The 60948-nt window shown below is 38.5% G+C and overlaps 5 protein-coding genes and 1 pseudogene across 5 annotated transcripts; 3 read left to right on the forward strand and 3 right to left on the reverse strand.

The window, feature by feature from the left end:
• The first annotated feature begins 5399 nt into the window (after positions 1–5399).
• LOC126079931 (olfactory receptor 51H1-like) lies at positions 5400–6356 on the forward strand. Its single transcript, XM_049891286.1, has one exon. The coding sequence runs from the start codon at positions 5400–5402 to the stop codon at positions 6354–6356; it is 957 nt and encodes a 318-aa protein (XP_049747243.1).
• An 18360-nt stretch (positions 6357–24716) lies between these two features.
• Positions 24717–25658, reverse strand: LOC126079932 (olfactory receptor 51H1-like). Its single transcript, XM_049891288.1, has one exon. It carries the CDS (start codon positions 25656–25658, stop codon positions 24717–24719), a length of 942 nt encoding a protein of 313 aa, XP_049747245.1.
• A 3036-nt stretch (positions 25659–28694) lies between these two features.
• On the reverse strand, positions 28695–29019 carry LOC126079933 (BLOC-1-related complex subunit 7-like; annotated as a pseudogene).
• A 14270-nt stretch (positions 29020–43289) lies between these two features.
• LOC126079934 (olfactory receptor 51H1-like) lies at positions 43290–44240 on the forward strand. The gene has a single exon (XM_049891289.1). It carries the CDS (start codon positions 43290–43292, stop codon positions 44238–44240), a length of 951 nt encoding a protein of 316 aa, XP_049747246.1.
• An 11314-nt stretch (positions 44241–55554) lies between these two features.
• Positions 55555–56595, forward strand: LOC126079935 (olfactory receptor 51T1). The gene has a single exon (XM_049891290.1). The coding sequence runs from the start codon at positions 55573–55575 to the stop codon at positions 56593–56595; it is 1023 nt and encodes a 340-aa protein (XP_049747247.1). The 5' UTR covers positions 55555–55572.
• A 2942-nt stretch (positions 56596–59537) lies between these two features.
• LOC126079153 (olfactory receptor 51A7-like) lies at positions 59538–60473 on the reverse strand. Its single transcript, XM_049890074.1, has one exon. It carries the CDS (start codon positions 60471–60473, stop codon positions 59538–59540), a length of 936 nt encoding a protein of 311 aa, XP_049746031.1.
• Between the last annotated feature and the right edge of the window lie 475 nt (positions 60474–60948).

Here is a 60948-nt window from a genome sequence, read left to right on the forward strand (position 1 = left end):
TCAATATTCTTCACCAACACCACAATTCAAAGGTGTCAATTCTTCTTCAGTCTTCCTTATTCAGCATCCAGCTTTCACATGCATATGAGGTGATTGAAAACACCATGGTTTGGATCAGGCCCACCTTATTCTTCAAGGTGATATTTTTGCTTTTTAATACTTTAAAGAGGTCTTTTGCAGCAGATTTACCCAATGCAATGTGTTCTTTGATTTCTTGACTGTTGCTTCCATGGATGTTGATGGTGGATCCGAATACAATGAAATCCTGGACAACTTCAATCTTTTCTCTGTTCATCATGATGTTGCTTATTGGCCCAGGTGTGAGGATCCTTGCTTTCTTAATGCTGAGGTGTAATTCATATTGAAGGCTGTGGTCTTTGATTTTCATCAGGCAGTCCTTCAAGTCCTCTTCACTTTCAGCAAGCGATGTTGTGTCATCTGCATAATGCAGGTTGTTAATGAGTCTTCCTCCAATCCTGATGCTGAGTTTTTTTTCCTATAATCCAGCTTCTTGGATTATTTGCTCAGCATACAGATTGAATAGGTCTGGTGAAACGATACAACCCTGATGCACAAACTACCTGACTTTAAACCACACAATATCCCCTTATTTTGTTCATACGACTACCTCTTGGTCTATGTACAGGTTCCACATGAGCACAATTAAGTGTTGTGGAGTTCCCATTATTCGCAATGTTATCCACAACTTGTTATGACCTGTGCAGTTGAATGCCTTTGCATGGTCAATAAAACACATGTAAAAATCTTTCTGGTATTCTCTGCTTTCAGCCAAGATCCATCTGGTATCAGCAACGATATTCGTGATTCCTTGTCCTCTTCTGAATCAGGCTTGAATTTCTGGCAGTTCCCTGTTGATATACTACTGCAGCCACTTTTGAATGATCTTCAGCAAAATTTTACTTGTGAGTGATATTAATGATATTTTTGGATAGTTTCCCCATTTGGTTGGATCACATTTCTTCGGCATACCCATAAATATGGGTCTCTTCCAGTCAGTTGGCCATGTAGCTGTCTTCCAAATATCTTGGCATAGATAAGTAAGCACTTCCAGTGCTGCATCTGTTTGTTGACACATTTCAGTTGGTATTCTGTCAGTCCCTGGACCCTTGTTTTTTGCCAATGCCTTCAGTGCAGCTTGGACTTCTTCCTTCAGTACCATTGGTTTCTGATCATATGCTACTTCCCAAAATGGTTGAACGTCAACCAATTCTTTTTGGTATAGTGACTCTGTGTGTTCCTTCCATTTTCTTCTGATGCTTCCTGCATTTTTTAATATTTTCCCCATAGAATCCTTCAGTATTGCAACTCAAGACTTGAATTTTTACTTCGGTTCTTTCAGCTTGAGAAATGCCGAGTGTGTTCTTCCCTTTTGGTTTTCTATCTCCAGCTCTTTGCACATGTCATTATAATACTCTACTCTGTCCTCTGCAGCCACCCTTTGAAATCTTCTGTTCAACTCTTTTGATTGATCATTTCTTCTATCTGCTTTAGCTACTTGATATTCAAGAGAAAGTTTCAGAGTCTTTTCTGACATCCATTTTGGTCTTTTCTTTCTTTCCTGTCTTTTTAATGACTTTTTGCTTTCTTCATTTGTGATGTTCTTGATGTCATTCCACAACTCGTCTGGTCTTCAGTCATTAATGTTCAACGTGTCAAATCTGTTCTTGAGATGGTCTCTAAATTCAGATGGGATATACTCAAGGTCGTACTTTATCTCTTGTTGACTTGTTCTGATTTTCTTCGGCTTCCACTTGAACTTGCTTATGACCAATTGATGGTTTGTTCCATAGTCAGCACCTTGTTGTGACTGATGAAATTAGGCTTTTCTATTGTCTCTTTCCACTGATGTACTAAATTTGATTCCTGTGTATTTCATCTGGTAAGGCCCACATGTATAGTCACCGTTTATGTTGGAGAAAAAAAGGTGTTTGCAATGAAGAAGTCTTTGGTCTTGCAAAATTTTATCATGTGATCTCCGGCATTGTTTCTCTCATGACAGGCATATTTTCCAACTACCGACCCTTCTTCTTTGTCTCCAACTTTCGCATTCTAATCTCCAGTAATTATCAATGCATCCTGATTTCCTGTTTGATCGTCAGACTGTGCAAGTTGGTAAAAATCTTCAATTTCTTCATCTTTGGCCTTAGTGGTAGGTGCATAAATTTGAATAATAGTAGTATTAACTGGTCTTCCTTGTAGGCATATGGATATTATCCTATCACTGACTACATTGTACTTCAGGATAGATCTTCAAATGTTCTTTTTGGTAATGAATGCAAGACCATTCCTCTTCAAGAGTTCTTTCATTTAGAACCTTAAAATGATTAGAGTTTAAGAATTTTTCCCCTGAAAACAGAATTTGGGTGGGGCTCTGCCATCAGGTGATGAGTAGTTATAGTTAATCTTTAGGTCAACAGGGTTTTTCTTCCTATTTCTTCAGGTCTTCACTGCCCATCCATACATTCAAGTAGAAGGAAAGATGAACATCTCCTTTAAAGGCCAGTCTCAATCTCAGTCCATTATTCACAAATGTCTTAGAATACCTGGAAATTTTCCTACTACTTTAGGTCAGTGGAAATGTTTTTGTTCATTTTGCTGATACTTGTATCATAGAAATTTTGTTTTTTTATTTTCCACATGCTCCTTTAAGTTAGTATCTATAATGGAGCCATGTAACTTGTGAGAGCACAGGGGGAAGATACAGAACTCTTACACCATATTCTATATTCAATCTGTTTTCCTGGCCTCCAAGGATTTTGTGAGTAATAAACACATTTATGCAGGTGAAAACTGTTCAGAAAGTTGTGGAAATTTCTAAACACATGCATCGAGTTGGTTCATAAGAAAAGGTGGGAACATATGTCATTAAATTTTCAAAGTAGAAGAAGCTGGCTTGAGGGGAAATGGACAGCAGAGGGTCAGAGCCAGATAGAGATTTCAAAGGAAGAACTTGGGGTCTAAGAGCCTGATTTTCAGGGCATAGACTAGAACACATCTGTTTTCTAGATCCTGGGTAATATACATAAAGAGCAAAATCTGAGGACCTCTATCAGTGAATATGGGTCTTGGCCAAGACATAATATTTTGACTTGATCTTTTCTTATCGAGTCACCAAGATCCCATTGCACTTAGCTGCGATTTGTCTTAACAAGACTGTGCAGTGTTTATTTATCTTTCCTCACTCTTCTTTGTTTTGTTGCTAAGTAGGTATTTGACTCAGGGCAAGCTATTTTATTTTTCTAGGCTTTAGTTTCTTCATAAGTGAAATATGAATTACATCGACTTTTACTTCTGTTATTTTACCTCATTCTCACTCTATCATAATTATTTGAAAACCTAATAAAATTTTTCTTTCTTAAAAACCACTAAAACACGCACACACACAAACTAAAACAACAGTTTATTGGAAAGACAGATAATACATGTTCATAACCTAATAGAACAAGTATTTGAAATAAGAGGCTGACTTTGATAAAAGCAACTTAAGGGGATGAATATTTTATAGAAGTAGAGCAAATACCCTGGCTAAGGCTGGGGAGATCTGAACTGGAAGTTTTTTCAAAGAGGATCTTCAAGGCAATTCCAAAAATGGTTATTTTTTTGATTCATCATGACAGTGAGCCAGTTGGAGGTGTATACGTAGGCTGGAAGAGAGGCGTGGCTTAATAATTCCAGAGAAGAGGGTAAATTATTCAAAGATTATAAGGGATACGGAATAAAATGTAATTCTTTGCTATTGGAAGAGAATCTCTCAGTTTTCACTTTCACCTATTGCAAAGAACTGTGGCAAACAAAAAACCCAAAATTATTAATACTGAAAAAATATAAGAACTTTTGATTCCAAATAATTAACTGTAATAAAAAGCACATATTTTGCTCTCTAAGCTCCTTATGGAAACCCTGGTGGCGTAGTGGTTAAGTGCTATGGCTTACATTTTTAATCCTCATACTAATCCTATGAAGTAGGTACTATTGTTGCCACCATATTACATACAAAAGGGCTATATTTGAAGAGTAGAGGAGTAATTTAGTCAGAATGCAGTCAGTGACAGATCTGGAATCTGAACACAGACAGTTTAGATCTAGAGTCCATGCTCATAGCACTACTGAGCCTCTTACTCAGCTTTATTCTAATCAATTGATGAGGATAATCGATGAATTTCTTATGGTTGAGAATTTTCAAAAAGAATATGCACTTCCTTTGACTGTCAATCATGTCTAAAGTCAAATGACCCCAACAAAAATAAGAATCATTACAGATGCTGAAAAGAAGCCCTCATGGTGTAGTAGTTAAGAGCTCGGCTTTAACAGATAATCGTATTTTTGAACCCACTAGCAGTTGCATGGGAGAAAGAAGTGGCAGTCGGCTTCTGTAAAGATTACAGCCTTGGAAACCCTATGGGACAGTTCTACTCTGTCCTATAGGGTTGGTAGAAGTTGGACTCAACTCAAAGGCAGCAGGTTTCTTTCTTTTTTTTTTTTTCATTACTGGTAATATGAGCAAGTCTTCCAGACCTCCACTGAGGCTTCTAGACTGACTCTTTCAATCAGAATGTAACATGGCATTATGAATGATCACGATGCCTTAGACCAGATAATCCTGATCCTAAAAGAGAATTCAGATGAGCTCTTCATGTCTCACTTCCTTTTGGGCAAGATGGGTTACTCTAAAAAAGTAATCTCGGTTGTGTTCCAAAGTAAAAGTATCCCCCTTCATTCTCCAACTAAGATTCCACCAGATTAGAGACAACAAATGCATTTTCTATGATAAGAAGTGGCTGTCTGAGGCTCCCAGATTGAGAATAATTCTGAGCCCACATCCAGGCTCAGGGGAAATGAAGGAGGATCATGATGGAGTAGAAGCATAGGCAGCACTGGTATTTCCACCTCTGTCCTAGAAACAAGATCTGTTGCCTTCATGGGGATCCTGGAGTGCGATGGGTAGGAATGGCTTCCTTGTGGGGGAATTAACTAGTTCACATTTAATACTGAGTCTGTCTTAGTTATGCCATTGGCCTCTGAATCAACAGTTTTTAAGATATTGACTAGAAAGAGAGATGAAAAACAGAAGAAGCAGAAGAAGTGTTGCTAATGGATCTCTATAGTGTGTGTTTTAAGCTGAGTATGACTTATTTCTACTTAGGTTTGTCATTTGTTCCTGGGCAGTAGATGCTTTCTCAACAGGATACATCTTGGAATAGTGTTTTCAGGGATTCAGACCTCTCTTATGCTCTCTGCCCCCATGTAAAAATTAAAATGGCTCTGCATCCAGGAAAATTACATTATAATATATTGCTAATCTCTTTCATTGTATCTTTAGGAAGTGACCCATCAGGATCCCATGAGCTCCTTTCCCATGCCTATGTCACACTGGCTTCATGGCAGATTATAACTACTCCCATTTCCAACACCTTTACTTTATATTAACTGGAATTCCAGGGCTTGAACAAAAGTATTACTGGATGGCATTCCCACTGGGGGTTGTATATATCATCGCCCTCTCTGGCAATGGCATCATCATCTCTACTATCAAGTCTGAGTCCTCTCTGCATATCCCTATGTACTACTTTCTGTGTATGTTAGCATTGGCAGACATGGGACTTGCCCTCTGTACTTTGCCCTCTATGCTAGGCATATTCTGGTTTAACTACAAGTTCATCGCCTTTGATGCATGCCTAGTTCAGATGTACTTCATCCACACCTTCTCAGCCATTGAGTCGGGTGTTCTGGTGGCCATGGCCTTTGATCGGGTTGTGGCAATCTGGAACCCTCTCAGGTACAGCAATATCTTAACCAATGGCGTGGTCTACAGAACTGGAGCTGTCATCTTGACCAGAGCAGCCTGTGTTGTGTTTCCTGTGCCTTTCCTCATCAAGAGACTCCCTTTTTACCGCACCAACACCCTCTCCCACTCCTTTTGCCTCCATCAAGATGTCATGCACCTTGCCTGTGCCAGCACCCGTGTCAACAGTCTCTATGGCCTTATTGCTGTCATCTTCACTAAGGGTTCTGATTCCCTCTCCATCCTCCTTTCCTATGTGTTCATACTCTGGACAGTAATGGCTATCGCCTCAGGAGAGGGGCGGCTGAAGGCACTCAACACTTGTATTTCACACATCTGTGCTGTACTCATCTTCTATGTGCCACTCATTGGAGTGTCTGTCATTCACCGCTTTGGAACGCACCTTTCCCCACTGACCCATGCACTCCTGGCTAATGCCTACCTTCTTGTACCCCCTGTGCTGAACCCCATAGTCTATACTGTGAAGACCAAGGAGATACGAAGGAAGATCACCCAGGCATTTGTTCAAACCAAGGTGACTGCAGAGTGTTAGGGTCAGCCAGTTTGGGAGAGGAAGAAACTATTTTGTAAATGCCTAATTATGACAGTCAGAATTAAAGGTTTATATATATGTATTTCATATTTTCTGTGTGATTTGAATTGGGCAAAGATAGAGTACCAGGGTCACAGATTACACTTTTCCTCTCCTGCACCAAATTGCCCTTTGCCTGTTATAGAAAGAGTGGCATCTACAAGAACTTTTGAATGTACTGCTCTTTAGCCCCACATTTCTGCCTTAGTATAGAACAGTTGAAAGCAGGAAATACTACTGATCACATTTTTAATAACCCATTTGAAAAGAAATGGGCCAGGAGTTTTATTAAAGCTTGTTAAATTATTGATATTAAATTAATTTAATTCAACATCCTAGTTCGAGAGTTAGGAGTAGCTTCCACTAGCTTAGTAGGGGGTAAAAGATCTATACTCATTAAATAGTAAGAAAACACCAGGGTATAAACACTATTAAAATAAAATATGAAGCAGAAAAAGCATAAAATTTTAAGATTAACAATATCAATACATACAAATGGACAGGGGTCAGCTGTGTTGTATAACTTGGAATCAGAAGATTGGAATCTTGGCTCATGAGCTTGAGAGCTGTGTGATGCTGGAAATTCTCTTACCTTGTTTTAGTCACAATTTCTTTATTTTAAAAATAGAAATAATATCATTTGACACCCAGTATTGCTATGAAGTTGAATTGAATCATATAAGTAATTTTTTTTATAAATGATAAAGAGCTGTGCAATTCAATGTTTGAGAATATTAGAATGTATGCTGTTGTTGTTGTGAGGTGCCATAGAGTCGGTTCCAACTCATAGAGGTTCTATTCACAACAGAACGAAACACTGCCTGGTCCTGAGCCATCCTTACAATAGTTGTTATACTTGAGCTCATTGTTGCAGCCACTGTGTCAATCCACCTTGTTGAGGGACTTCCTCTTTTCCGCTGACCCTGTACTCTGCCAAGCATGATTTTCTTCTCCAGGCACTCATCCCTCCTGACAACATGTTCAAAGTATGTAAGATGCGGTCTTGCCATCCTTGCCTCTAAGGAGCATTCTGGCCGCACTTCTTCCAAGACAGATCTGTTCGTTCTTTTGGCAGTCCATGGTATATTCAATATTCTTTGCCAACACCACAATTCAAAGACATCAATTCTTCTTCAGTCTTCCTTATTCATTGTCCAGCTTTCACATGCATATGATGTGATTGAAAATACCATGGCTTGGGTCAGGTGCACCTCAGTCTTCAAGACGACATCTTTGCTCTTCAACACTTTAAAGAGGTTCTTTGCAGCAGATTTAACCAATGCAATGCATCTTTTGATTTCTTGACTGCTGCTTCCATGGCTGTTGATTGTGGATCCAAGTGAAATGAAATCCTTGACAACTTCAATCTTTTCTCCGTTTATCATGATGTTGCTCACTGGTCCAATTGTGAGGATTTTTGTTTTCTTTATGTTGAGGTTCAATCCATACTGAAGGCTGTGGTCTTTGATCTTCATTAGTAAGTGCTTTAAGTCCTCTTCACTTTCAGCAAGCACGATTGTGTCATGTGCATAATGTAGGTTGTTAACAAGTCTTCCTCCAATCCTGATGCCCCATTCTTCATATAATCCAGCTTCTCATATTATTTGCTCAGCATAGAGATTAAATAGGTATGGTGAAAGAATACAACACTGATGCATGCCTTTCCTGACTTTAAACCAATCAGCGTCCCCTCATTCTGTCGGAACAACTGCCTCTTGGTCTATGTAAAGGTACCTCATGAGCACAATTAAGTGTTCTGGAATTCCCAAGTGTCTGTCAGTTTGTCAGACTGTGGGGGCTTCCATGTTGCTGAGATGCTGGAAGCTATGCCACTGGTATTCAGATACCAGCAGGGTCACCCATGGAGGACAGATTTCACCTGAACTTCCAGACTAAGACAGAGTAGGGAGAAGGACCCGGCAGTCTACTTCTTAAATGCATTAGCCAGTGAAAACCTTATGAATAGCAGTGGAACATTGTCTGATATAGTGCTGGCAGATGAGCCCCCCAGGTTGGAAGGATCTCAAAAGATGACTGGGGAAGAGCTGCCTCCTCAAAGTGGAGTCAACCTTAATGACGTGGATGGACTAAAGCTTTCAGGACCTTCATTTGCTGATGTGGCATGACTCAAAATGAGAAGAAACAGCTGCAAGCATCCATTAATAATCAGAACCTGGAATGTACGTGGTACTAATCTAGGAAAATTGAAAATAGTCAAAAATGAAATGGAATGCTAAAACATCAATATCCTAGGCATTAGTGAGCTGAAATGGACTGGTACTGCCCATTTTGAATTGGACAATCAAATAGTCTACTATGCTGGGAATGATAACTTGAAGAGGAATGGTGTTGCGTTCATCCTCAAAAAGAATGTTTCAAGATCTATTCTGAAGTACAATGCTGTCAGTGATAGGATAATATCCATACGCCTGCAAGGAAGACCAGTTAATACGACTATTATTCAAATTTGTGCACCAACCACTAGGGCCAAAGATGAAGAAATAGAAGATTTTTATCAGCTGCTACAGTCTGAAATCAATCGAACATGCCATCGAGATGCATTGATAATTACTGGTGATTGGAATGTGAAAGTTGGAAACAAAGAAGAAGGATCAGTAGTTGGAAAATATGGCCTTGGTGATAGAAATAATGCCGGAGGTCGAATGACAGAACTTTGCAAAATCAATGACTTCATTGCAAACACCTTCTTTCACCAACATAAACAGTGATGAAAAAAAAATTGTTTTATTTTTTTTTTCATACACATGGACCTTGCCAGATGGAACACACAGAAATCAAATTGACTAAGTCTGTGGAAAGAGACAATGGAAAAGCTCAATATCATCAGTCAGAACAAGGCCAGGGGCTGATTGTGGAACAGACCATTAATTGCTCATATGCAAGTTCAAACTGAAACTGAAGAAAATCACAGCAAGTACACGAGAGCCAAAATATGACCTTGAGTATATCCCACCTGAATTTAGAGACCATTTCAAGAATAGATTTGATTCATTGAACACTAGTGACCAAAGACCAGATGAGTTGTGGAATGACATCAAGGACATCATCCATGAAGAAAGCAAGAGGTCATTGAAAAGACAGGAAAGAAAGAAAAGAGCAAGACGGAAGTCAGAGGAGACTCTTCTTGAACGTCAAGCAGTTAAAGCAAAAGGAAGAATTGATGAAGTAAAAGAACTGAACAGAAGATTTCAAAGGGTGGCTCAAGAAGACATAGTATTATAATGACATGTGCAAAGAGATGGAGATGGAAATTGGAATGTATAGGATAAGAAAACCTATGTAAAGGCTATTCATTAAGTAAAGCACTGTGTCAAAGCCTTTTATGTGTTATGTTATTTGATAATTGCAACATCCATATGAGGGAGAGTGTTATGCACTGCTTTTAGATGAAGGTATTGAAGCACAAAGCAGTTGATTTGTTGGTCAAGGCACATCCAGGTGAATTTCCTGTAGAATGTTGAGCACCAACTAAAACGTGGGAGATAGATAACATGAGTTAGGTAGACAGTAAAGACACTCATAGTAGGTGTTCAGCAATTACTACGGGTTTTATTTGAAGGAAAACTAGGCATAGGAAGTAGAAACAACAAAAGCAAATGTAAAACTGAGGTACACGTATTCTTTTACATGGTCAGAATTACTGTTATTAAAATGTTTACCATTTGATTGTTAAAATCTAACTGATTCTTTGCAACTTGGATGGAGAATGGCATTATTTAAGACTCACGCCAGCGAATATTTTAGAAATTTATTAAGGTAGACCCTAGCTTAGTTAAGATTAACTCAGTGAGCCCTCATGTACAAGGAAACAGTATTTCCATTTAAATATGTTTTCCATTTAAGTATGGCTTTCATGTACATTTTTTTTTCATGTACATGAAGCTTTACTGAATAAATCTTAGATAATTTCATAAAAATTAACTTTATATATATATATATAATTCCATAAGAAAAGCATAGTATAGAAACAATAAACAAAATAATATAAGTAAAAAATATTTAAATCCTCTGGACTTTTTTGGGGAGAGTGAAGAGTATCACTCTCAGAAGAACTTGTTAAGATTTGAGCAAGACTATCACCGTCTGGAGTATGAGAGCAGAGAATGCAAACCCAAAAATATTTCTGGTGTTATTAAGAGACTACATAGGCGTAAAGCTGCTTTGTCTAAGGTATGGGGAGTTCTAGAAGCAGTGATGACCAATGTCTCAGGGGAAGAACAATTTGATTTTGAGATCTTTTAATTCTCTATGAGAACTTGTAGGTCTTGCATATTTTCACCCATGTAGGGTATGTTTGAAATTTAGACTGTTATGAAAAAAATCTAAATCAAATCCTACATTTTAAAGACAAATAGAAATGCTCTACACAACTAATGCCTTTGGTACTTTAACTACATAAAAGCTGACTTAGGAAATAAGTATAGTACTGAAGGAGTTCATTGTCAGTGTGTTTCTTTATATCCTTTTCTGCCTCTTTTTATTTCCCTCTTTAAACATGAAAATGATGGCAGTCACAGCAGTAGCAGCACCAGCAGTAGTAGTAATAGTGACATACTTTTTATTAAATAATAACCCCAATATCTGGTATTTTATATATTGTCTCATTATTGCCAGAATAATATTGCCAGAGTCCACCACTCACCTTTCAGTTTGTAGTACTGTGGTGGCTGGCATGTCACTGTGATGCTGCAGGATATGTCACTGGTATTTCAAAGACCAACAGGGTCACCCATGGTGGACAGTTTCCCATGGAATTTCCAGAGTAAGACAGACTTGGAAGAAGGACTTGGTGATCTACCTCTGAAAAAATTGGCCCGTAAAAACCTTATGGGTAGCAGAGGAACATTGATATAATGCAGGAATATGAGTTCCCCAGGTTGGAAGTCACTCTTAAAATACAACTGAGGAAGAGCTGCCTGCTCAAAGTAGAGTTGGTCTTAATGATGTGGATGGAGTAAAGTTTTCAGGACCTTCATTTGCTGATGTGGCTTGACTCATAATGAGAGAAAAAAAATCTGCAAACATAATAGAATGTGGAATATACAAAGAATGAATAAAGGAAAATTGGAAGTTGTCACAAATGAAATGGAAAGCTTGAAGATTGATAATCATAGGCATTAGTGAGCTGAAATGGAGTGGTATGGGCCATTTTGAATCAGAAAATCATATGATGTACTATGCCAGGAATAGCACATTGAACAGGATTGGTATGGCACTCATCATCAAGAAGAACATTTCAAAATATATCCTGAAGTGCAACACTGTCAGTGATACGATTATATCCATATGCCCACATTAAGACCAGTTAATACCACTATCGTTCAAATTTATGCACCAAGCACTAATGCCAAAGATGAAGAAATTGAAGGTTTTTTATCAATTTCTGCAGTCTGAAATTAATCAAACATGCAATCAAGATGCACGATAATTACTGGTCGTTGGAATGAGAAAGTTTGAAACAAAGAGGAAGGATCCCAAAAACCAAACCTGTGACTGTCAAGTCAGTTCTGACTGGTAGTGACCCAATAGGACAGAGTAGAACTTCCCCATAGGGTTTCCTAGACTGCAAATCTGTACTGGAGCAGGCTGCCGCATCTTTCTCCTGCAGAGTGGCTGGTGCGTTTGAACTGCCAACCATATGGTTAGCAGCTGAGCATTTAACCAATTGAACACCAGGGCTCCAAATAAGGATCAGTAGGTGGAAACTATGGTCTTGATGATAGAAACAATGTGAGAGATCACATCATAGATTTTGCAAGATCAACAACTTATTCATTGGAAATATCTCTTTTTGCCAACATAAATGGCAGTGATACACATGGACCTTGCCAGACGGAATACAAAGGGATCACATCAGCTACATCTGTGGAAAGAGACGATGGAAAAGTTCAATATCATCAGTCAGAACAAGGCCAGGGACTGACTAGGGAACAGACCATCAGTTGCTCATATGCAAGTTCAAATTGAAGCTGAAGATAATTAAAACAAGTCCACAAGAACCAAAGTATGATCTTGAGTATATCCCACCTGTATTTAGAGACCATTTCAAGAATAAATGTGACACATCGAACACAAATGATTGAAGAACAGATGAGTTGTGGGATTACATCAAGGACATCATACATAAGGAAAGCAAAAGATCATTTAAAAGAAAGAAAAAACCATGGACGTCAGAAGAGGCCCTGAAACCTGCTCTTGAACTTTGAGTAGATAAAGCAAACAGAAGAAACGATGAAGTAAAAGAGCTGAACAGAATAATTCAAAGAGTAGCTCCAGGAGATAAAGTATTATGATGAAATGTGCAGAGACCTGGAGTTAGAAAACCAAAAGGGAGGAATATGCTTGGCATTTCTCAAGCTGAAAGAAGTGAAGAAAAAATTCAGGCTTCTAGTTGCAATATTGAAGAGTCTATGGGCAAAATGTTGAATGACATGGAAGCATCGAAAGAAGATGGAAGGAATCCAGAGTCACTGTAACAAAAAGAATAGGTTGAAGTTCAACCGTTTCAGGATATAGTATATGATCAAGAACTAATGGTATTGAAGGAAGAAGTTCAAGCTTCTCTGAAGGCATTGGCAAAGAACAAGGCTCCAGGAATTGACGGAATATCAATTGAGATGTTTCAACAACGGATGCAACACTGGAACAGCTCACTCATATATGCCAAGAAATTAAGAAGACAGCTACCTGCCAACGGACTGAAAGAAATCCTTATTTGTGCCCATTCCAAAGAAAGGTGATTCAATGGGATCTGGAAATTATTAAAACAATATCATTAATATCACACACAAGTAAAATTATGCTAAAAATAATTAAAAAATGGTTGTAGCAGTACATCCACAGGGAACTGCAAAAAATTCAAGCCAGAGTCAGAAGAGGACATGGAACCAGAGATATCATTGCTGATGTCAGACGGATCTTGCCTGAAAGCGGAGAATTCAGAAAGATGTTTACCTGTGTTTTATTGACTATGCAAAGGCATTGAACTGTGTGGATCATAACAAATTATGAATAACATTTGGAGAATGGGAATTCTAGAAGCTTTAATTGTGCTTACACATAACCTATACATAGACCAAAAGGCAGTCGTGTGAACAGAACAAGGAGACACTGCATGGTTGAAAGCCTGGAAAGGTGTGTGTCAGGGTTATATCCTTTCACCATACTTATTCAATCTGTATGCTGAGCAAATAATCTGAAAGCTGGACTATATGCAGAAGAGAAGGGCATCAGGATTAGAGGAATACTCATTAACAACCTGAGGTATACAGATGATACAACCTTACCAGGATCCACAATCAACATCCATGGAAACAGCAGCCAAGAAATCAAATGACATATTGCATTGGGCAAATCTGCTGCAAAATATCTCTTTGAAGTGTTAAAAAGCAAATCTGTCACTTTGAGGATTAAAGTGTGCCTGACCTAAGGTATTTTCAGTCACCTCTTATGCATGCAAAAGCTGGACAATAAATAAGGAATACTGAGGAAGAATTGATGCCTTTGAGTTATGGTGTTGGTGAAGAATATTGAATATATGATGGACTGCCAAAAGAATGAACAAATTTGTCTTGGGAGAAGTACAATGAGAATGCGTCTTAGGAGCTAGGGTGGCGAGACTTTGTCTCATGTACTTTGGACGTGTTATCAGGAAGGACCAGTCTCTGGAGAAGGACATTGTGCTTAGAAAATGGTCATCGAAAAAAAGGAAGACTGTCAAATAGAGTGACACAGTGGCTGCAACAATGTGCTCAAATGTAGCAATGACTCTGAGGACAGTGCAGGACTGGGAAGTGTTTATGTTGTACATACGGTCACAAAGAATCAGAAATGACTCTGGCACCTAACAACAACGATGGCTAGAATTAACTCTTTGCACACTCATAAGTCCTTAAAAGCAAGGATTTAGGCATTACACATCCCTGATTTTATGTGCTCATTGTGCCCCTTTCTATATGTATAACCTGGGAAAAGGCACCTAATTTATTTAATGCTAAATGTTCTAATCCACAACACCTGAATAGGAATTGTACCCATTTCCTAGAGTTATGGAGGTTAAAGGGGTTAATGCATGTAAGGATTAGCCCAGCACCTGGAAATAGTAAACTTCAATACATTTCAGTTGGCATTATTATTATCTTCAATTAAAAAATGATTCATCTGAGTCACAGAGGATTTATTTAAGTTATTCTCACAGTAAGTGGACACAGCCACAATCTGAAACTACCTCACCACTCTAGCTCTGAAATCTATGCTGATTCCCACTGTGTCTCTTTTGTCCCCTCTCGTCAAAGCCAGCTCCACTCCCCTGACATGGGTTTTTTTCCAACTATGGGCAACAATCTTAAGTGTAAGTAAATAAGGAAGGATAATTTTGTTCCCAAACTGAAAGTTAAACAAAATTTTGCTCAGAATTTTTGCAAGTTGGAGAAAGTAAGTCTCTGTTGCTGCCTCCATGCCTAGGTGCTAGTTTTTTTTTTTTTTTTTTAGTCCAAGAATAAAACCTTGTTGCTTTGTATGTAAAGCCAGCTGTCACAGATCAGTTTGCTTATCATTTGATTTTCAAATTTACAGAATGTTACTTCTGTTTAATGATTCATACTGATAACAACTGAAGAACACATGCCAATTTATGGTTGTCACAGGTGTACAGGTCTATGAAATAAACAGGATAGGAACCTAGCAGACTAGATGCTATCGTAAATATTCCCCCATATAGGGTATATAAAGCTGTTCTACTCAAATTTCTTTGGACAGGCATACTCCACCTACTAGATGCTTCATTAACAAGTAATAAGCTTGCTCATGTGTTCAAGATCAATTTTTCTAAGACATATTGTTTTCATGTCGTTTGTCTCCTATGCTATTTTATTCCCCCCAGGAAAGTTGTTCCCTCTCTCCCACATTACCCCCAATATTCTGGGGCAAAATTATCTTACATCTTGAAAGAAGGCTACACTACAGTGATAGCCATGGGCTTGGATGCCAAAAGTAAGTAAAAGAATCAAGGGCATAGTTACTTGATTATATATGTCTCAGTACATTTTCGAATGTTTATGAATGGAGATTACAGCTTTAAAGAAACAAGTAGAAGGTGATTAAAATGGAGGAAAAACAAGAGTTAAATTTCAGTTGTGTGGTGATGGAAGTATATAAACATCTACAGATAAAGATTATGCAAGGGCAGTTAAAAATGAGGAGTTAGATCTTGAGAGGGAGAGAAAGGGAGTTCTATTAGCATGGATGACTTCTTGGAGAAAGATTTGCTGAGGGAACAGAGTGTCAAGAGGAAAACATTGAAAAATATTGAAGAACATGAAGGCAGATGAGGAAACATGGGAGAAGGTAGAAGTAGAAGATGTGGTAGAGTGCCATGAAGCAGCAGGAAGATGAAAACATAAGATTTTCTAAATATTTGCAATTTACCCAAGAGAAATCAAGCTGAGGAGGATTAAGGGGAAATTATCTGATGTGTTAGTTAGAAAGAGATCTGAGTCATGAAAAAACTTAGTTTCCATGTAGCAATGAAGACAAAACTCAGACTGCAAGGAATTGAAGAGGATTGCACTGTGAGAAAATAGAGTATGTGTGCAGACTATTGGTGGGAAAAATTTAGATTTTTGATCTCACTACCTCCTTTGCCACATCAGAAATAATGGCATTCAAAAGACACTCTGTTATTACAGTATTTGAACATTGTAAAGATATTCCACAATGGTTGGCTTTTACTCTTAGTCTATAGTGGTAGTTTTCAATTTATTTTGACTATTTATCTGTACAGAGTTCTGGTGGCTCAGTGGTCAAGAGCTACGATTGTTAACCAAAAGGTTGGGAATTTGAATCCACCAGCCACTCCTATGGGCCAGTTCTACTCTATCCTAGGGTTGCGATGAGTCAGAATCGACTTGATGGTAATGGGTTTTATTTATTTGTACAAGGAAAAATAGAAAAGGCATCCCTAATATATTTATATTTATTCATTCAAAAATTATATACATACACTACTGTACTACTACATACATTGTAACACATAAAGAAAATAAACATACTGAAACACAAAATAAAACTTAAATACAAGTAAAAATTCCATCATTTTCTCCTTGCAGCCCAGTTGATTATAATGTGCCCTGTCTGGGGTTCATGATCTACATTTGGATAGCACTGGCCTTGAGGTCTTTGTTGGTATAAAACGGTACTTCACAATCTCTACACATGCACATTTCCATTCTATACAGACAAAATTTTTCAAATTATTTCCTCTGAAAATGTAAAATCTATATCTAGGCTTGCAATTTTAGGCATAGTCTGCCTCTCTGTCTATTTTCGTCTTGGTGAGCTGAACCTCTCACTTAAAATTTCTAGAGGGAGGCGGGGCCAAGATGGCAGACCAGGTGGATGCTACCGCGGATCCCTCTTGCAACAAAGACTCAAAAAACAAGTGAATCGATCACATACATAACAATCTACGAACTCTGAACAACAAACACAGATTTAGAGACGGAGAACGAACAAATAAGAGGAGACAGCGATTGTTTTCTGAGCCAGGAGCCAGCGTACCAGTCAGCGGATTTTCTGGAAAAACTAGTTTCCCAGTGATGGCTCGGAGACAGCAGTCCATATCAAACCACATAAAGAAGCAGACCATGACAGCTTCTCCAACCCCCCAAACAAAAGAATCAAAATCTTTCCCAAATGAAGATACAATCCTGGAATTATCAGATACAGAATATAAAAAACTAATTTACAGAATGCTTAAAGACATCACAAATAAAATTAGGCAAACTGCAGAAAAAGCCAAGGAACACACTGATAAAACTGTTGAAGAACTCAAAAAGATTATTCAAGAACATAGTGGAAAAATTAATAAGTTGCAAGAATCCATACAGAGACAGCATGTAGAAATCCAAAAGATTAACAATAAAATTACAGAATTAGACAACGCAATAGGAAGTCAGAGGAGCAGACTTGAGCAATTAGAATGTAGACTGGGACATCTGGAGGACCAGGGAATCAACACCAACATAGCTGAAAAAAAATCAGGTAAAAGAATTAAAAAAATGAAGAAACCCTAAGAATCATGTGGGACTCTATCAAGAAGGATAACTTGCGGGTGATTGGAGTCCCAGAACAGGGAGGGGGGACAGAAAACACAGAGAAAATAGCTGAAGAACTCCTGACAGAAAACTTCCCTGACATCATGAAAGACGAAAGGATATCTATCCAGGATGCTCATGGAACCCCATTTAAGATTGATCCAAAAAGAAAAACACCAAGACATATTATCATCAAACTTGCCAAAACCAAAGATAAACAGAAAATTTTAAAAGCAGCCAGGGAGAAAAGAAAGGTTTCCTTCAAGGGAGAATCAATAAGAATAAGTTCAGACTACTCAGCAGAAACCATGCAGGCAAGAAGGGAATGGGACGACGCATACAGAGCACTGAAGGAGAAAAACTGCCAACCAAGGATCATATATCCAGCAAAACTCTCTCCGAAATAGGAAGGCGAAATTAAGATATTTACAGATAAACACAAGTTTAGAGAATTTGCAAAAACCAAACCAAGGCTACAAGAAATGCTAAAGGAGATTGTTTGGTCAGATGACCAATAATATCAGGTACCTTTTTTTTTTACCAGCACAATACAAGGTCACAAAACAGAATGTCCTGATATCAACTCAAATAGGGAAAGCACAAAAACAAACAAATTAAGGTTAATTCTAATAAATAAATAAAATAATACACATAATAGGGAATCATGGAAGTCAATAGGTAAAAGATCACAATAATCAAAAAGAGGGACTAAATACAGGAGGCATTGAACTGCCAGATGGAGAGTGATACAAGGCGATATAGAAGGATACAAGTTAGGTTTTTACTTAGAAAAATAGGGGTAAATAATAAGGTAACCACAAAAAGGAATATCAACTCCATAACTCAAGATAAAAGCCAAGAAAAACGTAACGACTCAACTAACATAAAGTCAAACATTATGAAAATGAGGATCTCACAATTTACTAAGAAAAACATCTCAGCACAAAAAAGCATGTGGAAAAATGAAATGGCCAACAACACACATGAAAAGGCATCAAAATGACAGCACTAAAAACTTATTTATCTATAATTACCCTGAATGTAAATGGACTAAATGCACCAATAAAGAGACAGAGAGTCACAGACTGGATAAAGAAACACGATCCATCTATATGCTGCCTACAAGAGACACACCTTAGACTTAGAGACACAAACAAACTAAAACTCAAAGGATGGAAAAAAATATATCAAGCAAACAATAAGCAAAAAAGAAGAGGAGTAGCAATATTAATTTCTGACAAAATAGACTTTAGACTTAAATCCACCACAAAGGATAAAGAAGGACACTATATAATGATAAAAGGGACAATTGATCAGGAAGACATAACCATATTAAATATTTATGCACCCAATGACAGAGCTGCAAGATACATAAATCAAATTTTAACAGAATTGAAAAGTGAGATAGACACCTCCACATTTATAGTAGGAGACTTCAACACACCACTTTCGGAGAAGGACAGGACATCCAGGAAGAAGCTCAATAGAGACACAGAAGACCTACTTACAACAATCAACCAACTTGACCTCATTGACTTATACAGAACTCTCCACCCAACTGCTGCAAAATATACTTTTTTTTTCTAGTGCACATGGAACATTCTCTAGAACAGACCACATATTAGGTCATAAAACAAACCTTTGCAGAGTCCAAAACATCGAAATATTACAAAGCATCTTCTCAGACCACAAGGCAATAAAACTAGAAATCAATAACAGAAAAACTAGGGAAAAGAAATCAAATACTTGGAAAATGAACAATACCCTCCTGAAAAAAGACTGGGTTATAGAAGACATCAAGAAGGGAATAAGGAAATTCATAGAATGCAACGAGAATGAAAATAATTCCTATGAAAACCTCTGGGACACAGCAAAAGTAGTGCTCAGAGGCCAATTTATATCAATAAATGCACACATACAAAAAGAAGAAAGAGCCAAAATCAGAGAACTGTCCCTACAACTTGAACAAATAGAAAGTGAGCAACAAAAGAACCCATCAGGCACCAGAAGAAAACAAATAATAAAAATTAGAGCTGAACTAAATGAATTAGAGAACAGAAAAACAATTGAAAGAATTAACAAAGCCGAAAGTTGGTTCTCTGAAAAAATTAACAAAATTGATAAACCATTGGCCAGACTGACTAAAGAAATACAGGAAAGGAAACAAATAACCCGAATAAGAAACGAGAAGGACCACATCACAACAGAACCAAATGAAATTAAAAGAATCATTTCAGATTATTATGAAAAATTGTACTCTAACAAATTTGAAAACCTAGAAGAAATGGATGAATTCTTGGAGAAACACTACCTACCTAAACTAACTCATTCAGAAGTAGAACAACTAAATAGACCCATAACAAAAAAAGAGATTGAAACGGTAATCAAAAAACTTCCAACAAAAAAAAGTCCTGGCCCAGACGGCTTCACTGCAGAGTTCTACCAAACCTTCAGAGAAGACTTAACACCACTACTACTGAAGGTATTTCAAAGCATAGAAAAAGACGGAATACTACCCAACTCATTCTATGAAGCTACCATCTCCCTGATACCAAAACCAGGTAAAGACATTACAAAAAAAGAAAATTATAGACCTATATCCCTCATGAACATAGATGCAAAAATCCTCAACAAAATTCTAGCCAAAAGAATCCAACAACACATCAAAAAAATAATTTACCCTGACCAAGTGGGATTTATACCAGGTATGCAAGGCTGGTTTAATATCAGAAAAACCATTAATGTAATCCATCACATAAATAAAACAAAAGATAAAAGCCACATGATCTTATCAATTGATGCAGAAAAGGCATTTGACAAAGTTCAACACCCATTTATGATAAAAACTCTTACCAAAATAGGAATTGAAGGAAAATTCCTCAACATAATAAAGGGCATCTATGCAAAGCCAACAGCCAATATCACTCTAAATGGAGAGAACCTGAAAGCATTTCCCTTGAGAACGGGAGCCAGACAAGGATGCCCTTTATCACCGCTCTTGTTCAACATCATGCTAGAAGTCCTAGCCAGGGCAATTAGGCTAGACAAAGAAATAAAGGGTATCCGGATTGGCAAGGAGGAAGTAAAATTATCTCTATTTGCAGATGACATGATCTTATACACAGAAAACCCTAAGGAATCCTCCAGAAAACTACCGAAACTAATAGAAGAGTTTGGCAGTCTCAGGTTATAAAATAAACATACAAAAATCACTTGGATTCCTCTACATCAACAAAAAGAACACCGAAGAGGAAATAACCAAATCAATACCATTCACAGTAGCCCCCAAGAAGATAAAATACTTAGGAATAAATCTTACCAAGGATGTTAAAGACCTATACAAAGAAAACTACAAAGCTCTACTACAAGAAATTCAAAAGGACATACTTAAGTGGAAAAATATACCTTGCTCATGGATAGGAAGACTTAACATAGTAAAAATGTCTATTCTACCAAAAGCCATCTATACATATAACGCACTTCCGATCCAAATTCCAATGTCATATTTTAAGGGGATAGAGAAACAAATCACCAATTTCATATGGAAGGGAAAGAACCCCCGGATAAGCCAAGCATTACTGAAAAAGAAGAAGAAAGTGGGAGGCCTCACTCTACCTGATTTCAGAACCTATTATACAGCCACAGTAGTCAAAACAGCCTGGTACTTGTACAACAACAGGCACATAGACCAATGGAACAGAATTGAGAACCCAGATAAAAATCCATCCATGTATGAGCAGCTGATATTTGACAAAGGACCAGTGTCAGTTAATTGGGGAAAAGATAGTCTTTTTAACAAATGGTGCTGGCATAACTGGATATCCATTTGCAAAAGAATGGAACAGGACCCATACCTCACACCATGCACAAAAACTAACTCCAAGTGGATCAAAGACCTAAACATAAAGACTAAAACAATAAAGATCATGGAAGAAAAAATTGGGACAACCCTAGGAGCCCTAATACAAGGCATAAACAGAATACAAAACATTACCAAAAATGATGAAGAGAAACCCGATAACTGGGAGCTCCTAAAAATCAAACACCTATGCTCATCTAAAGGCTTCACCAAAAGAGTAAAAAGACCACCTACAGACTGGGAAAGAATTTTCAGCTATGACATCTCCGACCAGTGCCTGATCCCTAAAATCTACATGATTCTGTCAAAACTCAACCACAAAAAGACAAACAACCCAATCAAGAAGTGGGCAAAGGATATGAACACACAGTTCACTAAAGAAGATATTCAGGCAGCCAAGAGATACATGAGAAAATGCTCTCGATCATTAGCCATTAGAGAAATGCAAATTAAAACTACGATGAGATTCCATCTCACACCAACAAGGCTGGCATTAATCCAAAAAATACAAAATAATAAACGTTGGAGAGGCTGCGGAGAGATTGGAACTCTCATACACTGCTGGTGGGAATGTAAAATGGTACAACCACTTTGGAAATCCATCTGGCGTTATCTTAAACAGTTAGAAATAGAACTACCATACAACCCAGAAATCCCACTCCTCGGAATATACCCTAGAGATACAAGAGCCTTCACACAAACAGATATATGCACACCCATGTTTATTGCAGCTCTGTTTACAATAGCAAAAAGCTGGAAGCAACCAAGGTGTCCGTCAACAGATGAATGGGTAAATAAATTGTGGTATATTCACACAATGGAATACTACGCATCGATAAAGAACAGTGACGAATCTGTGAAACATTTCATAACATGGAGGAACCTGGAGGGCATTATGCTGAGCGAAATGAGTCAGAGGCAAAAGGACAAATATTGTATAAGACCACTATTATAAGATCTTGAGAAATAGTAAAAACTGAGAAGAACACATACTTTTGTGGTTACGAAGGGGGGAGGGAGGGAGAGGGTTTTTTATTGATTAATCAGTAGATAAGAACTGCTTTGGGTGAAGGGAAAGACAACACTCAATACAAGGAAGGTCAGCCCAATTGGACTGGTCCAAAAGCAAAGAGGTTTCCGGGATAAAATGAATGCTTCAGAGGTCAGCGGAGCAGGGGCGGGGGTCAGGGGAACATGGTTTGAGGGGACTTCTATGTCAATTGGCAAAATAATTCTATTATGAAAACATTCTGCATCCCACTTTGAAATGTGGAGTCTGGGGTCTTAAATGCTAACAAGTGGCCATCTAAGATGCATCAATTGGTCTCAACCCACCTGGAGCAAAGGAAAATGAAGAACACCAAGGTCACACGACAACTAAGAGCACAAGAGACAGAAAGGGCCACATGAACCAGAGACCTACATCATCCTGAGACCAGAAGAACTAGTTGGTGCCCGGCCACAATCGATGACTGCCCTGTCAGGGAGCACAACAGAGAACTCCTGAGGGAGCAGGAAATCAGTGGGATGCAGACCCCAAATTCTCATAAAAAGACCATACTTAATGGTCTGACTGCGACTAGAGGAATCCTGGAGGCAATGCTCCCCAGACCTTCTGTTGGCACAGGACAGGAACCATCCCCGAAGACAACTCATCAGACATGAAAGGGACTGGTCAGCGGCGGGGAGAGAGATGCTGACGAAGAGTGAGCTAATTATATCAGGTGGACACTTGAGATTGTGTTGGCAACTCTTGACCGGAGAGGGGATGGGAAGATAGAGAGAGAGGGAAGCTGGCAAAATTGTCACGAAACGAGAGACTGAAAGGGCTGACTCAATAGGGGGAGAGCAAGTGGGAGAAGGGAGTAAGATGTATGTAAACTTACATGTGACAGACTGATTGGATTTGTAAATGTTCACTTGAAGCTTAATAAAAGTTAATTAAAAAAAAAAAATTTCTACAATATTGAATACTACTCTATTTCTCCTGCACCTGTACCTTAGCCTCACCGATTCCCTGTTCCTGGAATTTGCTTGCAAGCCTGGGAAACCGTAAGACACAGGTCAACCCTCAATTCACAGGATTTAAATCAGCTAAATTTGAATCTAGTTTAGAAATGGTATGACCTTAAGCAAGTTAATTAACTGCTTTAAATCTAACTTCCTTCATGTGTAAAATGTTGATATTACCTAATCTCAAAAGTTGTTGGGGTAATTCACTGTGATAATACATAAAAGCAACTGATAATTATTATTAACAATACTAATAATTAGTATTAACGAAGTAAATGTGATAATTTAATGCAACACCTACTTGTCTTATAATAGTGTATATGTATAGTTCTTTAAAAAAAAAAAAAAAAACCCAGTTCTGTTCAAGGGATCGAGAAGATTCCCAATTCATGTCTGCATCCTGAGGGCCTAGCTTCATATTGGTACTTCATTAGTGCTCAATGTATGTTTATTAAGGAGTAAATGTCACTCCTAAACTTTAGTAGTCTAATTGTGATTAATAAAATACTCAAAGTAATGTATAGCGCCCAGTGCAAAGGCATGTTGTATTTCACATACTCATCACCACAAATGTGTATATTGCATTTTTAAACCTCTCCCCAGGGCTGAAAATTTTTACTTTCCTCATACAAAACCCAGCTTAAATTTTAGTGGGTAAAGTTTTACTGAATCTTCTAGTGCAGAGTGAAATAGACCTCATTCATGCTGGGTCTAAAACAGGGGGTGCAGAGCACTTATTATTCTACCAAGTATGTGGCATGAAATTGGAACTTTTACAAATCTGTGAAGAAGTGTTATCACTTCAAAGAGAAGGTAACCACAGATGGATTAATTTAATCAAATGTACCCTTTATCCAATAAACTCTTAAACATAAATATTTTTTGATCCTGTAACAGTTTTCTTTGCTCTGTTTTAAGAAAAAGCTCAGAAACCCAGCCTTTCAGCAGTGCTATAGGGCTACTTAAATATTTTTTAAAGTAATTACTATTTAACTGATAAAGAAAATATTACTTAATATTGTATGAATAAACAATCACAAATGTTAACTGGATTAATAGGTGATAACTTATGTCATTATTGATGCTCACGTTCTGTTTTAAAGAAGAAAAAATATAATTTTAATTAATTCAGTTGCATTTTAGATGCATATATTCCAAAATACAGACTATATACAGAACAAGAATGACCTGTGTTGGATCTTCACCCACAAACCTTATCCCAATCTTGCATTTTGCCAGATGTAGATAATTTGACTGCACTATAACTGCTGAAAATGGAAATATTAAACCTCCCATTTGCTACTTATTCTGTCTCTTACATGTGATCTCCACCCACTAGGCTTTCCTCTGGAACACTTGGATGATCCGTCTTCGTATCTGCTTAGTCTTCACACTGTAAACAATGGGGTTCATTACTGGGGGGAGCAGCAGGTAGATATTGGCCATTAGTGTGTGCACTACTGGTGACAAATGCTTCCCAAATCTGTGGACCATGGTGACACCAATGAGAGGAACATAGAAGAGAAGCACAGCACAGATGTGAGAGAGGCAGGTGTTAAGGGTTTTGAACCTTTCAGCTCTGGAGGCAATGCCCAGCACAGTCTGCAGGATGAGCACGTAGGAAAAAAGAATGATAAGAGCATCCCACCCTAGTGTGAAGATGACGATGATGAGGCCATAGAGGCTGTTGATCCGGGTGCTAGCACAAGCTAGTCGCATTGCATCTTGGTGGAGACAGTAAGGATGAGACAGGACATTGGAATGACAGAATGGTAGCCGTTTTATAAGGAAGGGCACAGGGAAGACCACACAGACTGCCCGGGCAAGGACAGTTATTCCAATCTTGGTAATTACACCTTGGGTGAGGATGGAAACATAGCGTAGTGGGTTTCGGATGGCTACAACTCTGTCGAAGGCCATGGACACTAGCACTCCTGATTCTACTACTCCGAATCCATGGATGAAGAACATCTGTGTGATGCAAGCATCAAAGGCAATCTCAGGGGCATTAAACCAGAAGATGCTGAGCATGGTGGGCAAGGTAGACATGGAGAGACTAACATCAGTCAGAGCCAAGATAGAGAGGAAGTAGTACATTGGTTCATGGAGACTCTGATCCACCTTGGTGACAGCCAGGATGGTGCCATTTCCCAGAAGAGTTAGTGTGTAGAGAAATCCCAAGGCAAAGGCCATCCATGGGTTCTTGTCTGGCATCCCTGGGATACCTGTCAGAATGAAACTATGGTAGCTGGCGTGTGATATATTAAAATCCGTCATGTTGTTCTCATGGTTGGATGAGGCAGGACTCTCCCGTTTAGCTCACAGCTCCTAAATTGAAAATACATTCTCATAAAAGGGAGGCAAATATATCTATGAATACATAGGTGGAACAGCAGAGGGGAAAATATATATTTAAAACAGAATCTAGGTGAGTTTTATACCACTTTGGCTTTTTGCTTTCTAGGCAATCACATGCAATGACCTCCCTCTTCTAGGGTTTAATTTGATCATCTGGAAAAGGAAGACAAGTCTAAACAACAAGTTTTCAAGTAGTAGAGAATTTGGACCTCTCTACCTTTAATAGCTCTCAAGGCTTGGATGCAAAACAAAAAGAAGCAACACCCAAATACTTAATGGCATAGAGTGTTTGCTAAGTTATCAAATGCTACTAAACTCACAATACCATCACTACACACACATATACACTTACGAACAATTCCACTGACATCACAAATCCACATCCACACAAATCCACGTGAATGCGTTTGTGTGTGTAGATAGACAAGATAGGTCCTACCACGTGAACAGACACTCTTCCCAATTTATTTTTAAAGGCTTAAAGTGTACAAATAGATGCATTAGTTCATAAAGTTGCTCAATTCAACATTTCTTCTTCACAGATTCTGACAATTTATAATTTTCCACAACCTCGTTTTAAAGTAGCAAAGGGCACAGAAAAAAAGTTATTGGTTAGAAACAACCACATGTAAGATATGAGAGGGCAGTCACTTACAGGACTTTTATTCTGAGAGTCCCCTAACACACAAGAGACAGGAACCATTCTTGAAGTCTCTTTCTTCATCAAAAGAACATGTAATCAATTCCTAAATTTGCCTCAAAATATATAAAAAATCTGTTCCCTTTCCTCCATCACTATAGTTAATAAACAATGTAGCTCATCTTTTCTAGCTTGAACTGTTGTGATAGCTTCCTAACTTCTTCCTGCATCCACTAGTGCCCCCTTCCAATACATTCTTCATTCTGCAGTTACACTTTTTCTTTCCTTTTTTAAAAAAAAATAGAAACCTGACTTATTTTCCCCAAGTTAAAACTCCTTTAAGGGTTTCTGTTGTACTTAAGATAGAACTCAAAATCCTTATTTTGACATTTTTTCATAATTTAATATAACTGTTACCTTTATTTAAATTTTGATTGTGAAATTTACTTTATCAGATACAATGTAAACCATCACTGCTTTTTCAACATTTGTTCGAGCATGCAGAAAATGTACACCATACCTTCATTTAAATTTTTTTAATTTAAAATATTTGCATCTTATATACTTGCATAGATTTTGTTTACTTTCTAAACTGGTGGCCCTTCTTTTTAAAGATTAGTTGAGTTCATTTATATTTCATAATTAAAATAGATGTTTGTGGAATGAAACGTAAAAATGAATTTTCAGATTCTTCACTCCTAATTTTTTTAACCTTAAGAAAATATGCACATATATAATGAGAGAAATGCAATCTCATTTGCTTAGCTGACTTGGTGACACAATATGAATTAGATTGGACTTTTACTTGCTTTCTCTTCTTTCAGTGAAAGCACTATTTTCTGAACTAGATGGTGCCCAGCTACCACCAATGAGGGCCCTGACAGGGAACACAACAGAGAGTCCCTGATGGAGCAGGAGAAAAGTGGAGTGCAGAACTAAATTCCAGCAAAAAGACCAGATTCAATGGTCTGAGACTGGAGGGACCCCAGAAGACATGGCCCCTGGACTTTCTGCCAGCCCAAAACTAACACCATTCCCGAAGCCAACACCTCAAAGATTAGACAAGACATAAAATGATACTTGTGAAGAGTGTGCTTCCTAGCTCAAGTAGACACACAAGACTAAATGGACAGCTCCTGTCTGGATGTGAGATGAGAAGGCAGAGAGGGACAGGAACTGGTTCAATGGACAAGGGATACCTGAGGTGGAAAGGAGGATTGTGTTGGGACATCATAGGGAGAGCACCCATGGTTACATAAAAATACGTGTGTATAAATTTTTATATGAGAAACTAACTTGAACTGTAAACTTTCACTTAAAGCACACACACACATACACAGAAAGTACTATTTTCTTGTCAGCTTTGTAGCAAGCTATTTCCTCCTCAGCATTAGTAAGAACTGAACTAGAAGAGGATAGAGTCCCGTTTTCAATTCAAACAAAGAAAAAATATTCAGATTTGATAACAGACCAGTGGTTATAGCATTTAACACGATGAATCTAATAAACATAGTAAACATCTACAAAGATAAGGTCTTTAGACCTTACAGCACAACCCTATGCCACAATCATTCACAGTAACTCAACTATCTTCACATTTGGCCATAATGTCACACAAATGAATGTGCTGATGATAAACAAAATTACTAAGGGAACCCGAGGCCACTTAGTCTTAAGAATCACAACAACAAAGACACCCTAGGAATGCAGACCAAGGCAGGAGGTTGCAGCTCGCCAGATATGATTTTATTAGCCTAGTTCTCATCCAAGTTAAGTTGAAACTAAATCAAAATTTGCTGCAACAAATAAAATAAGTATCTCCTCTGAATTACTAGAAAAGAAAGGAAAACAACAGGTATTACCCAACACCATTCTGTGACCACAAAATTAAAATATTTCTCAAATGCACAATTAAAATAAAAAATGGTCTTTGGGAAGAATATTACCTTTTTTATGTGTTCACATTAGAAGCTCTGTTTCTGGATTAAAAACATTATTCGGTGTTTGCTTGAGAATCAAATTTAGGCATTATGACTTTCAACATATTAAGAGTTCTACAGGAAAAACTAAGACATCTTTTAATTCTACCTTAGTACCAAACTAAACAAAGAAACTTTTCAATTTCACTAAGAGCGTAGGTTAGTATGATTCAAGAAGTGCTTCCAAAATTCAGCCACCTATCTCCTGTTCAGGACAAGCCGTACATCGTCATAAATCTTTTCTAACTTAACTTTTGGAGGAAAAAGTGGAAAATCAATCCATGGCATGATAGCTGTAGTAAGATACTTCCTCTTGATCATTGGGATTTTGCACTGTTACATGTTATTCTGTTTCAACAGGTGATTCAACTGGTTCTGTAGATGTGACGACCGCACAACACTCTTCTGAGTAGCTTCTTGCTGGTATTGATGGTGTGGTGTTATTATTCCAATTTTCCTTAAACCATATTCTGGGTGCAGGTTGGCATCATGCTGTAGTACCACGTTTTGAGCTGCCTGATCTAGCAGCTGGGAGCTCTGGGAACCCTTCAGCACCTGCTTGGTGAGTGCAATCACGTCAGTACCACAATCACCTTCTCGGTGAGAAGCCCTTTCACTGACTGACCAAAGCAGCTTGAGAATCTGGTGCCAGAGTCGCCATCGCCTTAGTTAGCAAACGCCTCCTCCGCAAGGGTGATGGTGAGTCACTGGCGCCAAAAGCCTTATTTTGACTTTTAAAGTCCTGTACAATTCAGACCATACTTACCTCTCTAGCATCGACTCAGACCACTTATTCCATCTAGTCTCTTCCATCCAGCTAAATTTGCAAACTTGAAGTTCCTGGGCCTCGCTAAACTATTTCCTGATACAGGACTTCCACATTTGGTCTTCCCACGGCCTCATGCTCTTCTCTACTCCCTGTACAGTTTTTCTTTTTCTAACTAAAGCCTATTTATACTTCCCAAGTAAGCCTTCTCCAAATGCCTGTAATAGCTTAAGACTCCCTGGTATGCAGTTTTCCATTTTAAAAGGGAGCAGAGTTAATTAAACACTATACAAGTATTTGTTTAATGTCTACCTTTCCTACTAGAAGTTAAACTCACTGATGGAAAGGAACACCTATCTTGCTCATCACCTCACAGAGCACATGCTAAGCATATATTAGATTTCCTATGTGTGCTGAATAAAACGATGAATGAATGAACACCAATGATTGAGTGACTTCTTTCCAGAAATCTTGCAAACCTCCAAACCCTTCCCTGATCTTCTGTATGTAGACTGAAAATCATGTGCCAAGCAAAAAATTCCTTCTTCATTTTTTAAAGGCCACAGACAAAAAAATTAATAGGAAGTCATTGGAAAGGACCAGGCATCTTTGTTCTCACCTAGTTGTCTATTGTGAGAAAGAATAATGATAAAAAAATAATCTCAAGAGCTAGTATGTCTGGAAACTCTGAGCCCATAAAAGAGCCAAGAAAGGAGAGGATCAGGTTAACAAGATCAGGTAGGCTTTCGTACCCGTCTGTTTTCTTTTTATTTGCTATCAAAAACAAACAAAAGTGTTGCTGTCTAGTTTATTCTGACTCCTAGCAACCCTATAGGACAGAGTAGAACTGCTCCATAGGGGTTTTCTGGTGGATTTGACCTCCCGAACTTTTAGTTAGCAGCCAAGCTCTTAACCATTGTACCGCCAGGGTTCCTTATCTGCTATAGGATGAGGCTATGCTGTTTGGAAACAGAACTATAAAACAGTAGGCTTTCCTCTCTGTTTGCCTCCTGCTTATCTGCTCTAGGATGAGGATTTGCTGCATGGAAACACGACTATAAAACAGTTTTTTTTGCAAAGGCTAATCTCTTAGACATAGGGAAGATCTTGAAAAGTAGAGCAGCCCATTTTTAAATGTTACATCTTGCAAACAGAATTCAGGCCTCTCCCCAAATGAATCATAATCCTCAGATCTAAATAAAGCACTCTGGGTGCCTGGCTATCACTCTCGATGTAATTTGAGGGAGGGACTTTATTATACTTTATATGTTAAATGAGAGCTCTCTGCTTACTTGGGCCCGGTGACTTTTCACACCAAGCATTTCTTACGGCTTTCTCTGGGAAGAGTCATTTAACTAATCCCTTTGCAGATGTTTTCCTTAGCAAGACCTTGAAAAAAATCTTTAATTAAAAAAAAAAAAAACTAAACTCGTTGCTGTTGAATTGATTCCTACTTATAGCAATCCTACAGGACAGAGTAGAACTGCCCCAGAGGGTTTTCAAGGAGCAGCTAGTGTATTCGAACTGCCAACCAGCCGAGTTCTTTATCCACTACACCACCAGGGCTCCTGAGAAACCTTTAATGCTCTCTAAATCACCAGGGTCTGCTGAAGCATTGCTCTATTGTGAAAATAGTTGAGTCTTGTTTTTTGCTTCCTTCTTACTGCCTTTGACTCTGTTTTTCTTCATTTGAACATGTTTTACTCCTTCTCCTTCTGTTTGCTCTAACTTGGATCTCTGTTCTCCATATTCCTTCTGTTTTCTATCTTGTGTAAAATTTTCAGTTCCCTCTTTTCTCTATCTCTCAATTCAATCCTTAGTAATTTTTCAACCCCATCTCTATTTCATACTCCTCTATCCTCTACATCCTCTGCCACAGTGTATGCCTTCTTCTGTTCCTAATAACATCTGCATTTTACTCTTTAACATCTGTTCTTTGTTTTTCTTCACCCTATGACACTCAGAGACTCTTCTCATCTGTCCTATGATCTCTGTAACTAGAATTTGGGTGAGAATGCAATGAAATAATGAACATAAATTATCCTACACAAAACTTGCTAATTGAAAAACATTTAAATTTTTTAAAGGTTAATTTATTACCTGTTTCAACCTGTGAGCTTCAATTCAGAATGAATTTGGCCTCTTTCCTTCCCCGAGACTAATGTACAGAGCACTTATGAAGACTTCTTAAACCTCTAGTGGTGCATGGAGCCATTATAATCCTCCAGGGATTTCTCAACTGCTCTGGAAAAATCCCTTGAGCGGTGTTAAATAGTGCCCCTAAGCTAGTCCATAAAAATCCCGCTTTTTTCATTCATGAGACTCCTTTCTTTATTCAGCACTTAATCTCAAATTTTTGATATTTCTGATATTCTATGCCTCCTCTCAGCTTTGAAGAAAAAAGGGGATCTACTTATTTACCCAAATTAGTATTTAATAGTTTATGTGTACATGCACAAACATCTCTATCTCTATATCATCTGTATCTATATCAGATGACACTCCTTGCTTGCTGAAAGTGAAGACAACTTGAAGCACTTACTGATGAAGATCAAAGACAACAGTCTTCATTATGGATTACACATCAAAATATAGAAAACAAAAATCCTCACAACTGACCAACAAGCAACATCGTGATAAATGGGGAAAACATTGCAGTTGTAAAGGATTTCATCTGACTTGTATTCGCAATTAATGTTCATGGAAGCAGCAGTCAAGAAAGCAAACAATTCACTGCATTGGACGAATCTGCTGCAAAAGACCTCTTTAAAGTATTGAAAAACAAAGATGTCACTTTGAGGACTAAGGTGTGACTGACCTAAGCCATGGTTTTTTTAATCGCCTCGTATGCATGTGAAAGATGGACAATGAATAAAGAAGACCGAAGTAAAATTGATGCCTTTGAATTATTGTGTTGGCGAAGAATATTGAATATACCATGGACTGCCAGAAGAGCAAACAAATCTGTCTTGGAAGAAGTACAGCCAGAATGCTCCTTAGAAGCAAGGATGGTGAGACTTTGTCTCATGTACTTTGAAAATGTTATCAGGAGGAACCAGTCTCTGGAGAGAAACCTCATACTTTGTAAAGGAGAGGGTCAGTGAAAAAGAGGAAGACCCTCAACAAGATAGATTGACACAGTGGCTGCAACAACTAGGCTCAAGCATAACAAAAATTGTGAAGATGGCACAGGGTTGGGCAGGGTTTCTTTCTGTTATAAATACAGTTGCTATGAATTGGAACTGACTCAACTGCACCTAACAACATCTATATCATGCTTTGCTTCTTGTTAAATCACTAAATAAATTCTAGGGCACCAGCCCTATCTTGGTCCTTGTCTTCTGATTCCAAATCTGTTTTCAGTTTCAGTCATCACAGGGTGTTGTAAGTTGTCTTGAAATAGGGATGGAGGCTGTTGCTGTTTCTAGCTGGAGAGAATTGCCTGGACTGTGTCCATTGTTGGAGGTGTCAAAGAGTGAAGTCTCTGAGTCTGTTAAAGTAAATGCAAAGAGTTTTATTGAAGGAGATACACTTTGCAAATTAGGGCAGCACTTGAGATAAACCACCAAAGTGCTCCAAATCGAGAGGGAAGGAGGGGGATATTTATACATGAAAAGAAGGAGGAACTTCTAAGCAAAATTTGGATTGGTTGACATTTACTTTACAATTACAGAGCAGCAATAAAACAATCACAAGATGGTCATAAGACCGCTTACTCAAGTCATATCTTGCTTAACATCAGCTAATTTTTTTTTTTTTTAAATCAACCTTCTTATATATATTCTACTAACTTTTCTGAGAACAATTGTTTCTCAAGGCTTAATCTTTTACTACAGGTTGCTGTCTTTTCTGTTTATCTTCTTGAGGAATTTCCCATTAGGGTAATCAGGGGTTTGAGCTTCAGCAAAGATTAATTACAGAAACAAAGATGGAGTATACATAGGCTAACTTAAAGAAAATTTAGTTTGATGCAGGTCCTGTGCCAGCCATCTCAGTCATGACAAGGGCCTCAATTTTAAGTGTACTTTTACTTTCCCCACTTCTGATCATGTATTTCTGAAAAAACTCCTTGATCACCATGATAAGAGTATCTTCTTTTGCATGGGCTTCATTAATTTTATCTTTAGATGGCTACTCACTTCAGTAAGCCTTTAAGACCCTGGATGTTACTCGTAAAATTGTAACTGAGCACCATTCAATTTTCAGTCTTTGCTATGCCATGACTTGGACCTCTGCTTCTGTGATCTTTAAATCAGAATAAGTGTAGGGCAAGGTTATATTGGAGGAACTGCTTGGCTTACCAAGAAGGCTGTCCTCAGGGAGTTATCTCAGACTCATTTTAAAACTCAGTTTCATAAACTCATATGTGACAGTCTGACTTGATTTGTAAACTTTCACTTGAAGCTCAATAAAAGTTAATAATAAAAAAAAAACTCAGTTTCAAAGTGCATGGCTAGTTGTTTTGAGGTATGGCTGCGAAAGTTATATAGGCAGTGTATAATACCTTTAATAAGCCCAGTGATGACAATCACAATAACTAAAAAGTGTAAACCGGTCTGTAAAATAGAACATAACCAAGAACTAACATTTTGAGAGAGACAGCTGAAAAGATTAGAAAAGGAAAGAATAGTCATAGGGTGAATGGTGTGTAACCAGGTGGCCTTGTGGCAGATTTTAATAATGCCTTGTTCTACTTCTTCAGAGGTGTTAATTCCTGAGTAGCAAGAAGTATTGGTGATGGCACAGACCCCTCCTCATTGTGCTAATAAAAAATTCAAAGCTATTGTATTATCAAGGACTGCCTTGGTGAGGGATTCTGAAGATTTTTATTGAGCTGCCATTCTATCAGCAATATTATCAGCAATTTGAGCCATGGTTGCTGATAAAATGGAACTAGACTTTTGTAATATAATATACCATTTGTGGGAAGAAATACCCAAAGAAAAACCCAGCCCTATCCAAGTCTATCAGAGATGGGATCATTTGGGAAAATAATTTCTCTCCTCTGTACAGTTATTAATTTTAATTCACTGGTTCAACATTAAAATATCATTGTATAAATGGATTTTAACAGGATTCTGAGGGTGCATTGATTCCACATATTCTAACCATCTAAACATAGCAAGGAACAAATATAAGTTTCAATATCATATTTCTTTCTCAAATAAGTAAATCCTCCACATAAGAACATATAATCCATATGGGGCACATAACATGCCTGTCTCTCTTTTTTTTTTTTATTAGAAAAGGAAATAGTTCTACTGGATTTTTCCAGCCAATCTTCAGTTAATGAGTTGTTGCAAGTGGATAAACCACCAAATTCTAGATGGTCCCCTAAAAAAAAAAAACCACCAAATTCTAGATGGTCCCCTAGTTGGGTACAATTTGGAAAATTCCGGTCATTAGCAAGGCAGCTATCCACTAATGAAGAATGAGATCAGGAGTTACCAATAAAAAGAAAGCATTGTTCAGGGATGGAGCATCTGTTGAAATTCACCCAAACATGAGAGAGGTTAAAACAAGGCACTAGTGGATAGGTTGATAGTTCTGGAGGATACCATAATTTTACACAAATGGCTCATTTGCACAGTTTCTCAAAATTAATAGTAAAGTTAGTTATGAATTTATAGTTTAAAATCAAGAAGGCGAGAGGATCAGAATGGCCTTGTACAGATGGGGAGAGGAGGGACATGTCCAACATTCAGTTAAATTGCTGGTGCTAGCTGCTGATTGAATCAACTTGATGTGGGCATTGTCTTTCCAAGCATTAATGGGAGTTGTTAGAAGCAGTAAAGTAAAATTCAAGTAAAGTTTCATAATAAAGAAAAATATTCAGAAATAATATAATAAGGCAAATAGCATAAGAATATCAGCAACAATAAAACAGGTTCCACAAATATATGCCATAAAAGCTACCAGGAAATAAACCCAAGTTGGTGGGATAAGGCTACTTCAAATGCTGTAAGTATTAAAAAGAGTGCAATGACTTCAGTAGCTAGCATTACCAAGGAAGTAAACTGTAAGAGTGGAGTACAGCTAATAATATTAAAAAAACAAAAAACAAAAACTGCTATTATAATACAAAGTCCAAAAATTTCAACAGCTTGCAGTGATCTTAGAACCAGCTGTATACTTCAGATGTCATCTGATTCTGGCCACAAGGGGACTTAAGGGTAACCTTCAAGTCTCCAGGCATCTGGCACATCCAAACAGATGCTTTATCTCTTTTAAACTGTGGCAAATGAATCCAGGGTTTAATATCTTCTAGTTTAACTGCACAGGGATTAGTAAGAAAGATCTAATAGAATCCTTTCCATCAAACCTCTAGTAAATCCTTTTTCTTATGTCTTTTCCAATATACATAATTCCCTGGGTTTATATCAAGGAGACCTTGAGTAGGTAAGCCCTGATCATTGAAGGCCTTTTTAACCTGAGAATGATACTGTTGAGAATATTCAATTAATGGCTGGTAAAATAGGTCATTTTGAGCACTGTTGGGGTCACTGTGGGCAATGTAAAGGAGAAGCATAGGTCTCCCAGTGACAATCTTATAAGGAGAAAGTTTATGAGGACCAAAAGAGGTAGATTTCAAATTCAGAAGGGCCAAGGGAAGGATCTTGGTCCAAGGTAGGCTTAGAGATTCACATAACTTTTCAGGTCAGGTCTTTAAGATCTCATTGGTTCCTTACACTAACTAGATTGAGGGTGATAAGGATAATGTGGCTTCTGGTAAACAGGAAAAACACAGCCAAGTTCCTTAACAATTTGGCCCATGAAATGGGTCCCTCAGTTGCTACAAAGGGTAGTAGACTAGCCCAGATTGGTATAATGTTTTCAAGGAGCTTTTTAGCCACAAGAGTTCCAGTGGCCTGGAGGCAAAGGAAAGCCTCTACCCAGTGTGAAAGCCTGCAGATCATGACAAGCATGTATTTATAGCCATTTGGAGGTGAGAACTGTATGAAGTCTAGTTACCATTCTAACATAGGCCCAAAGGGCAAGGGATATTGCCCAGGTGGGACTTCAAGATGTTTTCCTGGGTTATGAAGAGAGTAAACAGAACAGTGAGAAGCCACATACTCTGCAGCCTCAAAATTTTTTTCCCACCAGTACTTTTTTAAGGTTTCAATCATCTTATCTTATCTCATCTTAGGTGAGTATTCATATGCAGAACTCACATCACAGGAATATGGAACAATTTGGGCAAAATGAGTTTCTGATTGGGTCCTTACCATAACTCAGTGGAAGGATCTTGGTAACAGTCTGTCTTTTTCCACATTTCAATTTCATCAAACTGAGTTAATTGCTGCCATTTTCAAAGATTTTCTGGGTTATTTCATAAAAGTTGGAGTCCTCTATGAATAAATCAGGTTTGGATGAGTCTATCTTTATTTTAATTGATTCTGCTAACAAAACTCAGCCTACATTGGTAGATGTGATGGCCCATAAAGTTTCAAGGACTGAGGAAAGAACATCTAGGGAAAGATAATTGGGCTACTTTGAGTTTTGAAGTTGCAGGATAAATACCTTCAGGTAGCAAGTAACTTCCTCTTGCTCTTGAATATAATTTGCTTCAGAGTCTGTTAGTTCAAGAGTGTCAGGCAAGCCCAATAACACTTCTTCTTTTTCATTGAATTGTATATGATAATTCCATTGAGACAAAACGTCTCTTCCTAGAAAGTTAGCTGGAGTATCTGGGAGTGTAGTTATTCAACAAATCCAAGGGATATAGGCACAGGCTGAGAATGATATAAGGTCTGTGTTTGATTGGTAACCCCTACTATTTTAGTAGTTTCAGTACTGCAGGCAAGGGGTTTCTGTAAATTTGTGGAGTTTATGGCAGATAGATGGTTCCTGTATCAATTAAAAATTTACAAGTTTCTTCACTGATAATCGTAGTAGCTTCTCCTTGAGAATTTAATGCCACCATTGGAAAAACCCCCATTTTCCCCTCAGAGCCTCTTTGTTATAAATAAGATTGAAGGGTCTCCCATATAGGAGTCCCCTGTTTATTTTTTAGTTTAAAGCAATCCTTTTCCCAATGACCTGGTTTCTTGCAATAATTGCAAGTACCAGGCTTAGCACTTTCAAAAGGCTTAGGGATTCTTTTCTGATTAGGAGATTGTAACTGTTATAGCTGTAAGGCCAATAGTTTGTTGGCTCTTGAGCTCTGTTTGGTCTCTAACGTTTGAGAGATTTCATGAGCCACATTGGTCAACTCAGCAATGGGGGCTGTTTTCCAACCTAAGTGGTGCTTTTTTACTAAGGCTGAAATTTTGGGTTTGAGAGCAGATATGAATACTGTAATAAAAGCTCCTGTGGCTCCTGGGGTGAGAGGATCCAGCCCAGAACGTCCTGAAACTTTTGGAACTGTTGAGTTTGGTAATCATACACACTCTTATCTTTATTCTGTACACAAGAATGAGTTTTAGTCCAATCTATTATTGCAGCCCTGGTGGCAGAGTTGTTAAGAGCTTGGTTGCTAACCAAAAGATCAGCAGTTCAAATCCACCAGCTGCTCCTTGGAAACCCTATGGGGCAGTCCCACTCTGTCCTACAGGATTGCTATGAGTTGGAATTTACTTGATGAGAATAGGCATTATTGGAGGAAAAGCTTTGTGGGTGGCCTCAAGTAACATTTTACCCATCACTCAAGCATCTTCAAGGAGGGTAGCATCTGTTTTATCTATATTTAAAGCCAAACTCCTTTTAGGATCTTTCCAGTCAGCAGGCTTTAACCATAATTAGGCTCCTCTGGGACCAGTTAACACATGAATTAACTGGTATAAATATAGCAACCATGGCTGATTAGCTTCAATAAGGATCTTAAGTTCTTTAGCAAATTTATAAGGTTCCTCACATAATTTTGGAAAATCCTTAACACTACTATGTAACTGTGCGAATCCAAGGAACAAAGGTTATAAAAGCATCATTAGGAGATTCCCTGGTGCCCATTCTGGAATCTGTTGGTGGGGTTTAAAGAACATTGGCTTCTGGTTCTCAGTAGGTTCTTTAGGAAAGAAAGGAAGCTCAGATAAAGTGTTGTTAGAGTAAGAGGGAAGAAAGGGGTAGAGAGGAGTGGTTGCCAGCAGGGAAGCAGAAAGCTGAGGGATAGGAATTTGAAACTGTCGTTCTTTATTCTGCTTGGTTAATTTGGAAACAGTGTCCTGCAAGGAGGCAATTTTGTTATCTTGCTGTCTTTCAGAAGCCTCTATGTACCAATCAAAACATGAATCCTATTGAGGTTGCTTAATCTGGGTGTCTCTCTTCCCTAATTTACTGTGCAGGAAAACTAGTTTAGAAAGTTCAAAAGATTCCCACAGTGGTCACTGGTTTTCTAAATTATCTCTAATCAGGTGATGCCAACTACATAAGGATGAGCATGTTAAGAGCATGTTAAAAAAAAAAAAATGCTTGTTTTTTTTTTTTTTTTTATATAGTGAGTGTGAGTCCTGGGTGGGAGCTCCAAGCCGGTCTTAGATTTGGCATTACCCATTATCTCCTTTGAGATTCCTGAGGATCACAAGCTCAAACCAACTCCTTTGGGGGTCCTTAGTTTGCACACAGAAATAAAGAAGTCAAGAACAGAACATTATTTTCGGTTTCTTAGAGTCAAAACAAACCCCTGACAGGAAAATGCTGCCGAGGGGTTTGGACAGTGTTTTGCTTTAACCAATGTGTGACTGATGCTGCGTGAGACTTTTCTTGCATCTGGCGGGCAGCCTTGTGACTCAGCTTATCCTGTCATGGGACTCTTTACCAACATTTTGGTTGGAGGCAAGCACCCTAATGGCATCAAAAACTCAACCTGTGCCCAAGTTGGTTTTGTGACTCTAAAAAACTCTTGAGATTTCTAACAGTGACTCTGCCAAGTTAATTTGTGCACCAAAACCTAGGTTAACAGAGAAACAGACACAACAACAAGAAACCTCAATAAAACTCAGAAATCTTTGAAGCAAGGAAGTGGAGCTAGAATCCAAGTGGTTATTTACCTTAGGTGACTCCCAAGAGGTCTGTGGAGATGGAAAGCCAAAAATGTACCAAAAGCCCCTATTCCTGGTGGCTCAGGGGGTCACAGCAGACAATACACCTTCTGATTCCACATCTGACAACAAGAAATGTCAGAGGAAAGTCTCTGAGTCTGTTAAAGTAAAAGCAAAGAGTTTTACTGAGGGAGATACAATTTTCAAATTAGGGCAGCACTTGAGTGAAACCATCAAAGTGCTCTGAATTGAGAGGGAATGAGGGGAATAAGTATACATGAGAAAGGGAAGAGCTTCTAAGCAAAATTCACATTGGTTGACATTTACTTTACAGTTACAAAGTATCCATAAAGCACTCACAAGATGGTCAGAAAACCCCTTGCTCCAATCATATCTTGCTTAATATCAGCTAATTCTATTTTTTAACACCCTGCTTATATACACTGTACTAACTTTTCTGAGAACAATTGTTTCTCAAGACTTAATTTATAGTTTGCTGTCTTTTCTGTTTACCTTCTTTAGGAATTTTCCATTAGGGTGGCCAGAGATTTAGGCCTCAGCGAAGGTTAACTACAGAAGTAAAGACAAAGTCTTCAAAGGCAAGCTTAAAGAAAATGGAGTCTGGTGCAGGCCCTGTGCCAGCCATATCAGTCATGCCAAGGGCCTCAATTTTAAATGCTTTTCACAGGGGAAAAGCTACTAAAACAAAATCTACTCCTGACCCAGAAAACCTCTCCACAAAAATAGAATTGAGAGAAAAGTTTTATTATTGAATACTCATTAAACCAGAATGTGATGCATCACAGGCAACTCTTCAAAGAGATTACAAAGGCATAAAGGAATCTGACCCTTTATATAGCTAAATGGCTACAACCCATCACATTCTTCTTTATCTTGTTCAAAATAAAATTCCTAATTTTCTAATATCTTTATGGAAGAATACCTGCAGATATGCTAATCTCCTTTCAGGAGACTGGAAGATAGGGGAAGATTACATGAAGTTATACTTTAAAGAGGTGGCTGCCGCGTCCTTGAGTTGACATCTTGGATTTACTTCCTATTCAAAGAGACAGAGAAAGAATTTACAATTACATGTTATCTAATGTGAATTCTGAAAGAACTAGGAGGTGAAGAGCCTCTTCCCCCATTTTCAACAGGGAAAATTAAAACTTCTTATTTGTATTTGTCCTTATACCTGGTATCAGGGATTGGTCCAGGGTTAATTTTAAATCCACATAAGGGGAAATTTTTAGGTGAGGGATGCTTTAAAACTGGTTTGGGATAATAAATGTGCACTTGTATAAAGTTGCTGAAAAACATTGGAATGTAAAGTTAATATCAGTGGCTTTCATGGCTTGAGAATTATGCCATAATAAAACCAAATTTAGTAAATTAAAAAAAATAAAGCAATAGTTATGGAGCTATTACTTTAGTCCTGATGGGAGATGATGACAGTTTTCTTAGGATGATAAAAATGGAAATGAAGGGAACTTAAAATATATGGAATCTATTTTAATTATGGAGTCAATAGGAGTTGGTGAGACATTAGCTATGAGGAAAAGGAGGAAAAAAAAAAAAACAACTCAAGTACAAATTCTGAATTTTTAGTATTGGCAACTGGGTAGATTTTGGTATGGTTAGAGTGATTTTTTAAATTTAGTGGATAGGAAAAAAAATTATTTTTGTTGTTTGCTTTATTGTATTATCTATATTGATTTTGAGCTTCCTAGTTGATATTCAACTAGAGTTATCAAACAGAAAGTTTAGTTGTAGCTCAAGGCAGAATTCAGACCTGAAGGAATATATTGGAGGTGATCAGTATATAAGTGATATTCAAAGAAGTGGTAGTATCTCCCTCCTTGAGAAAATAGATTTAAAGTATAAGACCAAGTAAGGAGTATATAGGACTGAGATTGAGTCTATGGACGAGTTAGCATCACAAGCTTGTATTAGGGAAAACCAGGTCCTCTGGGACCCAGGCAAAAACCACATGTGCTCTGAAGCCTGGCTCTATCTATTCTCTAGCGCTGGGGGTGTTTCCACAATGACTGATACTCATGTGATCAGAGGATTACTCCAGAGGCAACTCTGGGTTAGGATGCTACTGGTTTTAAATCTCTAGCTGTGTTGCTGTGGCTATGGGTTTTACAAAAGACTCATTTCTCCTATGCCAGGTTTTGGGTGAGTAGGGAGAACAATCTGGGTAGTGTCTTCTCTGAGGATTCTGTCACAGAATGAAGAGAAATGTAGTAAAGTCACTTCATAGAAAAATATTTAGAAGTCAGGATTGAGTAGTTGTAGTGCAGAAGGCCAGGTCAGCTGAGCTGAGTCTGTTGTTTTGGCTGGAATTTTAATTTGATGGCAAAATTTTTTTCTATGTTTGAACATTAATCTCTTCCTTTAGGACCAAACAGAACTTCAAATGACAGTGATCAAAGCACCTGGATCCAAGTTTTAGTTTTAGATCTTGGGCCAAGTTACTTTTCTGTGTTTTGTATTTGTCATCTATAGAGTGGTGATAATAAATATTACTTTTCTCAAAAGGTTTTTTTGTTCATTAAGTGAGATAATACATGTAAAGGGCTAAGACCAGAACCTGTAAGGTAAAAAAGCACTCAAAATGTATCTATTGTTATTAAAAGACTCAAGTAATTTGTAAATATCTGCCATTTTTCTTTCCGTTGTCTATCATATGACATTATACAGGCCTATTGTTTCTGGTTTCTGCAAATTTATAAAGAATTTAGAACGTATAAATTGCTCAGTAGGAATTATTTTTTTCCATTTCCTTCTCCCTTTACATTAAAGTAGAATTTACACTTCTGACTGTAGATGTAGGAATTATGGGGAGAAGGAGTATGTCATCCTGCCAAAGGTTAAAAGAGTAGACCAAGAGCCTTGTAGATAAGTGTCCTCCCTTCCTAAGACCCAGTTCAATATAGCAAGCATATCCCTCCCCCAGGTGAGAGATCAATCCAAGGTAACTACAAAGGACAAATATAAGGGACCAGCTCTATGCTTTAGCCTCAGCTCAGACTCTTCAAGAGTATAGCGTTATGCTCCTGCTGACACCTCAGAGAGGGGTCCCTGGGTGGTGTAAAATATTAACATGCTTGGCACTAACCAAAAGTTTGGAGTTTTGAGTTCACCTAGAAGGACCTTGGAAGAATGTCCTGGCAATCTTCTTCCAAAAATTCAGCCGTTGTAAATCCTATGCAGCACAGTTCTACTCTGACCTACATATAGGGTTGCCATGAGTTGGAGATGACTCAATGACAACTAGTTTGGTTTTTTGCTTGTTATCTCAGAGAGTAGCCCTTCCACTTGACTGCCTGAATGGAAAAAAGCATGGAACTGTAGGTCCATAGTGGGAGAAGAGAATGACTTTCATCACCCATTTCTCCTTTCCTTCCACCCTCATATTCCCTTCTGAAGCCACAGAAGCTCCTGCCCTTTTGCTGTGAGGAAAAGTTTAGTTTCCACCGAGTTCTAGACCCATCGCTATTATTGAGGGAGATAGAGTTAAGCTACGTTCAGCTGAGGAGATAAGCTGGATATGCTGACCCATCTGTAAGGCATGTATTTGTTCAACCCCAGACACACGGTTCACTCCTGTTTCTGATCCGTAAAATCATTAAAGAGTATTACTTTTCTCCTCTTTTCCCATATTATGCAGGTTGAGAAATTAAGTCCCAAAGAGGGAAAAGATCTCTGCTATGTCACAGCAATTTAAGGTCACAAACAGCACACACACACACACAGAATCTGCATATCTGTGTTTATGAATAGCCCTTATATCATATTTGTGCTACTGCTAATATGTCTTTTATGGTTAGTATTAAGGTGCATGACCCACACAAATGTACAATGTCATCTACAAGACTGCTAATCATCTTATGTTTCTAAATTATTTGTATCCAAATTGGGTATGGTTGCTGATTGAAGTGGTTTTTATTTGTTTGTTTTTTTTGTTTTTCTCTCAGGTACTTTAGCAATTGACAGTCAGTAACACAATTATTGCTGCATTTGGCAGGGTCTAATCTGTTTTTGTATCAGACTGTGAATATGGTGTATTAGAATAATATTTAAGATGCTCCCTCTAATGGCCACTATTGAGTACCTATTTCTGCTGATTCCAGTCAATGTGCCCTTCTCTCTTCCCCTAGTTACCACCTTCATACCATTATGTCAGTACTGAACCACACCACCTGGCACCATCAGACTTTCACCCTGACTGGGATTCCAGGAATGTCGGAGAAGGACTTCTGGATGGCTTTGCCCCTCTGTCTTCTTTACAGTACCACTTTCCTTGCCAATGTCACCATCCTTGTTGTCATCAAAGTAGAGCGCAGCCTACACAAGCCCATGTATTATTTTTTGGCCATGTTAGCTGCCACTGACCTCAGCCTTTCATTCTCTTCCATGCCCACCATGCTCAGTGTTCACTGGTTCAACTGGCGCTCAGTAACCTTTGATGCCTGTATCACCCAGATGTTCTTCATCCACACCTTTGGGGGAGTGGAATCAGGTGTTCTGGTGGCTATGGCCTTTGATCGCTTTGTTGCCATTCGGTTTCCTCTGCACTATGCTACCATTCTCACCCATGGTGTCATTGGCAAGATAGGTGCAGCAGTCCTTCTGAGAAGTGTAGGAGCTGTGTTACCAGTGCCTTTTCTTATCAAAAGGCTACCTTTCTGCAACTCCAATGTCCTTTCCCACACGTACTGCCTCCATCAGGATGCCATGAGGCTAGCCTGTGCTGACACCCGTGTCAATAACATCTATGGCTTACTGGCTGTGATCTTCACCATTGTGCTAGACACCTTGATCCTTCTGGTCTCTTATATTCTAATCTTTCATGCAGTCTTGGGCATTGCTTCCTGGGAAGAGAGGCTCAAGGCTCTCAATACTTGCCTCTCTCATATTTTTGCAGTGCTGCTTTTCTATGTGCCTCTCATTGGCATGACGCTGATTCACCGGTATGGGAAGCATTTGTCACCTGTAGTACACACACTCATGGCCAATATCTACCTGCTGCTCCCCCCTGTGCTCAATCCCATTGTGTACAGTGTCAGAACCAAGCAGATCTGGTGGCAGATAGTCCGGGTTTTCTGCAGAGGCAGGATTGACCCTTAATGGTGTCTACTACTTCTGTGGAAATGCAATGAAGTCAGAGAAGAGTATACAATTCAGTGCTGTACGATATGACTGCCTGAAATGATAGAAATGCTCTATTTCTCTGATGTTTAAAACAGTAGCCACTAACCACAAGTGGCTAGTGAGCAATTGAAATGTGGCTACTGTAACTGAAAAAATTAGTTTTTTGTTTTATTTACTTTAATTAATTTAAATGTAAATTTAAATAGCCACATGTGGCTAGGGGTTACTGTATTAGATAGTGCAGTTCTATTGGGTTTTAACATTGCATAATGGTTTTGATAAAAGTGAAATTTTGTCTTATACAGCTTGTTAAAAACATGAAATTTCATTTCTGAAAACAACAGCATGTGACTTTTTAAAAACATATACAGTAATATTTACTCTTTTTGGTTATGTATGTTTTGACAAATGGATGGGTAACCTCACCAAAACCAAGACACAGAACAATTCCATCACCCTCTAAAATTCTCTCATGTTGCTCTTTATAGTCCACCCCACCTGCCATGTCCAATACTGGCAACCACTGATCTGTTTTCATCTCTATAATTTTTTCTTTTCCATAATGTCATATAAATAGAATCCTAAAGTATGTATTCTTCTGTGTATGGCTTCTTATTATAATGCATTAGAGATTTACCCATATTGTTGCATGTGTTGGTAGTTCATTCCTTTTTAATATGGAGTATAATTCCATTTTATTCCATTGTATAACAATCTTTTTAAAAAAAAAAAAAAATCCACCCAAATCCCAGATTGTTCTTGCTCCATTCTAATCATTCCAGAGAGGAAGAACTTCTGGTATGACATTAGGAAGAGCTCTGCGGATCTGCTTCCAGTGAAACTGGTGGAGATTATTTAAAACAAGCAAACATTTAAATTCTCTGGAAATGGCCCCAAGGACACACAACAAATGAAGAAACATTTATTTAAAAAGATCTACTTAAATTTGGTAAGAAGAGTAGGAGTCTATTGTATCAAAAGCAAGACCTAGTCCCCCCACTCCCTCAACTCAGTGAAATAAAAAATCCAGTCCAGACTGGTACAGCCAAGTACAGAGGAATCCCTCTAAGTCCAGCTTCCAGTAGGGGAACCCTCTTCCTGGGAGAAGTAGAACATCCTCATCATTTCTCATCCTGCCTACAGCTACCTGCCCATATTAAGCTCTGGGCAGTCATGTGTAGCAGAGAGGTGGGGCTCCTTTCTTTAGTTCAGCCCTCACTTATGGGATAAAGGCTCTACTTTGCGCATGGCATCACTGAGGATACTGGGGCCTCATCCTCATAGATATGTGGTTCCATATTGGGAGAGATTATCAGAGAAGAACTAAGGCTGCTGTTCCCCCTCCCCCCACTAAGTACTTAGCTCCTAAAGTGAGGAATATCTCAGATAAAGGGGCCACATTTTCCTTAACCTCAGCTTCGATATCCAAGCTCTGAGATTTTACCTCAGAGCAGAAGAAGTCCTGTAAAACTGAGAGCTCCTAACCTCTTCCGAAAAGAACTGACTCAATTTGCAACAGAGTGTGGAGAAGTTCAAACCTAAGGGCACTCTCAAAAATAGTGGTGGTTGTGATAAAAGACAATTGGGAAGAGATTGGTAGATTCATTGGAACATATAGGTTGAACTGTAGGATGGCTAGCCCTGGCAGCACAACGGTTAAGCGTTTAGCTGCTAACCCAAAGGTTGGTGGTTCAAGCCCAGTGGCAGTATGGGAGAAAGAGGTGATAATCTGCTTCTGTAAAGATAAAACCCATTGCTGGCAAGTCAATTCTTACTCATAGCCACCCTATAGGATAGAGTAGAACTGTCCCATAGGGTTTCCAAGGCTGTAAATCTTTACAGAAACAGACTGCCACATCTTTCTCCCACTGAGTGACTGGTGAGTTAGAACTGCTGACCTTTCAGTCAGCAGCCGAGTGCTTAACCACTGTGCCACCAGGACTCCTCTTATAAAAATTCTAGCCTATGAAAATCCTATGAGGCAGTTTTACTTTGTCACATGGGGTCACTGTAAGTCAAAATCTACTCCGTACCTGGCAACAACATAAGCTGGCTAGTTAGCCTAAGAGAACCAGGAAAAGAAACAGCTGGGAGGAACCCACCCCAGGAATTACCTCTTCAAAGGAGCCTGAATGTGATAGGTTTAGTCTGTGGAAGAAGGATGGCTAGAATGTTCCTCAGAAGAGAGTTGGAAAGACTTTTGTCTTACATAATTTGGACATGTTATCAGGAGTGACCAGCCCCTGGACAAGGACATCATGCTTGGTAAAGTAGAGGGTCAGTGAAAAAGAAGAAAACCCTCAATGAGGTGAATTGATGCAGTGGCTGCAACAATGGGCTCAAGCATAGAAACCGTTGTGAGGATGGCGCAGGACCTGACAGTATTTTGTTCTGTTGTACATAGGGTCGCTATGAGTCAGAACTCGATGGAACCTAACAAGTCTGAGGAGCAATTTATGCTCCAGAGAATTGTTGAAAACAATCAGGCAATCAGTCAGCAATTAGTGGAGCTTAATAGCTGGGTGTGGTCAGGAAAAGAGACAAAGAAAGTCCTGCTGAAACAACTGGTGTCCTAGGGTTTTCTTTTGAGCTGCCTTCAAGTGAATTCTGACTCTTAAGGGTCCCATGTGTGCAGAGAAGAACTGTGCTACCTAGCATTTTCAAGGCTGTGACCTTTCAGAAGCAGATTATCAGGACTGTGTTCCCAGATCTCTCTGGGTAGGTTCGAACCACCAACTTTTTGGCTAGTAATTGTGGACCACCCAGGGACTCCTGTTGTCCCAGAGTAACAGTGAGCATACTCAAGACTGCACGTGTTGAGGAACAACATCAGACGCTTAACACTTTGGTGGAGGTGGGGAAGATAGACTTCACTAAAATAATCTAGCCCTTCACTAAAGAAATAAAGAACGACATAACAATATCAAGCTCGGGGTGGGTGGACGGGTAGTACTCAGAGTTGCTATAATATTTAACCTGACTATATTTTAACTACTATAATAGTTCCAAGATGGATTCACTTATGCTAAGTCCCATATCAGCAAACCAAAACCTAGGTAGTTTCTACTTCCTGTAAATGTCTGACCTTCCCAGGAGCTGAAATATAAGTCAATCAATTGGTTCTCTCAGAAATGGAAACCTAAGCTAACCAATTAGAACTTCCCTGCTCAGTCAAACCTAGCTCAAAATTTCCCCTTAATTTCAAATAAGGAGATACCTGCCAGCCATTCCGAAAGTTTGCTTGTTGAGTCAGAAATGACTCGATGGCACTGGGTATAGCATCCTTGTTCCTGTATGTCTGTGCCCATAAAACTCTTCAGCTTTGTCTGCCTTCCAGACCTGATGCCCCCAACTCATGAACTGAAAGTAGAGCTCAGGAGTTCCTACACAAATATAGTCTTGTGGGAATTTTATTTTTGACAATATATTATCAAAAATGTCCAACAAAAAAATAGGAACCATACAAAGAAACAAGAAACTATAAGCCATACAAAAAAAGCAAGCAACAGAAACCATTGTGAGAGTGAATAGATATTCAGATGTCAGATTCGATAGACAAAGCCTTCAAATCGCCATTATAAATATGTTCAAAGAACTAAAAGAAATCATGATTAATGGAGTAAAAGAAGGTAAGATGACAATGTTGCATCAGAGACTATCAATAAAGAGATAGAAATCATAAATGAGAACCATTTTTATCACTCTTATTCAATGCTGTATATTGAATTTACCACATTTTTACACAAAAAGCAAGTGTTGTGTGTTACTTGTTCCTGTAAAAAAATTAGCATAGTGCTTATGAAAATATCTTGTGTCGGGAGGGTATGGTTGGCAAACAAACGTAGAAAGCGTGAATTATTTGCATAAAAATATGATATTTTGTCTTGTCTTTTGTGTTTATTTATGTCTTCCTGGAGTATTTTCTATAAAAGACATATGGGTATGTGCAAGCTAGTGTGGAGATAAGAAAGAGAAAACAGCATATGTAAAGGCTGAAAGCATAGTGCATTCAGTGAGCAGGAAGAAGAGGGAATTCTAAACATACTTTAGATTTGCTTCATATCTCCCTTCTTTCCAAAAGGCTTTGCTGACCTGCCTTAGAGTATACTGGAGTCTTTCACTTTGTTGTTGTTGTTGTTAGGTGCCATTGAGTCAGTTCGGACTCATAGCTACCTTATGTACCACAGAACGGAACACTGCCCAGTCCTGTGCCATGCTCACCATCGTTGTTATGCTTGAGCACATTGTTGTAGCCACTGTGTCAATCCATCTTCTTGAGGGTCTTCCTCTTTTCAGCTGATGGTCTACATTACCAAGCATGATGTCCTTCTCCAGGGACTGATCCCCCCTGACAACATGTCTGAAACATGTAAGATGTAATCTCTCCATCCTTGCTTCTAAGGAGCACTCTGGTTGTACTTCTTTCAAGACAGATTTGTTCATTCTTTTGGCAGACCATGATATGTCCAATATTCTTTGCCAACACCACAATTCAAAGGTGTCAGCTCTTCTTTGGTCTTCCTTACTTATTGTCTATCTTTTGCATGCATATTGTGCGATTGAAAATACCACGGCTTGGTTCAGGCGCACCTTAGTCTTCAAGGTGACATCTTTGCTTTTCAGGTTTTTTTGCAGCAGATTTCCCAATGCAATACGTCTTTTGATTTCTTGACTTAGATTACATTGGAGTTTTACACTACATACTTTAATTACCTAATGGCATTTCTTCCCTGCTACTCTATAACATTTATAAGAACAGAAGTCTTTTTTATTTCACTGTATCGTATCCCAAGTACTTAATGTAGTTCAGAACATGTGGTGGACAATTAATATATATTTTTGAATTAATGAATGAGTGAACTCCATACTTTTGCCAGATTGAGTTTATGCTTTCTAAATTCACTATTCTCCTTTAATATTAGTAAATCTCATTTGACATTCCAGGAGTTGCTCATCTTTGCTGACAGGAATCAGGGTGAAGGGGTGGTACTTACATATGAATATGAACATTACTTGATGTTTAAATTTATGGATTTACTTAACTTTCCTAGGTACTTATTGAAAAAGCATCTTTGCTCAGTGCTCCTGCTAGAGAAAATGGGTGGGAAAATGTTTCAAGGAGAATAAAAAGTCTCAGAATATTAGTCATGATCAGGGTTATTAATGCATTGCCTACAGTGGAGAACTAGGTCCTGTTCAAAATCAGGCTTAAATCATATCTGGTCATGCAGTTGGGAATGAAGCAATCAACAGAATGCATAGATTATCATGTATTGCAACCAGATTTCTCAAAGATATGATTGGACACAGACTACAATGTAAGACAATATAACATCGTGGTTAAAATCATGAGCTTTGGAGTAAAATAGAACAAGGATTTGAATACCAGCTCTGCCACTTCCTAACTTTGACATGAGTAAAGTTATTGAAAACCTCTCTGACCTTCAGTTTCTTCTGCTGTAAAATAGTGGAAAATAATACTTATTTCATAGGCTTGATGATGAAAAAAAAAAAGACTGTGTTTAAAGGGCATAGTAGAGTTTTTGGCATATATTGTGTTCAACAAATATTTGCGTAATTATATTTAAAAAGGTTAGTGGGCTGCAGATGTGGCTCAGTTAACAGGAAGGCTTATTGGGAGGGATTCCTGCATAAGAGGAGGAACACGCAAATGGCCAGGGGATCATGAGAAATTGAGGATGATGAGAATTGTTAGGAAGAGTACATGTTGGTAGCAGTTAACAGAAGAATACCTCTTTTCTCTGTCCTCTCCAACTCCAGCTCTGATGTTCAGGCAACCTTTCTAACTGAGTATCTGTAGCCTAAGGCTGGTTAAAGAGGAATTGTTGCAATTATCTGACCCAGCCAGTCAGATTTTGTAGACACCCGTTTCTGTCAGCCCCAGGGCCTGCATTCTGCTTCCAGCCCCTGATAGATGGTGTTTGCTTGGATTTGGAAGCAGAATATGAAGCTTAGTCTGAGTTGCTGTAGAAGAACATATCCATACGGGCTTCATCATTCTTGCACCACCCATTCACTCACCAATTAAGATAGCTCTGTGTTTCCTGATGACTCTACTAGGCTGCTTATAAAGCCTTCCACCCTTGGGAGCTGGTTCTGTCCCCCCTCTGTGCTGTTGGTGGTATTTCCTGCTGCTGTGAGCAGGTAAGGAGAGTAAATAAATGGGGAGGAATTAAAGAGAGGGGAACGGTAGGAACAAGGAGGGGAGGGAGAAGAAGCAATGCATTGATGGAAATAACAAGTATGGTGGGATGAAGAATGGAGGGGTATAATGGAACCTAAAAGGAATTGAGATAGGAGGACAGAGGAAAGCAGTAAAGGAGAAAAGAAGGAGAAAAGGGAAAGGGATGCAGAACTCTTTACTTGTGGCTACGATTGTTCAGCAATCGATCGATGATACTAACAGTCTAGCGTGCCAGGTCCTTTTTAGTAGCTAGCATCGAGGGAGAAAAAACAAGCATGCTCAAACTCTCAAGTAACTCACACTCCAGGCAGAAAAAGGAGATGGCACTTTCATATGAAAATTACCAACATCGGCCGCCATACCTCATTATTAAGGGCCAGATGTAAGGACAAAGCAATAAGTGGTAGAGAGATTTACAGACGAGAAGTTTCAGATTAACTGACCCAGAGCTGTCCGGGCAGGGTCCAGATTATGAACAGAATAGGTTTTCGGCATTGAGTAAAGAACACAAGGTGGGGAGGGAGAGATGTAAGTGAAGAAGATATATACACCTTTATTGATGCCAGAAAGCAGGGGTGTTAATCACGGGATCACAAAGTTATTGAGTTAAGAAACTGTTATCAAAGTCATTTAATATAGCCATCTGTATGTGAATGGACAGATCTTACCCTCTGCCTAGCCAATCAAATGGAACCTGTGGTTGAAGACAGAAATCGGTAGCCTATTCCTCTGGTTAGTGGCAGTGCAGAAAAAATCTTGACAAACTGAGGCATTGAACTTTGTCCCACTACTGGTTCCAGAGACCACAAACTCACTGAATTTATAGAGAAAACCCTCTGCTCTTTGTTTTGTCTTCGTATCTCCATTCAATGGAAAGACAAGTTCCCAGGAAGCAAGCAAAATGAGCCTCTTTTTTTCTTCTCTCCCTGATCCTTATTCAGTGGCATCTTTCTGTCCTTTATGAGTCACTGTTCTAGAACAGAATACAACTGGAATATACTTTACTGGCATCTTCTCTCCCTGTTACTCTTCTACTCAAAACTCCTCTCTACATACCCCACATGGGGACAGACACAACAAAAATATGTGCAGATATTCACACATTTTTAAATGCACGTTAACTCCACATACGTTTTTCTTTACATGTGTTGCGAGGATACAGTTCTCTATTTTACTTATTTCTCATCTCTATTATTCTTTTTATGAATCACATAGGTACATGATATAACGATTATTTTATTTTAAAATAAGAATATCACACAGTCCAACTTGTCTCATAAGCCTGGCTTCTCTGATGGTGTGGTTCAGTGTAATAAAAAATGGACTTTGGAATTAGCAGATCTGGTTTTGAATCTTGAATCTGTATCTAGCTATTTTACCTTGGGTATGCTACTTTAACCTCACTGGATCCATTTTATTTCTTTAAAATAGAAGAAAAAATTTACCTCAATTTTTTGCTGGGATTATATAAAATGATACATAAGGCAGCTAGCAAAATGTATGTCATATAACAAGCATGCTAATTCTTCTCCTTTCCCCATAGCCTACCCTCTTTTATTTATTTCCAAATCAATGAAAGAGTGAGCACTCTTCTTTATGTTTTCTGGTTGGTTCTAGGCTCAATCTACATCTCTATCATCCAGTCTTCATCCATCTTTATATCATCTATCATTTATTCACTTATCCATCAATATTTTAACAGTTGCTGTTGAGTAGCCTCTGACTCACGTTGTTGTTGTTAGGTGCCGTCGAGTTGGTACCAACTCATAGAGACCCTGCGCACAACAGGACGAAACACTGCCCGGTCCTGTGCCATCCTTATAATCCTAGTTATGCTTGAGCTCACTTTTGCAGCCACTGTGTCAATCCACCTTGTTGAGGGTCTTCCTTTTTTCCGCTGACCCTGTACTTTGTCAAGAATGATGTTCTTCTCCAAGGACTGATCCTTCCTGACAACATGTCCAAAGTATGTAAGACGCAGTCTCGCCATCCTTGCCTCTAAGGAGCATTCTGGTTGCACTTCTTCCAAGACAGATCTGTTCATTCTTTTGGCAGTCCAGGGTATATTCAATATTCTTTGCCAACACCACAATTCAAAGGCGACAATTCTTCTTCGGTCTTTCTTATTCATTGTCCAGCATTCAGATCGTATGATGTGATTGAAAATACCATGGCTTGAGTCAGGTGCACCTTAGTCTTCAAGGTGACTTCTTTGTTTTTCAACACTTTAAAGAGGTCCTTGTGGCAACCCCAAATGTGTCAGAGTAGAATTTTCCTCCATAGGGTTTTCAATGGTTGATTTTTTGGAAGTAGTTTACCAGACAGTTCTTGCAAGGTGCTTTTGAGTGGACTTGAAAGGTGTTCCCAGAGAGTGTATTCTAGTGAGGGAAAGAAATGTGACCAAGCAATCACAATAAAATATAAGCATTATAAAAAGTATATAAAAAGTGATTTTGGAGGATATTTGATGGACTGAATGGTTTTGTGTTGCAGAGGGACTTATGGATGGTTACTGCCTAAATGGAGATTCACTTATAATACCCAGCTTTGTGAGGCTGAGAAGAAGAAGAATGCAACAGAAATCTCAACAGTTTTGTTCTCAAATAGTTATGTTTTCCTATCTGACTATTTTGTCTTCCCTGGTTTTCCTATTTTGTCTTCCCTGGTTTTCCCAATAGGCCTCCATTAATATTTTGCCTTGGCTTCTTACTTCATTCAATTTTACTAGGTTGTGAGAGTTTTAAATACAGAAATAGTTCTTCACTCATTTCTGTCTTCCTGGCCCTCAGCACAATAACTGGTAGGAAATAGTCATTTAGAGACCTGAGTGGTTGATTTGGTTCAGTGCATTTATAATTTATATCTCATTTGGCATCAGCTTTCCTTTGTCTTACTTTTCTTTCCCAATCAAATACTAAAACCAAAAAACTCATTGCCATCAAGTTGATTGTGACTTATAGTGACCCTATAGGACAGAGTAGAACTGCCTCATATGGTTTCTGAGAAGTGGCTGGTAGATTTGAACTGCCAGCCTTTGGGTTGACAGCTGAGCTCTTAGCAACCAGGGCTCTAACCAAATACTGGCCATGTGTAATGTATCAGTACTAATGATTAAAATAGAAAAAGTATTGCTCCATCTTTTTTTTCCCCATTGATGTAACAAGTGATTATTTCCATCACTGTTATTAGTAGACTGGAGGAGGGTTAAAAAAACAATCCGTGATCCTGCATATTCATTTTTATTCAGTGACAGTTAGGATCTGGCATTAATATTCCTTATATTTACTCTGTCACCAGTGCAGCAAGCCCAGACTACTGAAAGATGAAGACACTTAGGCCCTGCTGTGTCCACATAGACAATTGGGCTAGGTATATCATTCCTTGTTAGCTCTTTGTTGATGACTACTTGAACTAAGTAAAAAAAAAAAAGAAAGAAATCAGCAATGATAATACCAGTAGTCAGTTACAAGTTACAAGTACCCAGTAGAATTGTAATGGTAATATTAAGATTTAGGTCCTAGCTTCTGCTTCCTTTGTCACTCTGGTTCTTTTTCTTTGCAGCTTCCATTTTATATACTTTCTCATCCACTGAACTGCATTTGATTCCAATATGTGATGTCATCTCAGCCTGGCTATTCCTGTAGTAACTCCTTTTGTGTTGCCAGGCCCTACTTTCAGCTCATTCATGCTTTTTCCAAAGTCATTCATCACATGTTGCTGACTGTTCCCATGCACAGATCAACATTCCTGAAAGTAATCTAACAACAGGGATATAACTAGGCCCCACAAAAGTGAATTTCACTAATTTACTTAGGAGAACTCTGTATATTGGCAGAAGTGGTTTACTCATAGCAGGTGAAGGAAAGCAAGGAAGGAGGAATGCACAGTTTGGTCATCCTGGATCCTCCTAATAACATAAAGTAAGTGCAAGGGCTACAGCTCAATCATAGTGTAGCCATTTAAGAAAAGTGTGGTTTCCAAGGTGACTTTTAAACTCTTGTTCTGACCTTGACAAAATATCAGAACTGAGGTAGAAGCTTTTTTGACAGGGGCCTTATGTAGGCTTATCTCCTATGCCCAGATCAGGATACTTAAATCATTTATTTCAAAACAATTTCTGGAATTCTTGGTGAGATTCATTAGAGCAGTCTGCTCGTAGTAAATGGATTCAAGATCATATGGTGGATATCCATGGAAAGCAGTATAAATAGATAACCCCAAGGTATAAGATGGAGATAAGGATAACAGGGATCAGTAAATCAAACCAAAACCAAACCCACTGCTGTAGAGTCAATTCCAACTCATAGCGACCCTATAGGACAGAGTAGAACTGCCCCACAGAGTTTCCAAGGAGTGCCTGGCAGATTTGAACTGCCAACCTCTTGGTTACCAGCTGTAGCACTTAACTACTATGCCACCAGGGATCAGTATACCTGGGAAATTACAGAGACACAGAAATAGAACACCAGACAAATCCAAGCCTCATAAACATGTGCAGTGGAGGAGAAAGTAAGTTACAGGAACTGGAATAGAGAAACCCTTCTAATAGAAAAGTCTAAGAAAGGAGTGTGGTCCATGACAGGGACAATGATAGCTCTGTATACAATATCCCAAACCAGCTTCCAGTAAGAATATTATAGGGTTTGCCTTCACAGGTGCCCAGTAGCTCCTGTGTGCCTCTCCATTACTTCTAGAGCAACTTATGTGGCATGGAGACTTAATACAAAGGTACATCAAGTTGTAGTTGTGGTTGTTGTTGCTTTGTTGGTATGGGCGCATGTGTGTGACAGAAATTGATAGGTACTTGCTACCTCAAGTCAAGGTTAGTCTGGGCACTAGAGTAGGGATTAGCCTAGAGAGACTGATGGTTACAATACAGACAGGGTAGAGGCAGGAAAATGGGGATGGGGTCTGACCAGAAAATCCAAGACACTAAAATTAAGTGATAGGCAAAGTAATTAGATTGGGGATGTTGAATAAAGAGAGACAATTGTGTAATTGTGGAAAGGGTTCAAAAAAGAGATTAGAACATGAGAAAAGGATCGATATCATAATAGGCATGGTAACTATTGCTTCTGTTTTCAGGTGTGTCCTCAATCTACCATGTTAATTTTCAATAACACCACATCGCCCTCCTCAAATTTCCTCCTCACTGCTTTCCCTGGCTTGGAACGTGGTCATGTGTGGATCTCCATTCCTGTGTGCTGTCTCTACACCATTGCCCTCTTGGGGAACAGCATGATTCTGTTTGTCATCATTACTAACAAGAGACTCCACAAGCCTATGTACTATTTCCTCTCGATGCTGTCAGCTGTTGACCTATGCTTGACTATCACAACCCTCCCCACTGTGCTTGGGGTTCTCTGGTTACATTTCCAGGAGATCAGCTTTAAAGCCTGCCTCATTCAAATGTTCTTTATACATACCTTCTCCTTCCTGGAGTCCTCAGTGCTGGTAGCCATGGCCTTTGACCGCTTCATGGCCATCTGTAATCCACTGAAGTATGCCACTATCTTCACAGACATGATGACCACGGTGATTGGGCTGGTCATCTGCATCCGGCAAGTAATTATCATGTTTTTCATGTTTCTAGCTTTGAAGAACATGTCTTTCCAGGGAGGTCAAGAGCTCTCCCATCCATTTTGCTACTTCGCGGACATAATCAAATACGCATATTCTAACCCTTGGGTGGCCAGTTTTGGGGGCATGTTTTTTCAGCTGTATCTGACTGGCACTGACTTATTGTTCATCCTTTTATCCTATGTCCTCATCCTCCGTACTGTTCTGAGCATCGTGGCACCCAAGAAGCAACAAAAAGCCCTTAACACTTGTGTCTGTCACATCTGTGCTGTCACTGTTTTCTACGTGCCAATGATCACCCTATCTATGGCACATCGCCTCTACAGCTCTACTCCAAGAGTGCTCTGTGGCATTTTGGCCAATGTTTATCTGCTTGTACCACCTGTACTGAATCCTGTAATTTATAGCTTGAAGACCAAGACAATCCGCCAGACTATGCTCCAGCTGTTCCAATCCAGGGGTTCAAGCAGATCCAGTGGGAGGGGTCTTAGAGAGGAAGGTGGGGCTGAAATGGTGGGGGATTGTCACAACATGAATTATGTATAAGTAGGAAAGGTATTTAGGACATTGGTATCCCCAGGCATTTTGGTTACTTAGATGATTCCAACTCAATTATTGAAGCAAAGAAAAACAAATTTCTCTGAGCTTATCAAAGAGTTCAAGAATTAATACAATTCAAAATCAAATTAATTGTGTATACGCCCTTCAAATATTTTTAAAAATAATCACATGGGCTCCCATGTACAATAAATGCATAATAAGACCACTTTATCCTGACAAAAAATTTAATGATCTATTTAAGAAAGAAAATTCTTAGGCTACGAATAAATGACAATAATTTTTTTCATTCAGATAAATAAACTCTTATTTTTTTCTTGTGATTAAATTTTCCAGAAGGCAATGAAGGTTTTTCCTTGACTTGGGAAAAAGTTATACATGTGCTCAAATGTACGCACATAGAAATTTGCTATTTAACTCTAGGAAAATCTTGCATGGTTTTCAGTTCCTGAAGTCACCTCTACAGAGCCCTATGTCCCCAGAAATGTATTCCCCGTAACCTATGTTTTCTTTCCTTTCCTCCTTAGCGGAAGTGAAACTTTTTCAGTTCTAATTGCTGTTTTATATTTCCAATGAGTCCAATACGTAAAGTTAGAGATTGCCTTTGATTCTTTTCTCACTGACCAGATATTTAAATACAGTCCTAATTGTGATTCCATAGTCCCTTTTTGGTATCTACTCTGTCTATGAAACACATTCTTTTTGTGTTTCTGCCCTTAATTATTGGATTGTTAACTTCCTACTTAGCTGTTAGCCACTGCCACCTTCCAGTGTACTTGCAATTGCACAGTGTCTTGAATGTTTTCAACAATCTTTAGATTACCTTTATTAACAACACTTGGTTTGTGAAGAAGAAACCTCAGGTACAGGGTTGATATGGTGTTGCAGAGAATTCTTCTACACACAGAATTATGAAACTGTAGTTCTCCCCCAGATAATATCGTGTCTGAACACAGTACACCAAGTAGATATTCTGGTCTGGACCACTTTCTCCTATATCAACTTCATACTCCCTGGCAGGCAGGAAGCACCAGGCCCAAACTCTGGTATGTTAACCTAAACTTTCTTTGACTCATACAAAACTTCATTGTAAAGCTCAAGTGCTGCCAGCTCTGTGACTCTGCTTTGCTTAAGCTCTAATCTCCTCTGCTTTAATCATTACCAACAATATTCACATTTATTTATAGATACTCCTTACTGATTTTGGCAATAGGTTTTCTATCAGTTCAGACGTTCAGTGTTGAGAGTACTTGGAATTTATTAACATATTCTGAGTTGTGAAAGGTGTTTTTCTTTTTTGTTTTTTCATAGCAAATTGGGAGATGTTATATCAGGACCTACTAGCCAGCTGGAATTTTATACGTACTGTATAAGTTTTTGTATAAGTAGCAGAGATATGATAATACATTTAATTTATGAAATCCTTTTGAGGAAACAAAATACAAATATGAAAGACAGACATGCAAACCAATAACATAGCAACATAAGTAGAGAAATGTTGGGGCCACAGAGAATCTCTTAATTCATAATACAAAATAGTTAAGGGTTGACTTATTCTGAATTTTAAGATTTCTACATTTTTCTGCTTCTATGTAATCACAAATAAAAGATGAAAAGAAACAAATGGATTTTTAGAGAAAATAATTCAAGACAATCATCTTTAGTTGACTATCTTTTTTTAATGGAACTATATGTACATGAATATGATTTTATATTGCATAATATGTGGTGATATTTTCTGCTACATTAAAACTCTTTCTAGTTTAAAGTAATTGAATATATCATAGTTCAAAATACCGTGTGCATAAACAAGCAAGAAAAAGTAATTGAATATATCCTAGTTCAAAATACCATGTGCATAAACAAGCAAGAGAGCCATTATTTTATGATATATATTTTTACAACAGCTAATCAAGAATATCAGTGTTTCAAAAATTACTGTATTTCTATCTTTACTACTCCTTACTGTAGCAAAACTATCACTCTATCCTCCTTTTAGTAGCTATGGTTTCATGGACCCCTCAAGTAATGTAGAGAAAAAAGCTGGTCTGTTTTAAAAAATGTTACAAGAGAGTTTATTGTCATCATGATGCATGGCTATTAATGTTCTAAGGTAAAAGAGATAATCACTTATTGTTCTATTTGATTGTTAAGGAAATTAAGAAATATAGAGGTCTATGGCAATGTTTCTTTCTGTGAACAAAATGATTTTCACATTTTGAAATGTGAAATGGGAAATGATTGTAAGCCAAAGCATATTTGACCATAGACATCTTTCACTTAAATGGTGAATCCAGAAGAATTGCCACAAAATTCACTGAAGGCCCCTCAACAAATATTATCTGGAGGCCACCTGGAAGATGACCAGCAACTGGATTGGGGTAGCATCTTTTAACTTCCAAGTCTTTTGATATTCATTTTCTTTATGGAGATAGAATCTCTACTGCACATGTACTTATCCTTGCACTGTGTTGTTAGATGCCATTAGATCGAGATTGGTTCATTGACCTCATGTGGCAGAGTAGAACTGCCCCATAGGGTTTTCTTGGTTGTAATCTTTATGGAAGCAGATCACTAGATCTTTCTCCTACAGCCCCGCTGGGTGGGTTTGAACCGCTTACATTTCAGTTAACAGCCAAGCTCTTAACTATTTGAGCTTGTAAACAGTGTAATTAAACAGTGTAATTAAAATTCCATATCAATGTGTTGATTCATGATTTTAATAACATTGTGTAACTGTCCAATAAATATCTGTCTATATATTTTTTTTATTCCTATATCAGTCCTAAATTTAGAGACCTCAGAGCTGATACAGTACTCCAGGCCATATGCTGTACCAGTTGTAAGGATGATTAAGGCAGATAACCATCACTTCTCCATAACACTTTGCATAGATAGTGCTCACCCTGCTCTCCTTTTTTCCCATATCTTTATCTTACACCCAATTTCCCCAGAAACTTTTCACGAATTTGCTGTGTCTTCACACAATATACAATGGGGTTCATCAAAGGTGGCACTAGCAAGAAAATGTTAGCAATGAGGATCATGGCCATTAGGGATTTGTGCTTGCCAAACCGATGGATGGAGGCCAAAGCAATAATGGGCACATAGAATATAAGCACAGCACAGATGTGGGAGACACAGGTATTGAGGGCCTTGAACCTCTCCTTATGGGATCCAATTCCCATCACAGTCTTTAGGATGAACACATAGGACACAGCAATGAACACACTGTCTGCTATCACACAGAGGGCAACAAAGAAACCATAGAAAAAGTTGACTGTGTTGTCAGAGCAGGCCAGCTTCATGACATCCTGATGGAGACAATAAGAGTGAGAAAGTAGGCTTTTCCTACAATATGTCAACCTTTTCAGAGTGAAAGGAAATGGAAGCACTAAGAACATACTTTTAATGAGAAATACCAGACCTATTTTGGCAACTCTAGCACTGGTCAGGATAGAGCTGTATCTCAGAGGGTTGTGTATGGCTAAAAAGCGGTCAAAGGACATGAGCAGAAGAACTGAGGATTCCATATCTGTGAATCCATGGATGAAGAATTCTTGAGCAAAGCAGGCATTTGGAGAAATTCCTGTGGCATTGAACAAGAAGACCCTTAGCATAGTCGGGAGGGAGGAGAGGGATAGGCCCAGGTCAGAGACCGCCAACATGGAAAGGAAATAGTACATGGGTGCATGGAGTGAGGGCTCTGTTCTGATCACAAAGAGGATGGCGCAATTGCCCAGAATGGCCACTAGGTACATGAGGCAGATAGGGATGGAGATCCAGACATGAATATGTTCCAATCCTGGGATTCCAACCAGGAAGAAGGTGGAGATTTCAATTTCAGAAGAATTGAGAGTGTGCATGGTGAGTAGGTTGGAAAGCATCTATTCCCAGAGCCAAAATTACACTTTTGACAATGTTTGTTGTCCTCATTTTCCTTCTCTCATCACTTTTTTCTGAGGCATAGACAAAGGAAATTCCAGTTTTGGAAAACTTCCCCTGTCAAAAAAGTAAAATAATAAACTTTTTTTCCTAAACATACTGTATGTAGTAGCGTGATATAATGCTAACTGGGAGATCAGGAATAGAGTTATTGTTTTTGACCAGTCACACCTCACCGTAAGGTACTTAGGAAGAATACTCACATAAATAACTCTTCTCGAAATAAATCCATGTTTAACTATTAGGCTTTGCTCTGCCTACTGCCAATTCAGTGAAAAACTTTATACAGCCAGGCTGGACTATGGAGTAACTCCTTTTCCCGGCCCAGAAACAGGCTAGAATTTAAAGACAAACAAACAAACAAATTAAACAAACCGGGAAAATCCACAAAGTAGG

This window comes from Elephas maximus, chromosome 7 (genome assembly GCF_024166365.1).
Source record: "Elephas maximus indicus isolate mEleMax1 chromosome 7, mEleMax1 primary haplotype, whole genome shotgun sequence".
Lineage (NCBI taxonomy): Eukaryota > Metazoa > Chordata > Mammalia > Proboscidea > Elephantidae > Elephas > Elephas maximus.

What these genes read in the sequence shown, in the direction of transcription:
- LOC126079931 (XM_049891286.1), top strand. Translation starts at nt 5,400, where the DNA reads ATGGCAGATTATAACTACTCCCATTTCCAACACCTTTACTTTATATTA.
- LOC126079932 (XM_049891288.1), bottom strand. Translation starts at nt 25,658, where the DNA reads ATGACGGATTTTAATATATCACACGCCAGCTACCATAGTTTCATTCTG.
- LOC126079934 (XM_049891289.1), top strand. Translation starts at nt 43,290, where the DNA reads ATGTCAGTACTGAACCACACCACCTGGCACCATCAGACTTTCACCCTG.
- LOC126079935 (XM_049891290.1), top strand. Translation starts at nt 55,573, where the DNA reads ATGTTAATTTTCAATAACACCACATCGCCCTCCTCAAATTTCCTCCTC.
- LOC126079153 (XM_049890074.1), bottom strand. Translation starts at nt 60,473, where the DNA reads ATGCACACTCTCAATTCTTCTGAAATTGAAATCTCCACCTTCTTCCTG.